This window comes from Momordica charantia (genome assembly GCF_013281855.1).
Source record: "Momordica charantia cultivar OHB3-1 chromosome 11 unlocalized genomic scaffold, Mcharantia_2.0 BLBB01000011.1, whole genome shotgun sequence".
Classification (NCBI taxonomy): domain Eukaryota; kingdom Viridiplantae; phylum Streptophyta; class Magnoliopsida; order Cucurbitales; family Cucurbitaceae; genus Momordica; species Momordica charantia.
In genome coordinates this window covers 22044139-22116227 of record NW_028275159.1, presented here as the reverse complement: position 1 = coordinate 22116227, position 72089 = coordinate 22044139, and the positions used below count along the sequence as shown (strand labels likewise).

Here is a 72089-nt window from a genome sequence, read left to right as displayed (position 1 = left end):
AATCATAGATAGAAAATAGACACATGTGACATTTGAGAATTAGGCACTTGGACATAGTTCAATTTGACACCTTGTAGACACTAGGCAAATGAAGATGTTGACACATGAGTTAGGGTTTATTAAGGCATCTTTATTTGTGACACCTAAGATTGGCATCTATTTTTGATATGTTTATAATACTCCCCTTAGATACCCATTGTATATATGAAATATGTCTCGTTAAAACCTTAATAGGAAAAAACCCAGTGGGAAAAAATTCATAGTGAAGGAAAAGAATACGTATTTCATATAATCTAACAAACCCAAAAGAGTATGACAACAAGCACATGACACAAGCAATTTTAACGTGGAAAAATCCTCCCAATGTGAGGAGTAAAAAACCACGGACCGAAGTCAAAATCTCCACTATAATCAATAATGGGTACATCAAGTTCTCTCTAGCAACAACTGGAGGCATACAATAATAATATCTCGAGACAATAAATCTCGGCAAACAAAGGGAATAAATCGGGGAAGAAAATTAGAAAGATCTCACTTAGAAAGTGGCACCAACTACCTACTGTATCTGACTGTAGGTAGATCCAAAAGAAATCTCCACCATCCAGATTGAAGACCCTTGTGTTACGAACACGCTGTCAAAATTTCACCTCGATTGAACCACGGATTGACCTTCAATCGTGCAAAAAACGTCACTGTACGCAATTGAATTTCTTTTCCTTTTTCTTTTCTGTTTTCTCTCCTCGATCTATGTGCATGGACTTTCCCTCTCTCTCCTCAATTATGTTTTGACCGGCAGCACCTTAATATATATATATATATACCTAAAACATTAATGACCCATGTGAGCCTTAAAGTTGGGCTTTTCACACAATGTGAAAAATACCCAACAAATCTCCCCTTTTTCACTATGTGAATGAAATTGCCATCCCAACAACGGAATGACAAGACTCAAGTTTTTCTCTTGGTAGATTCTTTGTCAACATATCGAATCCAATATGATCAGTATGTATCTTTCTCAAGTTCAAACAATCCATCATTAAGAGCATCTTTCATCCAGTGATACCTTACATCAATATGTTTCGTTCTCAAATGAAATGTTGAATTCTTACCAAGATGAATAGCACTTTGATTATCGCAAAATATCATATACTGTTGTTGCTTGAAGTTGAGCTCCTGTATAAATCGCTTCATCCACAACATTTCCTTGCACGCCTCTGCTGCTGCAATATATTCTGCCTCAGTCGTAGAAAGTGTAACACACTTCTGTAGTCTTGACTACCATGACACTGCACCACCTATGAATGTAATCAAATATCCGGAAGTAGACTTTCGGTTATCTAAATCTCCTGCCATATCTGAATCAGTGCAACCGGCAACCACTGGCTTTCCACTTCCAAAAGTGAGCTTCAAACTGGAAGTACCTCGCAAGTATCTCATAATCCATTTTACTGCCTCCCAATGTTGTTTTCTTGCATTGAACATAAACCGACTAACAACACCAACAACATAGGCAATATCCGGTCTAGTACGCACCATGGCGTACATCAAACTCCCAATTGCTGAAGCATATGGAACTCTGCTCATCTCTTCCTTCTCTTTATCTGTAGAAGAACTCTGCTTGCTACTCAGTTTAAAATGATTGGATAAAGGAGAACTTACTGCTTTAACTTTGCTCATGTTGGGTCTTTCAAGCAACTTCTCTATGTAATGCTCCTGAGACATATACAATTTCTTGGATGTTCTGTCTCGTGCTATACGGATTCCAAGAATCTTCTTCGCTGGCCCCAAATATTTCATGGCAAAAGATTTTCTCAACTGTTTCTTTAACGTGTCAATTCTTAAAATATTTCTGCCAACAATCAAAATGTCATCAACATAAAGCAACAGTATAATAAAGTCATTATTAGAAAACTTCTGCACAAATACGCAATGATCAGAAGTAGTCTTCTTGAAGCCTTGCTCCCCCATAACTGACTCAAACTTCTTATACCACTGCCTCGGTGCCTGTTTCAACCCATAAAGACTTTTATTCAACTTGCACACAAGATTCTCCTTGCCTTTCTTCTTAAATCCCTATGGTTGTTCCATATAAATCTCTTTATCTAAATCACCATGCAAAAATGCAGTCTTGACGTCCATCTGCTCAACCTCCAAGTCAAGGCTCGCTGCCAAACCCATAACTACACGTATAGAAGTCATCTTCACAACAGGAGCAAAGATTTCATCAAAGTCAACACCTTTCTTCTGACTGAATCCTTTGACAACTATTCTCGCTTTGTAACGCGGTCGTGAGGTGTGTTCTTCTTGTTTCACTCGATAAACCCACTTATTTTTCAGTGCGGTTTTTCCTTTAGGCAACTTGACAAGGTCAAAAGTATGGTTTTCATGCAATGACTTCATTCATCTTTCATTGCATCAATCCTCTCTCTTTTGTGTTCATCTTCCATGGCCTCCTCATAACTCTTAGGTTCTCCCCCATCAGTCAATAATACATACTCATCAACTAGGTAATGTGTGGAAGAACGCCGATTTCTGGTAGATCTTCTAAGTGAAACCTCTGTAGGAACCTCTGTAGGAACTTCTGTTTCTGCCGGCTGTTCATGAACATCATCTACCTCAACCTGTTCTGGACTTTCTACTGTACCATCAAACTGATCATTATGAACCTCATTCTCAGTTTACTTAGAAGGTTGTGTCAAAGGAACTGAATCCAAGTCAATCAAACCATCACTGTGCTGAAACTCTGTTTTATCTGTCTTCTCAATATCTTATATGGTTTGGTCTTCAACAAATACAACATCTCGACTTCTTATGAGCTTCTTATGTATTGGATCATATAGTTTATAACCGAACTCATCTTGGCCATAGCCAAGGAACACACATGGTCTTGTCTTTGCATCAAGCTTCGATCTCTCATCTTTAGGAACATGTACGAAAGCTTTACATCCAAAGACACGCAAGTGATTATAGGATATCTCCTTATCTGACCAAATTCTGTCCGAGACTTCAAAATTCAAAGGAACACATGGCGTGAGATTCAAAACATGCACAACTGTGCTTAATGCTTCACCCTAAAACGATCTTGGCAACTGTGACTGTGAAAGCAAACATCTCACTCGCTCAACTAGTGTTCTGTTCATTCTCTTAGCTAGCCCATTCAACTGAGGAGTCTTTAGAGTTGTCTTTTGATGTCGAATACCATGATTTCTGCAATATTCATCAAAATCTCCACAATACTCACCTCCATTATCGGTCCTGATACACTTCAACTTCTTACAGTTTCTCTTTCAACAAGGGAATGAAACTGTTTAAACACTTCCAACACTTGATCTTTAGTCTTCAACATATAGACCCAAGTTTTCCTCGAATGATCGTATATAAATGTCACAAAATATGAGGAACCTCCAAGTGTTTTATTCTTTATAAGACCGCATACATCAGAATATACTAAGTCAAGTATATTTGGCTTCCTCGAGTGTTGAGACGCTTTAAAGGAAACTCTAGTTTGTTTTCCAGCTAAGCAATGAGCACATCTTTTCAGAGGTGCATTCTTTATACCGGCTGCACCTTAATATCAGGCTCAACATTGGGCCCAAGGCCTAAAGGCCAGCCTAAGCCCAGCCCAAGCCCGATCCAAGCTCGATCCAAGGCTAACGTTTGACCGGCCAGACCCAATCCAACCCTTCTATTAATTGGATTGGATATGGATATTCATTTTTTAATTTTGGGCCGGCCCGTTTGAGCTGTATTTGGATTGGCCCATAGGGCCAGCCCAAAAGCCCGATCCAATATTTATTAATATTTATATTATATAATATTAATATATTATTTTATTACTTATTTATTATAAAAAATAAATTAGATATGGTAGACTAAGGATCTTTTGTTTCCCCCTCTTAAATAGGTACATATTACGAAGAGACTACCACTTCCCAATATCTCATTTAAATCATTGTTTTCAAACATATGAGGAAACTCTCCAACTTCCCAAATTCAAAATTTATATCTAATATTTAGGTTGTAATTTTTAAAATTTTTTAATACAAAATTTTCTTATAAATATCAACCTTCTTTTCTTTTTCTTCCCTCAAATTCTAATTCTAATTCTCAATCGCAAATCCTCTCAAGTTCCAATTTAGAGTGTTTAAATTTTCAATTTCTCTTGTAAAAAGATATAAATTTAATTTTTAAAAATAAAAAAATATAACTTTTTAAAATAAGGCAACTTAAATTTATAAAATATGACATAATAAAATTTATTAGTAAGATTATAAAAATAACAAAAAAAACTTACCAAAAATTATATAAAAACACATATTCTAGAATTTAAAAATAAAAAAACTTAACTTGGAATTATTTAAATTTTAAAATTTAATAATTAAAAATATATTAATATACGGGACGATCTAAGCTCGATCCAACTTTGGCTCATCAACTTAGGCTCATGGATTCCATGAGCCTAGGTTTGAGTGGTTGCGCTGGCCCAAGCCCGACCCAAACAATACTTGAGGCCCGTAGGGCTTGGGCCTGGGCCAAGCTTGGGCCATTACTTCTTTGGTCTGGGCCGGCCCAGCCCAGCCCAATGATGAGGCTGACTTTAATATATATATATATAACCCTAAAACATTAATGACCCTTGTGGGCCTTAAAGTTGGGCTTTTCACACAATGTGAAAAATACCCAACACTTGCTCCCCCTCATGAAAACATCATACAAGATCTCTGAGTCGTCGTATTCCATTGTCGCGCACTAATCTTTCATAGGTTGCAGTAGGTAATGCCTTTGTAAATAAATCTGCCAGGTTATCCTTCGAACAAATTTGTTGAATATTGATGTTGCAATTTTCTTCAAAATCATGAGTGTAGCAGAGCTTATGTGAGATATGTTTTGTTCTATCTCCTCCACTCACATTTCTGATTTAAAATAGGGATAGCTTGGTTCTGATTTATTTTATTTCTATCATTCCAAATCGATCGGTATAAATAGTCACGAGTTCAAGCTCCTCTTTGCCCATACAAGAACCCAGACTCCTCCATTAATCAATGAAGGAAATACGAGAATCAGTAGGGAGAGGGCCCATGGGAAGGATTCAAAGCCAAAGGGACCGAGCTCGCTTACAATCAATAGAAAGTGTGTTTCAATCTTTGTGGAGCAGCAAGGGCAATAAGGTAACACATCGAAACCTTTCCTAAATAAAATCTCCATATTAGGGAGAAAATCATGTAAAGCTTTCCATAAGAATAGTTAGATCTTACAAGGTATGTTGACCTGCCATATGGATTTCATAAATCTAACATGTTGTAGTCAAACTGCTAGGCTGATATAAGATATGAAGGTTCATATAGAGCTTGTTGGCACTTTTTACACTAATCACCCCACATTTATCATAATGCCACATAACCAACCATCTTCAGGATTAAAAGAACTTACCGGAATTTGGAGTGCCAAATACACATCTTCCTTACATAAAACAGTTGCAAGAAGCGATGCATCCCAAAAGCCAATGAGATTAATGAGATCAGAAACCAAAGGGTTTGAATCCATATGGGTTAAGATTAAAGACCGACAGGATCTCTCCCTAGGAAGCCAAGGATCCTTAAAAATTCGAATGGTTGAATCATTTCCCACCCTTTTCTGTAGGCCCTGCATAAGAAGCTCTCTGCCGCAAGCTTACTTTTCCAAAGGTAAGAGGAATTGGTCGATGGAGTGATATCAAAAATGGAAGAGTCAGCAAAACATTTAGCCTTCAAAACCCTAACAACCAGAGATTTGGATTTTAAACCATTCTCCAAACTTGCTTGGTTATTAGGGCCTTATTGAAACCTTCAAGATCCCAAAAATTAAGGTCACACAACTATTTGGGCAAGCAAAGCCTTTTCAACTCATCTAATGAATCTTCTTTCGACTTTGAGTATTTCCCCACCAAAGCAAAATGTGGGAAACATCATCACAAAAACCTTTGGGAAGCTTGAAAACATGCATCGCATAGGAACGGGACTTGCCCGTCACTCTTAATAAGAATTTCCTTCCCCCCAGAAGAAAAGAAATTTGTTTTCATCCCTACATAGCCTTCCAAATCTTATCCTTTAAATAAGACAAATCCTTTCCTTTTCGCCAAGTAAATAAAGAAGGCAGGCCAAGGTAATTCCCAAAATCTTGAACCAAGTGAACACCAAGTAAAGATTGAAGAAACAATTGCTTGTCTTTATGCATATTTGGAGAAAACAAGAGAGTCGATTTCGAGAAATTAATACTCTACCCAAAGGCTTTGTCATAATATACCAAAAGATTTTTGATGTCCATACATTGAAGCTCGTTCGCTTGGAAGAAGATGAGATGTAACGCCTCAGACCTAGGATTTGGAGAGGTTCTGATCTGATACCATTATGATACTAGGAGGTCACCTAACACGAGCTCTTCCAACATGTTTTGTCCTCACTCACATGCTTCTTAGGAAAGCAACTAAGAGGTCACCCAACTGAAGATTGATTCAAGTCAAGCACGTTTAACTTTGGGGTTCTTACGATTGAGTTACCAAAAAGGAAGGTGCACTTTGTTAGTATAGGTAGTAACTATCAAGTCTTTTAATCTTTTCTTGACCATTCTTCCATGATCTCAGGATCCCTCTCATTTGGATGTGGTGTCAATTCATTCATGTATCTCTATTCTCTACTCGGACGTCACATGAGGCTATCATCGGCAAACAATAAATGAGAAATAGGGCCTACTGGAGAGAGAGAGATACCTGTGAGGTGGCCGGCAACAGTAGCTCCATGGATGAGAGCAGATAGCCCTTTAGCACATAAAAGAAACAAATATGGAGCAAGAGGATCTCCTTGAAGAATGACTCTAGATGTCTTAAAATTGCCTTTAGCTTCCCCATCTAATAGAATAGAAAATTATGTTGAAAAGATGCACCTCATTATTAAAGAGACCCAAAGAGGATGAAAACCAAGCTTGAGCATAATTCGTTCGAGATAAATCCACTTCACCCTATCAAATGCCTTAATGAGATCCAGTTTGAGAGCAGCCAAGGCCCTGAGTTTGGTTCCGTATAGAATGAAGGCATTCATGACCTAAAATAATATTGTCACTAATAGCTCTGTTCACGATAGATGCAGATTGCTCTTGAGAAATCACAACATCCGAAACTTTCTTCAAATGGTTAGCCAGAATTTTCGCATTTAGCTTATATAAAACATTACATAAGCTGATAGGGCGAAAATCAGAGACTAACTTGGGGATTTTTAACCTTTGGGATGAGGGAAATATTGGTGGCACACAAGTCGTGTAGATTGCCATTATGATTCAAGCAAATTTTGATGGAAGTTTATTACAACACTTTAAAATGTTTAAGGTAAAAATGCAACACTTATCCGTGTAATTTGATGAAATTGAAAGTTTAGGGTAAAAATTGATATATATTGCCAACGTCAAGGATAATTTTTTTTTTCTGTCTTGTTTATGTGATGTGTTTCCTATATGCCATAAAATTTTAGGTCCCCACTTATTAATTTCATATATATTAATATTATTAATTAAGTTAGATGTGTGTAAAATATATATATGCTTGGATTAAAATGAAAGAGTAATTTATGAGTTCATTTTGCATTGTTTAGATTCAAAATTTGAAGCAATATGATCTTTAAATTTGAATTAATGGAGATAAGAAAAATGGAATTTTTAGTTTATTTGAGTTTGATTACAGAATCTCATCTCATTTCTAAATAAGTGTGTGATTAAAGTTGGAAGTGAAGAGGTGTATATATTTATACATTATCTATACATTAATTAAGTAATATGTGTAAAATAAATATCTATGGAAGTTTGAATTAGAAAGAGAGAATAATTGATGATTTCACTTTTCAATTATTGTTTAAATTCAAACTTCCAAGCCATCTTTAAATGTTAACTATTGGCTTTAATAATTTAATTATATTATTTATTTAAGTTTTTAGATTTGTGGAAAATACCTCATTTATTGCTGCCTTTTATGTCTGAGCCAGAATTGTTTTAGTAAGGAATTTGGCCCAAACTCAAACCAACACTAAAAGCCGTTGTTTCACCCTTAATATAAATAGATCCTTATGGATCTTTGTAACCCTAGCCTTGAGAAGAGAAAAAAAACACCCACTTTTGATTGAGAGTTCAACCGTGAGGTTCTTGACAGGGAGAAGAGAGTGCGCTGTCGCTGTTTGTCTCTGTCGTCGCTGCTGACTGTCGAAGGGATATGACGTCGCCATCATATCCGGGCTGGGTAGCAGAAGATTGAAGGCTAGTTGGCGATCCCTATCGAGTCAAGCGTGGGTTTAATGTAGATCTCATCAAAGGTTGTATTCTTCTATTATTGGGTCTATTTTTCTCTCTTGGATAGAACTGTTTTTTTTTTTTCAAGATTGATTATTCTTCTTCTTTCCAAGAATTATAGTTGGAGCATCCTTGAACAAAGTCTTGGTTTTTTCGAAGTAGATTTTTGTTTCTATTTCTATGCCTATTTTTGTGTACATATAGATCTCTATTGATTAATAACATAGACTCGCAGAGATATTATCTTTGCAAAGTGGATATATGTGCTTTTTGGGACTGAACCACTATAAATCTTGTTTGATTGGAAAGTTTCTGGGACTATTCGCCTCTTAGTTAGCATTTATAAATACTCTTTTAGGCTACAAAGATATTATTCAAGAGTAAAATTAATTTTGGAATTTATATAAAATTGTAACATTAAATTTGAATTACAACAACTAAAGAAAAAGATAAGAAAAATAAGAAAGTAGTAAGATTATGGGTTTTTTTAGTTTTTCCTTTTTTTAGCTTGATTTTTGGAATCTCTTTCTCGTTTCTTAAATATGTGTGATTGGAGCTCGAGATTTTAGAAGGTGTATATATTTATATATAAAGATACATTAATTAATTAATATATGTTTAAAATAAATATATCTATGGACGTTTAGATTAAAAAAAGAAAATAATTAATGACTTTTTGTACCAATGTTTTTTGTAGAACAAGTAAGGTAGGAGATTCGAACTCATAACTTTTTGGTCAAAGACAGGTGCCAATTACCACTGAGCTAAGCTCATGTTGGCATGATCAAATAAATATGAAATATTATGCATGTGCTAAACACTAGTACATTGAAAAATTAAATTACACATGAGATGATTTTTTGGTATATTATGAAATATTTTTTTATCTGATTTTAACATTTGCATGCACGTATGTATGACAAAAAAACATATGATTATCTGGAAGGTTAAGTAATTGGCAAACGGTGTAGATGTATTGAATATTTGCAGAGAAATATATCCGGTATTATTGATGGTGACATCAAACGATGAAAGGAACTTTTTGAACAGAATCAAATCAAAGAATATCGAGAGTTCACACTGATGTATCATAATTATAGTATACAAAAGAATCTTCCAATATTCTTTTTGCTTGTTTGATCTACTAATCTCAACATGCCGCACCTTACCTTTTGAATGCAAATAATTGACTCGTGTTGCAACATTTAAAGTGAGTAAGAAAAATTCACCTTTTCCACCGATTATATAATTTATAAAGTTTAATAATTTATACCCAGAGATTATATAATTTATAAAGTTCAAAAATATATTAAACATAATTTTAAAACTTCAGAGCCAAACTTGCAGTAATAGAGATGGTGTATATATACAAATATGTTTTTTTGTTCAAAGTATTTATATGGTAAATTGTGTTAGTAATATGATAGTTTTAGAAAAGATAACTTAGACCAAGTATACTCATGAGGCACTTAGATGAGATCACATCAATTTGATAGTCCATCTGGCGCAATCAGTTACGTGGGAAGTTGTGACGATCTAATAATGACCCACCTCTATCTCCAATATGTGATAGTCTCGGTGAAAAACATGGTCACGTCAAAAACACGTTTAGAGATGGACGTGTGTCATGCTGCCTAGAAGAGGTAACGAGCAACTATATGTTGGCATGACTCATACGTGACTCACTTGTACAATAATGACTATATGTGGTGAAGTTTAGAGTATGATAATAGATCACCACCACACATGATTGTTTCATGTAGTTGTTGTGCCACTCACTAAGGTCATCGTCTAGCATGAAAGTTAGTAGCTTAAGACAAAAATTTCTATGGATAAATATTGGAGCAATGATTAGAAGGGAAGCAGTCTATTCCACTCAAGTCCATCTAAGCTAGTTCAACAGTCAACTTTGAAAAGTTTGAATTAAAAAATAATTGATGAGTGTATTTTAAGTCTTAAGGCCATCATCTGGCATGAAAGTTAGCATCTTAAGACAAAAATTTCTATGAATAAATATTGGAACAATGATTAGAAGGGAAGTAGTCTATTTCACTTAAGTCCATCTAAGGTAGTTCAACAGTAACTTTTAACTCAAGAAAAACTTTGAAAAGTTTGAGTTAAAAATAATTGATGAGTGTATTTTAGGTCTTTTATTAAGATAAGGATGGATACATATTTTTTAGAATACCAATTCAATAAAAACAAATAGGTAATAATGTTAAAAATGCACAAATTAAGTTCGTTTCACTTTATTTGTTGATGATTTTTTCTCCTTTCTTAGAAATGTACACAATTTAAGCACAATTAACTTTATTTGTTAGCGTGTTTCAGAAACAAAAAGAAATAGCACCTTTGGGAGAGGAGAGAACCTGACAACATGTGCCAAGAGTCTAATCTACATTACTATATTAATTAATTAATGTGCTTAAAATTAGGTATTAAACTTTCATGTCGACATTTCCATTTTCATTTTCATATGTCTATAGACTCGATATCAACATTATGAAGTAAATCGATTTCTATAGTATTGTAAGAAAAATCGATAAAATATGAAGCATACCAACAAAATAACACTGATATATATATGTATTAATATTAATCATTTTTAGTTCTTTTAGAAATGAAATTTATTAGTTTCCAGATAAAATTTCAATTAAACTAGAAATTATCTTAAGCTACTAAAATTCAGCTTCATTATAAGCTCAAAGCCCAACGGCCAACTCAAATCCAATCCAAGCCCGATACAAGCCCGGCCCAAGGTCAATGTTGACCGGCCCGGCCCAACCCAGCCCATCCATAAATTGAATTGGATATGGATCTCTGTTTTTCAAATTGGCCGGCCCGTTCGGGCCATATTTGGATCGGCTCATTGGGTCGGCCCAAAGGTCCATCCAATATTATCCAAAATTTCTATATTATATATATATATATATATATATATATAAATATATATATATATATATATATTTATATATTAATTATTAATATATAATTGTTTATTATTTAGGGTTAATTTATTTTGTCATTCGCATTTGTCTAAAATAAAAATTTTATATTAATATAGTAATGCAATTTATTTCTTTAAAAATAAAAATAAATTAATTTGTAAAAATATGATATAATAAATTTTATTGATAACTTTTTAGAAAGTAAAAAACATAGTACAAGAGTATAAAATAAAAACACAATTTCTAAAACTCAAGAACATATTTTGAATAAATATAAAAAAATAATTTCTTATATGGGCTAATTCAAGTCCGATCTAAATGGCCGATCCATGCCCGATCCAACTTTGGTCGATTGATTTATGCCCATGGATGGAGGTATGGGCATAAGTTTTAGTGGTTGGGCTGGTCCAAATCCAACTCAAATAATGCTTGAGGCCCATAGGGTTTGGGCTCGGGCCGGCCCAATGATGAGGATGACCTAAAATCCCTTCACAAGCCCATGATTTTAATATTGGGCAACTTGAGATATGACAAAAGTAGCTAGGAAAATAAGCAAACTAGCAACAAAGTTTGAGTTTTTCAAATATAGCATTTTTTTTTTTGCAAAAAACGAAGGCCTACTATCTAAATTACAAAAATATCATGCAGCCCAAACAAACCATAAACACAAGCCTAAAACGTTGGTGGAAGCCCAGAAAAACCCTAAGTTTCAATTTATCTCTAATTTCTAATTGATTACCCATTCATCTTCTTCCCTTCTATTTCTCCTTCACATTAATTTTGAAAATCACCATTGACGTTCACACTCACATTCCTTCAAGTTTTCTTTCTCATTTTCAGTAAGTATCAAATTTATTTCTCATTTTCCATGCATGCCAATACTTACTGATTTCTAATTGATTACCCATTCATCTTCTTCCTCTTCCCTTCGATTTCTCCTTCAAAGTAAATTCGAAATTAGTTCATGTTCTCGATCTTTTTGATGATGATATAAACATTGATAGGGTCGTTGAATATGCAACCATGTATGGCAATCAAAACGAGAAGGATGATGAGAATGAGAAAGAGGATTAAGATGAGAATGAAAAAGATAAAGAGGTAATCTAAATTGTTTTACTTTCCTTATATTTTTTTTACTTTTCTCACCTTCGATCTACTTTCTTATTAGATGAATGATGAAGAAGCAGTAGCAGAAGAAGCAGAAGTAGGTATAGAGGAAGAATCAGAAAATATGGAAAGAAGATAAAAAAAATACAAGACAAAGGTCAAAGCAGGTAAAATAGTGATTTACTATTATACAACTGATATATGTTTGATATATATATATGATGTGAAATTGATTTATTTTTTATATAACTATAATATCTACCAATTATTTCGAACATATTACCTCTAATATGTTTTTTGATACACTACTAATATATGAAATAATTTTTTTCAGATAAAAGCAATGGTAAAAACACGAAAAATGAAACCAAAAAACATCGTCGAAAATGTTGATGTCGTTCGTCTCAAAAGACAACATAAACCAACGCCAAAAGTGTTGTTTATGGAAAAACAGAAAGCTTCAAAAATATCATCTCCGGAAACACAAAAATCACTAACAACGAAGATTGATGGCCCAAGCTTTGACTTAAAGAATAAACAAGAATGAAACTTATGCTTTTATAGACTGTTGGAACTTATGTTTTTTCTTTTATAGACTTTAAAGAATGACATTGTTAATCTACTTTTGGTTTATGCTACTGATTAGTTATGATGTTTAAACCTTTAAGTTTTTGGTTGAAAGACTTTGCTGCTTATTTGATGTTAATGTTGATACTAAAAAATGATGTTTAAACCTTTTAAGAATGACATTGGTGCTGATTTCGTTTTGATCTTTAAAACTTTAAATCCAACTTAATTGTACTAGTGATATATATACGATGTATACTTGATATATCACTGATATATTACTGATATATAGATATACTATTGATATAACTATGATATAAAGACTCATGTAATGATCTAAATTAAGCAAAATCATATAACCAAACTTCATAAGGTACACACATTGGGTTGTAATAAAAAAAAACTACTTCATTGTAAAATTCAAATCATAAAAGCAATGTTTTGATATACATCTTTGATATACTGCAAATGTTTAATTATAAGTATCTACTTATACATCATTGTTCAACAGGTCCAAATTTACAAGTTCTATGATTGTGTCTAACATACGTTGACAACGTCTGCATCTTGTGTGCTTTCTCACCTCACCAATTGAAGGAATCCTTTGTTTTCGAGGTGTTTCCTGGTGGATGTTTAAACATGGGAGGTAATATAGTAACATCGATCACTACAGATCTCCAATCTGAACCAACAAGACCAATTGAAGCATTATAACTATGTGACAATTTCATAGAAAAATAATACTCTCACACAAATGAGTAAAGATTCAAATTGAGCCTACCAATAATCAATATACTTCTAAAATTAAAAAAACATGATGTAAGCAGCTAATACATTATATATTGATTATATCACTTACATATATATCCTATATTGAGTATATCAGTTATAGATATACCAAATATAGAATATATATATAAATGTGATATACCTCATTGATATACTTCATTCAATATATCAATAATTAGTATTATTGGTATCAATTCATAGAAAAATCCCAAAAACTAATCTGTAACTCAAAAATCCAAACAATTACATATTGATGGATTATTGAATATTACAATTCATCTCTTAAATCTCTATCAATTCCTTTCTTAAATATCTAAAAATTTCATCACATAAAAAATATAGTAAAAATTCAAGAAAAATTGGTTCAAAATCGAAGAAAATATTTAACTATGAAAACTTGAAATGTGAATAAAATCATAGGTAAAATCTGAAATTGATCAACATCCAATTTGAAGCTAAGAATAATAAATCTGAAACTGAATCTAAAATCGAAGATGAAGAAAATCAAATACGTGCGAGCGAAGATGAAAGCTTCAGTGATCGACAATGAAAGCTAGGAGCGAAGATGGAAGAATAGAGATCGAAGATGAAAGTTGTGATGCGAAGAACGAAGAACGAAGAACGACGAACGAAAATCAAATGAAATAAGAAAATCAGAACTCGAACTCGAACGAAATTGAACTACCTATGAGCGAAGATGAAAGCCTCACAGATCGAAGATGAAATCTGTGAGCGAAGATAGAAGAACAAAGATCGAAGATGGAAAATCAAATGAAAATCGAAAATCAGAACTCGAACTCGAATGAAATTGAACGAAGATTGATCAACATGTAGTGGTCTTCACCTTCAGTTGGGTTTTGTGCTTGAGAGAGAGTAACAAATCAAAACGAACGAAGAACGAAAAGAAATTGGGAAAGTTTACGCACGATAACTGAAAAGGGTAATTTGGAAAAACTGAAAATTTTAAAATCAGGATTTTCAAAAAAAATGTTATATCCGAAAATATCAAAAAGACATGCTATTTTGTTAAATGTAGAAAACTTATATGCTATCCATTACAAATCCTCTTTTAAAATATAGATATTCCTAAAAATAAATTTAAAAAGCGAAATTTAAAAACAATCATTGAGGTATGTTTTTTCATTAAAACAATATTTTTTAACATACCCAAAAAGGTGATTTGGAAAGAGTATTTTGAGTTCTCATTATAATTAGAAGAATGATCTGATATTCATTTTGCTTGTTTGGTCTACTAAGTAGTTCACTTTATGTTTCATTTTCGTATTTATTGTAAAAGAGGTAATTAAATATAATAATTTTATAATAAAATTTACTTATATGTTAAAATTGAGATTTTAGAAGTTAAATAGATTGTTTTAAAGAAAAAAATATAGAAGTTAACTCTATCCATTTGTTTTCATTATCAAAATTATAATGAAAACAAATGGATAGAGTTAAAGTTCCAAATTTAAATTAAAAAAAAATTTACAAATTTTACCTTTTGATGCTTAAATTTTTATATTTATTTTATTTTTAAAACTTAAATATTTAATTTGGATCCATAACACATTGGTTTAGAAATTAATCATGGGAGGAATAATCATTAATTTATCATAAACTTTTTTTATATAAACATGAAAAAAGAGACATTATATTTTTCTTTTGAACATAATCATGCGAGCAATAATCATTAATTTATCATAAACTTTTTTTATATAAACATGAAAAAGAGACATTATATTTTTCTTTTGAAAATATATTTTGTTCAATAACTTAATTAGTTGAGTAAAAATCAAAAGAGAACAATTTTAATTTATTTAGAGAAAAAAATAATAGTTCATAAACCTACTAAAATTTTAAAATTAGTAATTTATTAGATCACTCGAAATTTATCAAATTTATAAACCTACTAATTTCCGTATAAAGTTCAAAAATATATTAGACACTAGGAAATTTTCTATTTGAAACCGAAATAAAAAGTTACTTAAATTACTAAAAAGGAGGAAAAAGCAATTTCACACCATAATTAAAAAGTAAAGAATTTAAAAAGAAAGATTAACAAAGTGACTAGTGAGATTTTAAATGTGGAGGAATGCCGATGTAAATATTGATAAAAATATCAACGTCCATGGGTATTAACACACGTACCAGTAAAAATAATCTAGGGAAATTACAGTGGATAGTAAAAATCTTTAATGATTTTAAAATATGTCACCTATTTTTTAAATTTTCAAATATAGGAAAAATTTTCACTTATTTTATATTAATAGGTTTATCAGTAGAATATCAGACATTCATATCATTAGTATATTAGATGTATATCACATACATATGGCAAGTATATCAGACATTTTTATAAATAGTATGTCAGATGTATATCACATACATATATTCAGTAGTATATCAGATTTATATAAATCATTTCCTCGTTTTTTTTTGCTCTTTCTGATTATAGGTTATTATCAGTTCGGGATGCTTGGTGCCAATCTGATAATAGTTGGAAATTTTCCCCTCGTCGTGCTCTATTGGAAAGAGAACAAATCGCATGGAATTCTATCTCTTCAACTTTTACGAGCTTCCCTCATCCTTGTGGCCACAACATCTAGTGGAATAGTGCAAGTGATGGTAATTTTTATGTCAAGTCTATGAAGAATTTGTTCACAGGCCAAAGTGGGAACTTAATATTTGATTCAGCTTCCAAGATTTAGGCAACTTTTGTCCCTAAAACATGTAATTTTTTTTTTTGTTGTGTGATGCATAGGGGCATAAATATTCATGATAGACTCCAAGCTAGACTACCTTCCATGTACTTAAGTCCAAGCCGTTGCACTATCTGCAATCAGAATAATGATTCTACGGATCATTATTTCTATATTATCCATACTCAACGTTCTTATGGATGCGTTTTTTGAGATCTTCAAGATATACAATGTTCTTCCTGCTGTTGTTGATGCCTTCATACGGGAATGCATGAATACCCCTCTCTCAAACCGCAGAAATGTGCTTTGATGCAATGATTTTTGCTCTATCCTTTGGTTTATTTTGCTTGAGAGAAATAGTCATTTTTTTAGACAAGTATAAACTTGCAACTCTTCTTTGGGATGATATAAGAAGGATTGTTTCCTCTTTGTCATCTAAATCAAAGTTTTTTGTAATTATGACATCTCCACCATCTCTTTAAATTGAAGTGCTTTCGTTTAGCCTCCCTTTGATATATGTTTCTCACATAACTTCGGTATGAATTGTGATATTTCAAAAAAAAAAAATACATATACAGATATATTACATATATATTACAGATAAATATCATTTGGGTAAAATTATCATTTTAAAATTGCAGCTCCTTTTTTTTAAAGTGCTATGTTTGAAAAAACAAAATGTGATTGCTATTTTACTAATTTTACTAAATACTTTTATCATATTTGCAACTGTCCCAAAAATATATTTGAATTAATAAAAAATAATATATTTAAATACGTTTAAAATAGTTAAAATTAATATAATGTTTATATTAAGTTGATAAAGATTAGTTTACAATACTACAAAAATGTCTTGATTTACTGATGGGCACATGAAGATGAAAATTTAATAACAAGTGAGAGAAAGTACACAGGTCAAATTTTGCTATGTATAGGAGATCCAGTTGTTACTTGCAAAACAAGCCAATTAATTTGAAGGCCACCGATTGAGTTCTCCCAGGCGTGTCTGTTTGGATTTTGGGAAAGTGAAAAGGAAAGCAAAGAAAGAGCCATGATCAGAAAAGAAAATGGAGATCAGATGCTAAGGGATCAGGGATCAAGAAGAAGATGAAGATGAGTGGGTGGTCGATAGCTTTGATTTTCATGCACGCGGATGCCATGGACAAGTTTCTGATGGCGTTGGGGTTCATCGGAGCCATTGGTGATGGCTTCCCGAGCCCCTTGATTTTATTTCTCACCAACCGTACGATGAACAACATCGGCTTCACCTCAGACTCTTCTTCAGATTCTTTATAAACCCATATCAATAAGGTCATTTAGTAACTTTAGAAACTGTTAACTCTACTCTATCTGTCGTTTCTAACACTTGGATTTTGTTTGCTTTTTGTGGGCAATAGAATGCCATGGCTCTACTTTACGTAGCTTGTGGGGCATTTGTTGCATGTTTTCTCGGTGGGTTCATTTAATTTCGTTTTTATTTGAATAATTAATGCTGACATTTCAATATCTCATACGATCTCTGTTGTGTGAGGGTTATATATTTTGTAAAAGGAAGTCGGCTATTTCGATCTCCATGTGACCGACACGTTTGAGTTTATCACGTTTGTCTCCAACAACAATTTGGTAATTCAAGACGTTTTAATTAAGCGAAAAGATTAACTTGTTTTCCTCCATTAATTTCTTAGAATGTAGCTCTGATTTGATGATTCATGTATTTTACCATTAATTATGGAATAAAAAATATGACATGTAGTAAGAGCTCCATCAAATCTCCAACTTCACATTAATTTTCTTTTTCTTGTCTAGGAAACCAAAAATTAATCTAGATCCCAAACTTTCTAATGAATGCGGCAGCATTCATCGAGTGCTACATCGCTGTCGTTGCCTTATTCTAGAAACTAGTGATCATGGGATTACCATTCCTGGTGATTCTACTGATCCTAGGCTGCTCTACAATAGAACCCTAACGGGGTTAAAGAGAGAGAGCACGAAATGTTATCTAAAGGCAGGAACATTGGCAAAGCAGGCCATATCCTCCATCAGAGTCGTCTACGCCTTCGTCGTAGAAGACAAAGCGTTATCAAAATATTCGACAGCATTAGGAAGTATGGTAAAGTTGGGGTTGAAGCAAGGACATACAAGAATAGTACACAAGTGAGAGAAAAGGTTGCTATTGCATTTAATTGATTGAAAAGGATGAGTACTCACCTTTATACAAAACAAGTCCTGTCATTAGGGTTTTACAATAAAAGGGAAAATAAGGAGGAAATGATAAATAAAGAATTGAAAAATATGTAAAAAATCTTTACACATGCTGCAATTCTGGTTGACTAACACCTCATTATTATTTTGTTACATCACAGCATCAGCGTAGAAAAGTGTGGATTTCTCTATTTTTTTTTTTGTTTAGCATTTGGTTAATTATCCTATAATTAACTATCTTAACATTCTCCCTCAAATGAGCAGGTAGTTTAGCAACTCCGAGTTTGGACCAAAGTAATTGAAATTGAGAATGAGTAAGAGACTTTGTAAAAAAATCAGCCAATTGATCTAGAAACGAAACATACGGAACCTCAAGAGCAAAGTGCAAAACTTGATATTGAACAAAAAATGAACATTAATTTCAATATGTTTCGTGCGAGCATGAAATATTGGATTAGTAGCTAACGCACCGACATTAGTATTATCACACCATATAATTGGTGTAAAGGGTAGACGTAGGTCAATTTCACCAAGAAGTTGTTGTAGTCAAATAATTTCAGCTGAAGCATGAGCAAGAGCTTGATATTCAAACTCAGTGATAGAGCGCGCATCAACTGTTTCTTTTTACGAGGATCACCACATAAGAGTGTTGCCAATAAATACAGAATAAGATGCAATAACAGACTTGTGATCATCAATATTGGATACCCCGTCAGCATCGGAGTATGCTGTGAGTGACAACGTGTCACTAGGTTGAATGTGAATTCCAGTGTGTTTCCTACCATTCACATAACATATAACTCTTTTAACTGCCTGCAAATGAACTTTAGTAGGTTGCTTCAGAAACTAACTCAAATTATTTACAATATAAGTAATATCTGGTACTAGTGAGATATTGAAGCGCACCAATAGTGCTTCTGTATATAAAGGGGCCACTCAAAGGTTCACCATCGGACAAACATAAATGTTTTCCTAATACTGCTAGGAAAGGTGCACATTTCAAGCCTTTTATATTTAGTTTATGCAAGAAGTCATCAATATATTTGGACTGAGTCAGCAACATTCCATAAGGCATATGAGTTACTTGAAGAAAATAACTAAGTATGCCAAGATCCTTCAAGGCAAACTATTTATCTAAAGTAGCAATTAGTCTGCATATTAACCCAAAATCATTTCTAGTCACTACAACATCATCAACATATACCAGTAAAGAATAAGGGTTGTACCTTGACGATAGATGAATAGAGACGTGTTGGAGTGGCTGTTTGAGAACCCCTAGACTAAGAGAGCAGATTTGAGCGTGATATTCCATGCTCACGACACCTGTTTGAGGTCATAGATTTCTCTATTCATCTTATAGACAAAACTCGAATGTTTCGGATCTTCATATCCTTGAGGCTGTGACATATATACATCCTCATCCAATATGCCATTCAAGAATGCATCTATTAAAATCGAGCTGTCGTATTTGCCACCTATGAGAAACAGCCACCGAGTGAACAACGCGGATAGTCAAAACTTTGACCACTGGACTAAAAGTTTCAAAGAAGTCAACCTCGGAACTCTGATAAAAGCCCTTAGCCACCAATCGAGCCTTATGGTGTTGAATCGAGCCATCCAGATTACATTTGATATGAAAATCTATTTGTATCCAACCACATTCAGGGACAAAGACGGAGGAATAAGATGCCAAGTTTTATTCCGGACAAGAGCATTGTATTTCAGATCCATAGCAGCTTTCCAGACCAGTGTCACAAGTGCATCTTACACCTTTGTGAGTTCAATAATGGCCCAATTAATGGAACTGGGAGACACCAATACTTTTAGTTTGAAGATGCCAGCTTTAGCTCTGGGTAACCATTGGATGAATGGGTAAAGGATGTGTGGGATGAGGAGGAGGGATAAGATTAGGGATAATGGGGGGTGGTATGACATCGGGTAAAGAAGGAGAAGAGCGAAGGGATAGAAAAGACATACCAGATGTGAGGTCATGGTCTGAGATAGACTTAGAGAAATAGGCACCACGTGGCTGGAAGGAGAGGTATTATCATGTGGGAAGGATGAATCATATAACTGGGGTTGTGGCATGAGTGTTCAGGGCCTAGGAGAAGGTTGATTGGGCGAGATATTGGAAGTGGGTTGGGGTTGATGGATTGAAGGTGGGAATTGAGGTGTGAGTGAAGTTTCAAAATTTTATGATGGTGGGTTAATTGCATGGCTGGGTGAGTATGGATGATTATAGGTGAATGTGGGTCAGTAATTAGGCTGGGCAATATTGGACTAGATGTTGAGCTAGGGAACAAAGATTGAAATATTGGGCTTGGTGGAGCATTCAACCAAGAGTTTAAGGTGGAAGCAGGTGAAGATTGGGCTATAAGAGCGTTGGGAAAATATGGCTGGTGAACCCAAAGTCTGTAGCAAATGGAAACTTCTCTTGGTTAAAATGAATGTGTCTGGAAATTAAAAAATTTCCTGTAGAACTGAGACATTTATGTCCTTTGTGTGAAAGACTAGGATCAAGATAAACACACTTGTTATTATGAAATTGAACTTTTTTACTATTAAAAGTTCATAGATAAGGATAACAACCGCATCCAAAAGTCTTGAGTTCTAAGAAATTAAAGCCCCATTTTACAAAAATTCTCATGGGAGATTTGCCGTTAAATACTGGTGTAGGAAGTCTATTAATGACAAATGTTGATGCTTCCTACCAAAAATATTAAGGCATGGATGTTTGAGCTTGAGCAAGTAAGTAAGTCCAGTTTCTACTATATGGTGATCTCTTCTCTCGGCCTTGCCATTTTGTGCAAACGTATACGAACATGAAAATTTAGACTGAATGCCCAAAGTGGAACAAAGTTTTGACGGACTCGCCTATACTCACCTTCATTGTCAGACTAGAGCGCTTTAATAGTGTTGCTAAACTGATTTTTTACCATAGTTAAGTGATTAAATGCCGCAACATTTTCACTTTTTAATTTCAAAGGATAAAGCCATACAAATCTGGTATAATCATCAAGAAAATGGACATAATACTAAATCCATCACTAGAAGTAACTGGAGTGGGTCTCCACAAGTCGGTATGAACTAATTCAAACGATCATGTGCATGTGAGGTAGATGTGGGAAGGTAGTGCATGAGGCTTAGTAAACTTGAAAGCTTCACAAAAATGTAAGCTATCATTAACTTATACTGGCAGATTACAATTCCTAACAACATTCTGAAAAACTTTTCAGGAAGGGTGTCCAAGCCTACGATGCCGAATATCTTTAGAAACCACAACATTTACACTAATAGGAAAATTAGAAGAAAATGTAGAACAAGCAATATTTGTAACCAACTCCAAATTACTCAAACTTGAAGCACTACCAGTGACCGATGTATTGAGACGATTACAACCCATCTCTAAGTTTCCCTCTCAACACCACCTTGTTGGGTTTGTAAGGAGTGCAAACAAAGTCTCACATTGGCTAGAGAAATGGGTGATCCATGATATATAAGGGAGAACAATTAGGCAAGGAGAATCTTGAGTGCAAGTTGAATAAAAGTCTTTATGGGTTGAAATAGGCCCCGAGGCAGTGGTACAAGAAGTTTGAGTTAGTTATGGGGGATCAAGGCTTCAAGAAGACTACTTCTGATCATTGCGTATTTGTGTAGAAGTTTCTTGATAATGACTTTGTTATACTATTGCTTTATGTTGATGACATTTTGATTTTTTGCAGGAATATTTCAAGAATTGACACGTTGAAGAAACATTTGAGCAAATCCTTTGCCATGAAGGATTTGGGGCCAGCAAAGAAGATTCTTGGAATTCGTATAGCACGAGACAAAGCATCCAAGAAATTGTATGTCTCAAGAGCATTGTCTAAAGAAGCTTCTTGAAAGATTCAACATGAGCAAAGCTAACAGTAAGTTCTCCTCTATCTAATCACTTTAAACTGAGTAGCAAGCAGAGTCCTTCTACAGTTAAAAAGAAGGAAGAGATGAGCAGAGTTCATATGCTTCAGCAGTTGGGAGTTTGATGTACGCTATGTTATGTACTAGACCGGATATTGCCTATGTTGTTGGTGTTGTTAGTCAATTTATGTTCAATCTAGGAAAATAGCATTAGGAAGCAGTAAAGTGGATCATGAGATATTTGCGGGGTACTTCCAGTTTGAAGCTCACTTTTGGAAGTGAAAAGCCATTACACGTTCATCCTGATCAACTATATCCTCCTGTGAATCTACTGGCCGGTGGCTAGACTCACCAATTACGCCTTTTGCCATTGTATTTTACCTACCAGGGACCTATTGAGTTTCAAATTCTTTCATGTTCTGCCCTCACATAATAAAATAAAATGATCTGCATATCACACAATTATAACATAAACCATTAATGCATATTATATTCATATTATGCAGGATCTTTCTTTGCTCTAATACCAAACTGACACGACCTGCCCCAAAAACACCTACTAATTCTAGAACAAGCCGCGCGACCATAAACCCCAACCTACTACAGAGTCTGTCGTCAAGTTTATTTCTAAATTTCTAAAACTAATTTAGATTATTCCTCAATATATAAAACATAAAGTGTAACATAATTCGGTTCAGAAATAATTATTTAGGCACGACTTCTAAACATGTTGTACAACCACAAAAGGTACAATTACTCCATTATAAGTCATTATAAATGTACATATGAAATGACAAGCAAGTTATAAGATGATAAGTGGCAGAAATTGGTCGGTTATCTCTTTGAAACTCAAGTGCAGCCTGGTGGAGAAAAACAATGATAAACAGTGAGCTAGGAAGCTCAGTGAGTGGCAATTTAATAAGAAAATAGTTTCGTAAAACTTCTTCCATTAAGAAAATACTTTCCTTTTTTTTTAACAAACCAAATCAGTTAGATTTGACTTCTTTTTTTTTTTGTTTAATATATATATATATATATTATTTTTACATGTTACCTCCAACGGTAGCATTTGTTTGTTTGTTTTTTTTTCATTTCTTCTCTTCTTTTCTTTTTCTTTCCCATTTCCTTTAAGTAAATATATCTCGCCACGTGTTTCTATTTCATTGGTCCACTTGGTTAATTTAGCCGCCACGTCATCTTCTCGGAAATTTATCGTTTCAACTTCATTTGACTGTAACTTCTCCATTTGAGCTCTGATTTGGGTAATCCAATAGTGGTTGGAATCGTTGTTTAGAGCTTTATGCTGTGGACATTTCAAAACACTAAAATTGTCAAATAACAAAATTAAGTTTGTTATCATCAAACATTATTTAATTAATTAAAATTAATTAATTTGAGATTAAGGGTCAAAAAGCCAACAATTTCCCCATTTTTTATGATGACAAACTAGTAACGAAAAATGCATAGACAATAAATAATAACATTAAGTCCAACACATCACCATAGAAATCATAATTGAAATTCATTCAAAACTTAATTTCCCACAAATTAATTCATTTTTCTTAATACCTCTCCCCCTTTTGGAATCAATCAAAAAGGAATAAGTAAGAAAAATAAACAAAGAACCATGAAAGCTCAAATTTTTGAAGCAATTTAACACTTCATCTTAAAATGGACAAAAAGACATTTAGCATAAGAAAACAAGAAGCACCAATTATAAGCAATTCTAAAATAAATTTTACTTCGAAGAGAATTGCTCTCCCTAAATAGATAAACATTATGCATAAGAGGGGTAAAGTTTCAACATACTGAATAAGCTTTAACATCAACACATTTAGGGTTTAATCCTTGTCAAACTGAGTAGACGTGCTCATGGGAGTTTTTGCAATTTTAGCTTTAATAAACTTGAATATTTTCAGCAAATTTTTCCAACATATTCAATGTCGAAATCACTATACATACTCTTAAAAAAATCACATAAACAATAAAAAAATATGTAGAAATAATTTTATCAAAGTTATAGCTCCCCCTAAAGATATGCATTCTCGTCTTAAAAATAAAAATCAAGGAGATAAAGGGATACAAGCAAAAATTACCCCAACAACTTGCACAAGATAGATATATTAAAAACAAATTATGGTATATCAATCTACCTTAACAAATTATCAAAATATTCTACAAAATTTTCATATAAGAAAATATGGCATAAGACAAGTATAATTCCAAGAGAGCAATTTTAATTCTCATGGTTATGCACAAAAACAAATTTTCAAACCAAATGGTAGTCTAAGCAAATTAATCTCAAGGAATGAACTTATCAAATCCATGCAATATATAAAACACCATCATGATACCAAAATATTAAATTGATATCAATTTGTCAAAATAACAATATCACCATTTATGCCACAAAAAAAGAATTACAGATTAAATATAGGCAAACACTGATATCAATTGTTTGTGATCATAGGTCCACTGTAATTTATGTCACCACAAAAGATTTTAATCAAATATAGATAAAGAAAATCACAAAAATTAATTAAACATACTTATGAGCAACAAGCTAACAAAGTTTTAAAAAAAACATATTTCATAAATACTCTCCCATGAAAATGCATTCAACAACTCTTTTCAAATAAAATTTCAAAACAAATCATTTTCAACAATAAGCAAAATTTTGAAATTAATTTTCATAGAGAACACATAGTTTATGGCCAAAAAGCATTTAAACAAATTCTTCAAAGAGGGTAAACAATAACCCTTAATAATAAGATTTCTCAAAACTCACTATCCTCAATATTTTTCAAGAAAGCATCGGGATATAACAAGTTTCTAATTGACCAAAAATCAAAAACTTTAAATTTATTTAAGAATCAAGAAATTTGGATAAATTTACAAATCAATCGATTTGATAAACATCAAAATTAAAAAAACAATAATCCAATATTCAAGCAATAAGCAATAAGGATTATGGATAAATCTCAACAACATCTACCACATATTTTAAGAGCATTAATTCACTAATTCATGAATTAAGGCAAAAAATATTTCCAACGTACTCAAGGGCATTTAATCTGAATCTAACAATTAAATTCAATAAACCAATTCAATCTTTTCTAACCCATAAAAGAGATAAATTTTCTCTAAAGTATATCAATAGCATAATAATAATCTCAACAAAAAAAAAATAATTTATAGATACCGAAAATTTCTTTCTCCTTCGATATTTTCAAGCAAGCTATAATAGTTGATGGGAAATTGGGGTTTCTAACCCCATTATATAACTCATCTGGATTTTTGACCCTTTTTAAAAAAACATAATTTGTGACCCCTACTGTTCTAATTTGTGATTTCTTTCCACTTTTTGTCTTTGTAAAATTACCCTATTGTTATCAATTAAATCTCGAGCATTTAATGCAATATTGTCCCGAGATTTTTGTAATCTTGACTTTTTTGTAATTAAATTGGCACAAATTATGTAATTATGTACGTTTTTATTTTTTCCATATAAGTTTTAATTTACTATTTGATTAGATATTTTTTTTTAAAAGTTAGATTTTTTTGGGTTGTAATTAATTATTGTGAGATATTTGGGAAATTAGGGTTTCTAGCCCCATTATATAACTCATCTGGATTTTTGACCCCTTTTTAAAAAAACTAATTTGTGACCCCTACTGTTCTAATTTGTGACCCCTTTCTAGTTTTTGTCTTTGTAAAATTACTAAAATATCCTTGTTTATTTTAAGTAAATTTATCCACCAATCTCTTCTCCCAACCCTTAGCATTTTTTTAATTTTGAATCTAATATAGATTAATTTATTACTTAACAAACGAATCCACACAAAAAAAATCTGAAGATTAAATTCTCCAATAAGTAAATTAGGGTGAAAAAAGATTTGCATGATCTAAGAATAAATGCATAAGATTTGTTCGGAATTAATTACAAAAAAAAAAAATTAAGGTTTCATAAATGTCGTGCCAAAATTGCATTAAATGCCCGAGATTTAATTGACAATAAGGGCTAAAAGAAACTGGAATTAAGAGGGAGATAACGCAAAAAAAAAAAAAACTAGAATTTGGGATCATTCGGTCCGGGATTCTGCAATCCCGGTCCGGGATGGTTCAATCCCGGTCCGGGATCCTTCTAACCCGGACCGGGATCCTCCTATGCCGGTCCGGGATCCCAAATTCCAGTTTTTTTTTTTTTTTTTTTTTTGCATTTTCACTCTTTTTCTCTTCTCTTGGCCCTATTGGTATCAATTAAATCTTGAGCATTTAATGCAATATTGTCCCAAATTTTTTGTAATCTTGACTTTTTTGTAATTAAATTCGCCCAAATTATGTAATTATGTACATTTTTTTATTTGTTCCATATTAAACTTCTAATATACTATTTGAGTTAGATATTTTTTTTAAAAGTTAGATTTTTTAAGGTTGGAATTAATTATTGTGAGAAATTTGTGGAGGGAATAAAGGTTTGTCAAGAGATTTGTGGGGGGAGATGTTGATTTTGAAACATGAGGGTACTACGGTAATTTTACATTTAAAAAATATGAAATTATTAATAAATAAGGAAGAGTGGGGTCATAGATTAGGTTTTTTCAAAATGGGGTCATAAATCCAAAGTGAATTATGGGAGGGGTCAAAATTTCAAATTTCCCGAGATATTTGTGGAGGGAATAAAGATTTGTAAAGCGATTTGTGGGGGGGAGAGATGTTGATTTTGAAACATGAGGAGGGTACTACGGTAATTTCACATTTAAAAATTATGAAATTATTAATAAATAAGGAAGAGTGAGGTCATAGATTAGTTTTTTTCAAAATAGGGTCATAAATCCAAAGTGAATTATGGGAGGAATCAAAATTTCAAAATTCCCATAGTTGATCAATTAGTTTCTCAATTTGAAGTCCAAGTAACCATTTGCTTCTTGAAACATACCTACAAAAATAAAGCTCGACCAAAAGATCTTGGTACTCATTTCTTGGGTCCTTCATTGTTAGGAAGCATAGATTTTGGAACACATTTCAAATTAGTTCCAACATTATTTGTATTTAATTTTGTCAAATAACATGTATGAAATTTATGACCAATTTTGCCACAAGAATAACAAACAACATTAGGCAATAATTTCTTTTTAACAAAATGATTTGGCACAATAGTTTTCTTATAGAAATTCTTCATTGGAGTATTTTTCAATTTAAAGCAATTAGGTCTAGTATGACCTTTAACTCCACAAAAATGACACGTAGGCACAAATTTGTCATTATGCGTATAATTTGATTTTCCATGAACATGCTTAGACACAAGTTTAGCACTATGTATATAATTAGTTATAACATAAGCATGTTTAGGTACAAATTTTGATTCTACATGCATATTTGTCTTTCTATGCTTAGGCATAAATTTAGAACTTGCATTTACATTTAAAGCATTGGATTTAGACAAGTAACAAGAATAAGCTTTATGTCCATACTTGCCACATGAGGAACAATTAAGATTATGCAAAAATTTATTTCTTTCAACAAATTTATGCACCATACTTTTCTTTGGAAAATTTTCTTTTGGAGCATTGTGAAACTTTGCTTTTTGAGAAAAATTTCTTTTAGAAGAAGTAGTTTGTGCATATTTCAATTTAAAGCATTTAGGTCTAATATGACCTTCAATACCACAATTATGACATATAGGCACAAAACTAGTTTTAACATTCTTAGACACAATATTGGGCATATTAAGCTTAGACACAATAGGTGATGCTTTAACAAATATAGTTTTAGAACTTGAAGGAGTACAATATTCATCTATGTAGCCTAAATCTCTCTTATCACCAAAATGTTTGCCTACTTCAATTATTTTATCTAATCTTTGAGTATTTATAGTCAACTTCTTAATAGACTCTTTTGCAATTTCAAGCTTTATAATTGCAAGCATTTCTTTTTCCTTAAGCACATGCAAAAGATCACTTTTCTCATGACTATCACATTCAAGAAATTTAATTTTGTCAATAAAAGAAAATTTCTCTTTTTCTAAGGATATATTGCTAGTTTCTAAAATAACAATTTCACTTTTCAAACTAGCAATTTTATCTTTTAATTCCAAAGAAAAATATTCAATTTTCTCATTCTTATTTCTCAAATCATTTAATTCAATTTTTAATTCACATGACAATGATTTGAGATCCTCATTTTCTTTTTCAAGAAATTTAATTCTATCAATCAATACATGCTTTTCATCACAATAATTATCCACATTCTCATGCAACAACACATCATTAGCTCTATTTTTCAAACAAGCATTTTCAATCCATCAAAGATTTATTTTCTATGGACAATGACTTATACTTATTTGATACTTCACATATTTAGAGCTAACTTTTTTTAAATCATGTTGCATATTTTCAAATGCCTCAAACAATTCATTATATGTAGGAGGTTTATGATTTACCTCGTTCTTATCGCTTTCGACATCACTCCCATTGTTCAAATGAGCCATTAAACACATGGAGGATCTATCACATTTTTCTTTTCCCACTTCATTAAATTTTTCTTAATTTTGAGAATTATAATTCTCCTTCATATCAAATAAATCATTAGTAGTACAAGGAGAATTTTCAACACTATACATATTATCAAGAAAATTCCAAATATCATATGCATACGTGAATTGTGAAATTTTATCACATATATTTTTATCTAAAGCACAACATATGATATTTATTGCTTGAGAATTAAAATAAATCAAATCCAATGGTCCAAATAAATCATTCCACGGTTCATGATCAAACCGTTACAACGCTCTTTTTCATGCTCAAGAGCAACCCTTACAAAGGATATGGAAATCTAAGAACAATCTCACAAACTCTCTAAAAAGAGTAGATACACAAATTTTCGTTCACAATTTTGTAAGAAAAATTCTTACAAAATAAAGCCCACAAATGGCTTAGAGAAAATAAAATTAGAATCACAAATATCTCTCAAATAAAATCTCCCTCAATAATATAGAACAAAAATTGAAGCTTTGAAAAGAGATTAACAATGTAGAAATTGGAGAGAAAATTGGGAGAGAATAAGTTATTTGAAAATTTGACAGAAATAATGGTTTAAATAAAAGGAAAGAGTTAGGAAGAAATTTGAAATCCAAATTAAATTTGGACCATTGGATTTGAAATGATTAGAGATGAAAGGTTGAGATTTAATTTAATATAATAATAATAATAATAATAATAAATTTATATATATCTCCAACGGTTCTTTTCTTTCCTTTTTTTTCCTAACAAATCAAATCAGTTAGATTTGACTTCTTTTTTTTAGTTTAATAATATATATATATTATTTTTACATGTTACCTCCAACAGTAACATTAGTTTGTTTTTTTTTCCATTCCTTCTCTTCTTTTCTTTTTCTTTCTCATTTCTTTTAAGTAAATACATCTCGTCATGTGTCGTTATTTCATTGGTCTGCTTGGTTAATTTAGCCGCCACATCATCCTCTCGGAAATTTATCCTTTCAACACATTTGATTGTAACTTCTCCATTTGAGCTCTGATTTGGGTAATCCAATAGTGGTTGGAATCGTTGTTTCGAGCTCTATGCTGTGGACATTTCAAAACACTAAAATTGTCAAATAACAAAAATAAGTTTGTTATCATCAAAACATTAATTAATTAATTTGAGATTAAGGGCCAAAAAGCCAACAATAATAATTATATATATATATATAATTAAAAAAACAATGGTAGGTCGTACTTGATTCTCTTCTCTTTCCTGGAATCCTATTAATACCTATATATGCGTTTTTTCCTAAAAATGGACAATTTTTCTCTTCATTTTCTTTGTCAAAAACATAAGGATAGTTAGGAAAGTATTATAGTCTCAGTATATATGGAACAATTGTATTGCTATTTGAGAGAACTTACATCATAGTTTTTTTTTTAAATAATTTATTTAATGCTTTGTGGACTCCATGTTCTTAAATAATATTAAGGTGATTATATGAGAGTAGCGTCTAAAGTTTTCTCCAATAATCAATAGTTTAATAGAATATTTTATTCTCATTTTGTGTAGTTCAAACAAAGGGCATGGTAGGTCAAATGTTATTAATATGTTGATTTAATACATTTCTTTTTGGGGTTAACCTTCATTTTTAATTATTAAAAATTAATCTAAATTGATTTATAATGATGGAGGCAAATAGAACATGAACAACCTTTTGAATTGAGAGATGGGTTTTGGCTTTTAATATATTATTATTCTGACAGATCCATTGGATCAATTTATACAATCTAGATTAGCCTCATCATCGAACTCAAAGCCCAAAGGCTGGCCCATGTCCAGCCCAAGCTCGATCCACCCCGACCCAAAGTCAACTATTGATCGGCCTGGCTCAGCCTAGCCCATCCATAAATTGTATTGGATATGAATCTTTATTTTTTAAATCGAACTCACCCAAGGGTCGGCCCGTTTGGGTTGTATTTAAATTGGCCCATTGGATCGGCCCAAAGGCCCGATCAAATATAGTCTAATATTATTATATGTTGTATATACACATATTAATTACTAATATATAGTTAATTAGTATTTAGGATTATTTTTTGTCATTCTCGTTCCTCTAATTTTTTATATTAATGTAGTAATACAATTATTTTCTTTAAAAATAAATAAATAAAGTTGTAAAAATATAATATAACAAATTTTATTGATAACATCTTGATAAATAAACAAAAAATTGTACAAGAGCCTAAAAAAATTATTATATGGGCTAATTAAAGCAGGATCCAAAGGACCAATGCAAGTTCGATCCAACTTGGGCCCATTGAGTAAGGCCCACGGATTGGTTCATAGATCTAGGTTTTAGTGGTTTGGGTCGGCCCAAGCCTGGCCCAAACAATGCATGAGGCTGGTAGGGCTTGGGGCCTGAATCAAGCTCGGGCCTTTGCTTCTTTGGGCTGGACTAGGCCGAGCCGACCCAATGATGAGGATGAAACCTAGAGTACTTTTTGATGGCGTGTGCTGCCATAGAGATATCCATGGACGAAGTGGTAGGGGCAACTAAAAAGCTATTGGGTTTTGGTGAATGGAATTTTTTAATGTTGGATAGCTAAGGGTGCGTTTAGTTGCTAATTAGAAAACAAAATTTTGAAAATAAGGGATTCAATGAAAATTATTTACAGATATGTGTTTGGTAACAGATTTGGTAATTGAATTTCAATTTCAAAAATTGTTCCATGTGTGGTTAGTAATATATTTGTAAACTAGAAGTAGTTACAAACTAAATATTAGTTTAATATAAACTTATATTAATTAATTTATTAACATTTTTTTATGAATTTTGTATAATTATTATTTTAGACGGTTATATAATTTAGAATACATTATATATTTACCTGTTTTAATTTTAACCAACATAAAATTAGTTTATTATATGAAGTAATATATTTATAAATTTTTTTTATCATTTTTGATGTAATTCTGCATCTTAAAAATTTCAAATTCTGAATCTAAAAACACTAAAAACATAAAAAATTTGTTTTCAAAATTTCTACTGTTTGGATTACAGAATTGAAAACAGTTTTAAAAAACGAATATCTCAAATTCTGCCAAATGCGTATTCACTGAATCCATTTAATTAAGTGAACTTAAAAACAAAAAATAGAATATGAATTTCCAACCGGCCCTAATTTACTTTCTTTAATTATAAAATTAGTGGATTCCAGTTAGATTATTTAATGGAGTTTATTCTTATTTTTTTTCCTTTTTTTTTCTTTTTATGCATGATTGCATCATAAATTTTCTATTCAAATTCAAGGAGCTAAAGGAATAACAATTTTGACTAAAACTTTTTCAAAACACCACGAAATGAATTAAGAGATGAGGTGAATTTTTGGACCAAATAATATATTTAATTACTTTTATAAAGTAGATTTTAAATGAGTTTTTTATTATTATTATTATTAATTTTTTTTAGTAAAGAATGAATTATCTTTCCTTAAAGAAAAGGTACATTTTTAATTGAATTGTTTCTTAAAAATATAGGTGGTTCACTCTTATATTGTGAGTGAAATACATTATTACTTTTGTCAATATGCAATCCAAATTAACATTTTTTTTTTTGAAAAGAACCTTTGGATCAACTAGATTCCAATATTAAAGATGATTGTTTGTTCCTTTATTTCCACCAATTGACCAAGCAAATTACATATATATATATATATAAATTAACGATTGCTAATTTTTTAGTTTTATTAGAGATAAAAAATATCATTTTGAACCAATTATTTGATACATCCCACCCATCTTTTTCTTTACATTCTTCTTTCTTAACTATTCCTGACATGTTTTCTATTCAATTTAAGGTAGGATTATAAATTCACAATATTAACAAACAATACTAATCACAAAGTCAAAACCGTTTTCATTTAGATTTTGTTTAAAAAAATTATTATAATAAACATAAGACACTTACCATTTTATTCTTATAGCAAAATTATTAGTGTGGGAAGTGTGAACAGGTGAGTTGTGACATGATTCATTTTTCTCTACCTTCTTTGCACTCGTTTAATAAAGGCAGTTGTTCAATTCACTGTTTAGTTTAATCATTGTGGTTCTTGAAAATTGGAATTTGGGTAAATTAGTATATGGAGTTTGAATCAGGTGGGAAAAAAGGAAGTTCAATTGTCGGGGAGACAGAAACAAAGAATAGCAATTGCACGAGCAATCATCAAGCGACTATGGATCCTCCTCCTCGACAAGGTCACGAGTGCATTGGATTCAGAATCAGAGTGGATCATCCAAGAAGCCCTCGATAAAGCAATCGTCCGTCGGACCACCATCATCATCGCCCACCGCCTCTCAACATTTCACAACGTCGACATCATCGTCGTCTTCTGAAACTGCCACATCATGGAAATGGGTGTTGGGAATGACAAAGTTTATTGACAAAAGGTAAAATAAATATCTTTTTTATGGTTTTGAAAAAAGTTTTATTTTCTTTTAATTATTTGAACGTTACTAAATTAATTATTTGATGTTTTAATCAATTATTTAGTTTCATTTTGTAATGTTTTAATTAATAAAGTTAAACGTTTTTTTTCCTTTTTAAACTAAATCAAATTTCCTTATTCACGGTGAAGAAAATAAGCTTCTAACAAAATTTCTGAGCGTGTTCTTCGATTTCATCCAGCTCCGACGAGTGCACGCTTGAGTTCAGAGTTGTGTTAACCTTCGGGAGCAACTGACATACATACAATTTAGCACCGTGGTCGTACAAAAATTACATTCAAGCAGTGGTTCAACCACGACACAACAATCGTTTTCATCTAATTTCTCAATCAGTTCGTACAATTTGGAGTGATTAGATGAACAGAAATCTTAGTATTATTACACAAAAATCCCAAATTTGCTATTGTTCCTACATATCTATGTCTCGGGTTTGTATCTATTCTGATATGTTCATGTTCATGGCGGAGAAATTTGTGCTGGTGCCAAATTTGTTTGTGGATATGCCCATCGAAGCCAGCTGTAGATCTGGATGAATCTCACCGAACGGAGAGCAGAACGCTGTAGAGCTGGTTCGGCTTCTTGTGTTTGCAGATCTGGTGGCCCTACTGATACTTCGAGGTTGCTTATGCTGGATCGATTCATCAGAACTCCGAATCAGAGAGAAAAAAAACCAGTACTAGTCGGAGGGCCACATACTTGGTGGTTTACACTGAATCGATGCAGAACGTCGGATATGAGATCAAGGGACAGAACACCGAATCTAAGATCTGAGATCTGCTTGTGTTCAGCTGCCGCCACGCCACACGTGGTTCACAGCCGTCAATCGCACCATCCACCATGAGCTGCTACGTGGGTCACCGTCCACCGTGAGCTGTTGTACGTGCGTCGTCGTCCACCGCCGACCACATTGTCAGAGCAGATCTGCTCGCGTGGGTCACATGCACCGCATACGGGGCTCGTCGAAGATTAGTGGTCTATGGTCGCTAGAGTAGATCCTGCTTGTGTCGCGTGTCGTTTCGTCGTGGTCATTGAAGAAACTCTTTTGGCAGTTATAGTTGGAGATGGATTGTGCACAAAAGACTACAATTGTCGGTGGAGGCTACCAAAAATAATTTTAAAGATGGAAGAAAGACATATGGAAGCTAAATAGGTGAATTTCGTATTATCTATTATACAAGATTTTGCAATATTATTTGGGGTGCAATATTATCTTAATAGGTTGAGTTTCCTATAAGCATAAAAGTTTTTAAATCTTTTAAGTACCTTACCGAGATTTAAAAGTTGTTAATATTAATTGGAAATTATTTGTGAAAGTTGTTTTAAGCTGATTAGATTGAAATTGTGAAAAAAAAAGGTAATGGACTATGTCAATTTAAATAGTTTAAGTTTGATTTCATATCTTAAATTATCGTGGTTATTGAGATTTTTAATTACTCATGAATTTTTCATTAGAATGAAAATTATTTTATTGATATAATTTGAAATATAATTTCCTTATTCTAGTTGAAAATAGAAAATGTGGAAAATGTCAAATATGTGTGATGCTCGTAAGAAAAAAAAAATAAAAAATATAGGATCATGGATTAAAATCTTTTTATTGGTGATTTAAGATCTTAATGGAATAAAGTTGAATATAGTCATATTGAAGATATAAAATTATTAGTTATAAATAATTTATTATGAGCATGTCTACGAAAAAAGAATAAATTGTACTATTAAATAGTGCATAACTTATTTCCTTTTGATGTTATTTGTTATTATATGAGATTCATAATCTTGAGTATCATTAAATGTGAAAATCATGAACTTAGATGATTGACTAATTATTCATGTGTATCTGGTATTATTTAAATTATTTAGCAAAGTATGAAAAATATAACTTCTTGATGAAGTTTATTGACATGACTTTGAGAAATTAAAGTAATTATTGGTAGAATAATTAATTTGAGACGTCACGAGGATGATCATGTGAAATTATTATTTCTTAATCAATTTTTGGTTGAAAATTCAAATAAGAGATATGTTCAATCTGAATGCATATATCTTATAGATGAGATAGATTTAATATAGTTACCTAAAAGGAGTAAACATATTAGGTATAAATCAATTGTTAAATAATTATACCAGTTGGTTTAATAAAAATTCATAGGAGTTGTGTGATATACACAAAATATAATATTCATAGATGTTTTCCTGTAACTAAAATAGTTGCTATTAGATCTTAGATCTCGTTTGCAGGTATTTGGCATATTTATACATCGATTGCATGTAAAAAATTGCATTTATTAAATTGTGATTTGATATTTTTATCTCAACTTGAAAGTTTTGTGGTCAGTGTTATGAGAATAAGATAAAGCTTTAAAATTTTCTTTATGGTACCAAGCAACACTACAAGAATGTCAGGTTTCGGTGATGAATTTTTTCGTCATCGAAAGCAGCATTTTCGTTGTCAAAGATCTTCGGCGACGAAAATCGTTCGTTGCCCAAGTCGTCGTGGTAGGGCCATCACCAGATGTATTTGACGACGAAAGCCAATTTTTGTCGTCAAAACTATCTTCGACAACACCGTGGTCATGACTAAAATTTCGTCACCGAAGGTATAATCAGCGAAATTTGTATTTCGTCGCTGAAACCCTCATTGGCGGCGACGAAACCTGTATTTCATCACCGAAACCCTCTTTCAGCGACGAAACTTTGTTTCATCACTGATTACCTTCGACGACGAAATTTGTTCGTTGCCAAAGGTACAATCCTGCATTTTTTCTTCCCTTTTTTTCCTGTATAAATCCGAAATTTCCATAACACCTTGACCAAGAACCGAATTTCATTGAAAAAGTCATAATATTAAAAGTTTTACAACAGTACGGATGTAACGACAACTCTAAAATGTCCCAAACTTAAACAATTGAAACATATACTAAACAATTACATCTTATAAAGTTTGCTCATTCATAAAATTTGATCAAGTTTCCAAAAATCTTTCCATAGAAGGATCGAACAAACCTGAAAAAACAAATAACAAATAAATTTATATTAACAAAATAATTTATCTATTTCTTAAAACTAATTTAAAAGTCATAAAAATATCTAACTCAGTCCACATGAATGATTTAACTCAAACTAGACATTAAAAGTTAACTTACCACATCTATTAAAAGTTAACAAACTTTTATTCTAACTCACTTTACATGTCATATGAACTCAAACGATGAAGCATTTAAACTTCTCTATGTCATGAACTCAAAATAAGCATTTCACAAACTAAAATAGAGCGTCCCCACCAACACTATCTTTCAACTAAAGGAAAAAAATATAAGAGCATCCCTTCCCAACACTTTCCTTCGAAGTATGGAGCATCCATCCCCCAACACTTTCATTCAAAGTATGTATAACACCCCCCCCCCCCCTCCCTCCCTCTTCCCTCTCCCCTCTCCCCAACATTTCATTAGAAGTATGTATAACACTTTCCCCCTTCTCAACACTTCAAATTTCCAAAAATTGCTCTTACAACGTAAAACATACACACTCACCAATAAACTTTATAAATTTAATAGAATTATCTAACAACACTTAAACATAACCATATAACTGATCCATTCGTGATATACGTTTTAAATGGCTGCCATAACTGCAGGATAGCTACATTTACAACTATTCAATTCTAACAAGTAGTAAACGTACCTATTTTGATGAGCTGGCTCCACCAGAACGACCCATAAATTCTAGCATCATGGATTTCAAATCTGACATTTCACCGCGCAGACCCGTAATCTCAGACTCTTTGTGTGCGAGAGACTCTTTAACTCTTCAAATTCTTTGTCTTTGTGTGTAAGGCGCTCCTCAAACTCGTTGTTCTTTCGTGTGAGACGGTTCTCAAATTCTTCTTTTAGTGTACTTATTTCTTGAGACAGCTCTTGTTCCCGTTGTGAAGAATGTACACTTGAAGCAGAACCTCTACGAGATTTAGGTTTCAGACCCCAACCAACATTTTTAATGTATCTTGATCGATACCCGAGAACTGATTCCAGTACTTCTGGGTCTGGCATGGATTTGTCGCCGTCTGCATAGATTCTTCTCTAACGCGCATCATATCTAGCTACATATACATATTTAAAAAACATCAAAGTGTTTACACATAAAAATTTAAGCGTAATTTGAAGTTAATTGTTATAAAAGTAGTAAACTTACATAAGCTGTCTCCGCGCCTTCAACCCAACCTTTAGATTCGGAGTATCTCGTCTCTTTGAACAGATCGATTTCACTGAAGTTATCACCTTCATCTTCCTCGCTCTGCACTTGATAACACATACTTGTTGATAATCGATCATTAGTAATATAAGTATATGAAATAAAAATTTTATTGAATTATACCTTCTCCTTGGCAATTATAGCAAACGCCTTCGCCCCATACGATGGTTGAATGACATCTTCGCCCTGTTGCATTTGTTGGTCTCAGGTTTTTACTAACAAAACAAACTTACATCAGAATTTTGAATATAAATTATATAAAACAAGTATAAGTTATATTTGTAAACTACCTTCTACTCATCTAACTCCCATCTATCGCATAACATATTCCAATCATTTGGTTTTGCCAACAACCGCTCGTGCAGAGTGTTGCGAACAATCTCAGGCGTGGGTTGACTTAGGTAGTATTTATGCAATTTTGACCTATACGTCTTATGTGTCTGTTTCATTTCATACTAGATAAAAGACATTATAATTGGGTCTGACTCGTCGAAATCGAAATGACCCTACGAAAAAAAACACCGAACGAAGTGGATTGTTATTGTTGCTACATCATAAAAAATGCTAAAACATATAAGTAATTAATCTCAAACCTTGAGATGGGTTAGAATTGCCATTTTCTCACTTTGTTCGACCTCGTTCCATTTACTACGTTTTAGGCTAACACATTCATGCGTATGTACCTCGATCAAGTTAGAAAACGTGGTGGCCATAGAACAAGTTGGTTTATTCACTGTGGGGTCACATCTGATCCTTACTTTTGTGTTACTTGAACGGACTTTATTTTCTAGATCTATCAATCGGGTGTATCTTCGTACGTCTGTTCTAACTGTATCTTGTCAAACATTAAACCAATTAGTTAAATATAACTTATTTATTTTCCATATATTTAAATTGACTTACCTGGAGGAAGAACTGGAACATGCGGGTTCGCTGGTGGATGATCACCACCCTGTACGTGTTCTTGTGATTGACCTACTTGGTATGAATTCATTTTTCTACAAACTTAGGCAGACAACCAATGAGTATTACATATTGACAAAACAAATACTGAACATAAATCAATTTCATGCCTAATTTATCTAACATATAATTAAATTGACGTACTTGGAGGATTATTTATTTGCTACTGTATTCATCATCAACATCATCAATACTATTGTCAGTTGACGCGTCATGTACATCGTCTGATTTGTCATTTATAAAATCATCCACATTGCACATATGTATGCTTCTATTTGATTGTTCTTGACCCTTAACAACAACAGAATCAACACCATCTCGACGCAATGAACTATCTTGAGTGAATTCATCTACTTCGATCATGGGTCCTACTTCTAACAATGGAATATGATCATCATTTCCAGCGTCTTCTTGTTCTGGAATATCCCATAACGTTTATTTAGAGTATTTTGAACAACTTTTCAATTATTACCAAGTTTGGGGTCATCAAAATAAAAAACTTGTTGTGCTTGACCAGTGAGAATTAATGGGTCGTCTGCATACCAATAATTAGAAGTATTAATCGACTTAAAACCTAAGTCAACTCGAATTTTATTTTTCTTAGAGTCTGCATTAAACCACTTGCACTTAAAAAGTATGACACATCTCCTATTAACATAATCTAACTCCCAAACATCATCCAAGACATTGTGAAAATTCATGTCATCCCCTTCTCCTCCACACACCATGACCTCACTATTTTGTGTTGTTCGATGACTATCTCGTTCTGTATTATGAAAATGTAATCCATTTACAATACAACCGCTATATGAGCGTGCAGTTAATGAGAGCCCTAACGCAAGTGAATAAAGATCGTCATCTAATTCGCCTTGTTCCCGTAATGTCAAAACCTGTAATAGATAATAACAAAATACTTAATGATTTCGTTTTGCGTTCATCTAAATTCTAATCCTAAAATGCAATATTACCTGTGCTTTGCACCAATCAGGAAATTGAGTACTGTGTCGTTCATATAAGGCAGAAACACTATTCCTCTAAGTTGAATTACTCTTAAATGTTGACTATCATGCCGAAGAAGGAGAAAAACAAATTTAGTGTTATGTACTCGCTAGTGTGCACTTAAAATGTACTTAGTATAAGTCAAACTTACTCTCGATACGACTCTATCTCTGCACAGTTGTTCAGTACATACCAATGTGCAACTTTTCTTTCAATGGCAGATAATGTCTTTGAAGTTGATGCCCCTAAAGGTCGCGCACTTAGCCTGAACACGTCAAAATGTCCACAATTTTTATCACCAGCAATAGTATCATCATTGCATTCGTCTCTATTGAATCTCGTTTCAATTCCAGTCAGATACAATGAGCAGAAAGTTAAAGATTCATTCATGATGAATGATTCGGCTATTGAACCCTTAGGACGAGCTCTATTCTTCTTTTGTGCATATTGTTTTAATGTTTGGAGACTTTGCTCAATAGAGTACATCCAACTGTAACTAACCGGCTCCACTATTTTTGCTTCGTATGGCAAGTGAATTGTAAGATGTACCATTACATCAAAAAATGCTAGTGAGAATATTCTCTCCAGTTTACAAAGTATGACTATAATGTCCGATTGCAATCGATCTAAATCACAAATGCGTATTGTCTTTGCACATATATCACGAAAGAAGCTACGTAGCTCAATGATGGCCGTACCCACAAACTTCGGTACATACGCTCGAATGGCAACGAGTACGAGTCGTTGTAGCAAAACATGACAATCGTGAGTTTTCAACCCCCATTGTAGACACCGTATTTGGTTCGGCTCGCTTTTTTTAAAAAAATTTATTACTGATTTATTTATTATTTTATTCTGTTTATTGATTTAGTTTAAAATAACATAATTTACTTTATTATAAAATTTAATGTAAAGTTTTAACTAAATCAAATTAAGTTTTAAAATTGATTTTATTTGAAAATATTTGGTTTTTGATTTTAAGATTTAAAAAAACAGTTTTTTCTCTCATTTGATTTTTTCCTTCGTACGTGTGTCCCCTTCTCTTCTTCTCCTGCCTCTTTTTCTTTTTTATCGTTATTTTTAGGTGTATTTAAGGAGGGCTGCAGTGGGGAGGAGAAGGCAGACAGAACACTCATATAGAGAAGACAAAGAAAAATTCACTTCCTTCTTTCTCTCTACCATCACCTTCTCTTCTTCTTCACCCAGACCGGCGACCCCGATGATACACAGACTGCACACGTCTCCCGGTGATCACAAGTTCAGACAACCTGCCAGTAGTCCGGCGCAAAGCTCTATAATCCCGACGGACAACAATAATATAACGAACAACTTCTACAACCGATGCACGAATCACCGACAACTTGATTCCGACCTCGAGTGCTCCTTCACGGTTTCAGACCCGCGGGCACACCAAAGATTTCCTCACTGCAGTACGTGATATAGCAAAAAATGTTTTAGAAATGATTTGATTTTTTTTGATAAATTTGTTTTAAATAAGTTTGTTTTAAATTTGATATATATATACATATATTTTTAAAATAAATTTGTTTAAATATGACTTGATTATTTTTAAAAATAAGTTTGTTTTAAATATGATTTGATTTTTTTTTTAAAAAAACAAGTTTGTTTTAAATATGATATATTTTTTTTAAAACAAGTTTGTTTTAAATGTTTTTTTTTTAGTTTTAAGGAAGTTTGTTAGAGACATTTCAAATCTAAAACAAAATAAATTATTATTATTATTATTATTATTATTATTATTATTTCAGTTTTAGTTTTTTTTAACAATTTTTTTAAAATAAAGATTTGTATGATAAGAATTAAAGTTAAGTTGTATCATGTGGTGTTGGCATAGTGGTAGGTTACTTAGGAGTAAGTTACATGTCTCAGGTTTGAGTATTTGTTTGCCAAAATTAATGTTTTTTTTTCATTATTTTTACAAAACAGCTATTTTAGATAAAATGTTTTATTTAATAAAAAAAACTTTCGTTTTTATAGGATTTCAAATCTTAAAACATTTATATAAAATATTAAGTAATATCTTATGATGTTAGCACATTTGTAAGAAGTTTGTATATTAACTCTTATGTCACAAGTTCAAGTCTTAATGGGCCCTACACTAAAATTATTTTTTATTTACTAATTTTTCTTTTCTACTAAATAATTATTTCGAAAACCCGAATGACAGAAATTGAATCTTTCCAATATTCTCGAGGTGATAATTTGTTTTTCTAATGGTCTTTGCGCCACTCATGCTTGTTGGTTCATATTTTATCGTAAACCAATAAATTTGCGACATTTAAAATCAAACACAAAAGTATTTTTCTTTTTGGACCAAGTATAATATGATAATTTTCGATAAAATATGGTATCGTTTTCGAACGGGTGTCGTAGGGTGCTAACACCTTCCCTATGCTAAACCGACTCCCGAACCAAAATTCTGTTTTGGTAGACCAAGTTTTTTTTAAATAGGTGACCAATCACACCTCGTAGATGATTGGTAGCGACTCCAAACCCTAATCTCGAAAGAGACCCGTCAAGGGATGACGTCGATCGCTCCACGTCGCGATAACGTTGCGACACCCATATTCTTCCATCCTCTGCGCTCACACATCTCGATATGTTTGACACAAATCCATCTGGAAACTTAGCTGATTTCAAAAATCTGCAAAACTTTACCGTCTCAGCCGCATTAATGTATACATAACATGTGGTTTTACAACTTTATTCCAATCCTTTTGTATGTGTAAATCTTTCCGAATCTTCAAATCTTCTAAATCCAAACGTGCATTGATCGTGTCTTTTGATTTCCCATCAATATTTAACAAAGTTCCTACTAGATTGTCACATACATTCTTCTCGATGTGCATCACGTCTAACTTATGTCGTAACATAAGTTTCGACCAATAGGGAAGTTCGAAAAATATACTTTTCTTCGTCCAGTTTAGAGCTCGCTTTCTTTTATTTTTTGTTTGGTTGGATTCTTACCAAAATCTGGAAAATTCAGCGTACTTGTTGAAGAATTGCATCTCCATCCATTAACACTGGTGGGGGTCGTCGTTCTAGCTTTCCATCATACCGTCTACTCCCACTCCAACTATGATTTTGAGGAAGATAATGTCGATGTCCCATGAAACAAATTTTGTTTCTTATTCGAAACGATGAATTATCCTCTTTACAAATGAGACATGCTTGGTATCCTTTCGTACTTCATCCCGACAAGTCACTATATGCTGGAAAATCCTTAATAGTCCACAAAAGAGCTGCATGTAGTTGAAAGTACTCACCACTTGCACAATCGTAGGTACGAACCCCAGTATCCCATAACTCTTTCAGCTCTTCGATTAATGGTTGTAAGTAAACGTCGATTTCTCTTCCAGGTGACTTCGGCCCAGGAATAAGCAATGACATTAATTAATTAGATTCCTTCATACACTTCCAAGGAGGAAATTGTACGAAATAAGTACCACTGGCCACATGCTGTATGAATTGTTCATATTCCCAAATGGATTAAATCCATCTGAGCTAGTCCCAAACGAACATTTCGTGGGTCTAAAGCAAATTGAGGAAAGGTGTTGTCTCGATGCTTCCACCCCAATGCGTCAGCTGGATGTCGTAACACACCCTTGGTCTCAACTCGTTTTTCTTTATGCCACCTCATTTCAGAAGCAAAATGAGTGGAAGAAAAGAACAGTTTCAATCTTGGTATCAACGGAAAATGTCGTAAAACTTTTTGTGGGACTTGTGAGGCTTTTCCATTAATTTTTTTATAACGAGACTCACAACATATTGGACAAATTTGACATTCAGAATATTCTTTCCTGAATAATATGCAGTCATACTTGCAGGCATGGATGGATTCATATGAAAGTCCTAAATCACGCAGTCTCCTTTTAGCCTCGTAAGATGTACTAGGTATGGATGCACCGGTTGGAAAAGCTTCTTTTAACAATTCGAGTAACATATTGAACGATTTATTACTCCAATTGTTAATGACCTTGAGATGTATCAACTTTACTAAAAAATTCAATGATGAAAATTTTGTACAACCTGAGTACAACTGACCACGTGCTTCGTTGAACAACTGCTGGAAAGTGTTAAACGTGTCTCTTCCACGTTCGTTTAGGGGTGTATCAAAACAAAATTGTTCCCCATCAACATTTTCTTCTACAATGGAGGCTTGTATATCATTGAGCATACCATACATTTCACCATCCTCATTATTCGTAACATTAGATTCTCTACTTAAATCATTATGCAAAGGAGTTTCGTGTCTTGTATGACTACTTGAAGGAGCTAGTTGTTCTCCATGATAAAATTAGGCGGTAAAAATCTCGCCATTTCTCATAACTTTTGACAACGAAATCTTGATTTCGTAGCCAAAAGTATCTTATGGCGATGAATTCACGGTTTCGTCGCCAAAAGTTATGAATAAAAAATCTTAATTTAATCGAAACTTATGGCAACGATCCCAAATTTTGTCATCAAAAGTTACCAAAACAAATTGGGCGGTAAGATTCCTGCAATTTCTCAAGAGTCTGTCTAATTTAAAAATTTTTAGGCAAAACTTTGGTGACGAATTGCAATTTTGTCGCCATAGGTTACTTTTTGTCGACGAAAGTTGCAATTCGTCACCAAAAGTTTTGCCTAAAAATTTTTAAATTAGACAAACTTTTGGCGACGAAAATACCCTATGGCGACGAAATTGAATTCGTCGTCAAAAGTGTCGTCGCCAAAAATAAAATTTCTTGTGGTGAGTCATGAGGAGATTAAGGAGAAGACAAGAATTTTGTGCGACGTATTTTTGTTGGGCTTGCAGTATTTTCTCTATGGAGTATCTGAGCAAGATGGTCAAGGAGATGATGTTGTCCAAGATCCTTACTTTCGAAATTGGGTGGTTTGATCAAGATGAACACTCCAATGGTGCAACTCGTTTGAGATTATCCACACATGCCAATGTGGTAAGCATTTTAATGAATAAATTCAATTGTCTTTTGCCAGTTTTTTCTTTCGCTTTTCTATTTCTTATTATCACACAAAAAGAACAAAGCAGATGCACTTGGTTCCACTTCCACTTAATTTTTTTTTTATTTTTTATTTAAAACTTACTTCGTTGTAAAAATTTTGTAGCTCTACGTCTTCATGATAAATTTTTGTTGGGGTAGGTGCAGTCGTTTGTGGGTGATAGAATGACACTTGTTCTGCAAACCATCTCAGCAATAATCATAGCTTTCACAATGCGGCTTATGATATCATGGAAGCTAGCCCTAGTCATGATCGCAGTCCAACCTCTGATGATCATCTGCTTCTACGCCAGACGAGTTCTTCTAAAGAACATGTTTGATAAAGCCATTAAAGCCAAAGAACAGAGCAGCAAGCTGGCTGTCGAGGTCGTCTCCAACGTCCGCACAAACACCTCAATCTCTTCACAAGAAAGGATCATGAAGATGCTCAAGAAGGCCCAAGAAGGCCCACAAAGAGAAAATATCAAGCAGTCGTGGTACACCGGAATTGGGCTAGGTTGCGCCAGGAGTGTCACCGCCTACTTCTTGCCTTGAATTGCAGATATATGGTTTCTGTCATTCTAAATGGACCAGCAAGTTACACAAACAACTTTGAGATCCTGTTGACTCAAGTCCCCTACTAGGTACTGAAACCGATCTTGAATACTATTATGAAAATTCTTAGGAATTTGAAAAACTGGAAGAACCATTCTCGATAAATCCTAAGCCCTTTTGCAAGTAAACAGAACGTGATCAGTTGTCTCGCTCGATTTGGAACACAGGGGGCATACTAGCGAGAGATCTATCCCTTTTCTCAATAAGTTTACTCTAGTTGGAATTTATGTAAAGTCATCAAATTAAAATCTTGATCTTTGAGGAGATTTTTAAGTTCCATAGAGTCTTCCACCATTCCATATTGTATCTATGCTTGAGGACGTCGAATCTATTTTAAGATACATATACAACTTGTAGCTGCTCTTCACCGAGGACTTCACTTTCTTATCAAAATGTCATATCTTAGAATCGAGAGCCCCTAATTTACTGATAGGAATTTTTAAAATCTCATCTAAATCCATTTGCAGTTGCAGTGGATCATAATCAAGATTTGGAGTGATAAAATCTGCCACCTTTCTTAAATCTATTTCGGCACGAGGAGTGGTAAGCTTGAAAATTGTCCTCTTTTGGGATACATTTGTATTTGAAGAAACTTATAGAGTTATCATTTTCCACAAGCCTTTGAGAAGCAAGTCTTCGCCCAGAGAAGACTTTTCCAAAGATAGCAGTCGCTTGGGTGATCCATAATCTCAAGAACCGAAGAATCAGGGAAGTACTTGTCTTTGAGCTATTGCTTTTGTTAGATCCTCACAATAACCTTTCGATAATCTAAAGCAACTCGTTGCATAGGTGGAAATGACTTGGATTACACTTTTGATAAGAACTTGTTTTCTGCCCAGAGAAAAAAGGTTACCTTGCCATCTCTGAATTGATGCCAAACACGCTATTTTATTTTCCTTAAGTCCTCACCCTTCGATCTTGAGAAGGTGGAGGACAACCCCAAATAATGGCCCAAATTTTTGCCCACATGTACATTCAAAATATAGCGCGTGAAATCTTGGCAATCAACAATAACGTTGCGGAGAAACAAATAGCCAACTCGGTAAAGTTTATACTTTATCCGCAAGCCTTCTAATAATTTGCTTGTGTTTGTTTCGATAAATTATTGAATCACGTATACGACATTAAGTTAGTAATATTAATTCATTAATTCATTATTATTATTTTAGTACCATTAATTCATTCATTTATAAATAAAAAAACGGCACAATAAATTAATTAAATTGAAGATACTATATCATGCCAGGATATTAAGATTTTTGTCCATTTTCTTAATTCAATTTGGACTTTTGACCCATTTTTAAAATTCTTATTCATAACTCCTCTCTTCTAATTTTTTACCTATTTTCATTTTTTTATTTTGTAAAATTACTAAAATATTCTCATTATTCAAAAAAGCAACATTCTTCACAATCTTTATTCCCTCCACCAATCTCTCACCATAGACCTCATAATAATCAGTTACAAATCTAAAAAATCTAACTTTTAAACTTGGAAAATCAATTACAAATTGAAAAAAAAAATCTAACTCAAATAATTAATTATTAATTCAATATGGAGAAAATATATTAAAAAAAGTTGAAATTACATAATGTAATATTAAATATTTAATTATTTAATATAGAAAACCGAATTTACATAATTACATCACAATATTTGTCCGGATTTTATTAAAAAAAAAGTCACGATTCCATAAATCTCAGACTAATATTACATTAAATGTCCGAGATTTAATTGACAACGAGGGCCAAGAGAAGAAGAAAAAAATTGGATCGTCCTTGTTAAAATATTTAATCGTCTTCATGCAATCCTGGTCCGGGATTGTGCTACCCCGGTATAAAAAAGGTAAGCTATTAATTCCAATATAACACAGGTAAGTTATTAACTGTTGTGGTCATTATTCATACTTCAGTATTGAAATCTTAAATCAATTTGAATCAGTCTTGTTATATGCTGTAACTATATCTAAATTACCACATTTATCAGATTATTAAGTAAGTTCACAAGAAAGTTTTGAATATTGATTATTGATAGTCTCATTAGATGATGATTGTTTTCAATCCTTGTGATATACTAGTTTGTGCTATATTGATTACTGATATTTTGTGCTAGATTACTAAATGATGTAGAAGAAGAAGTGTAACCATATTGGTTATTTCAATCGCTTATGTTTTGTTGGGATCTTTGTTGGTCATTGTGCTAGGTTTATTTCAAAATGTTAATTTCTTAATTCTTTCACGAGGAAAATCATATTTTGTACAATTTGGTACATTTGTGTTACAGTTTCGTAAAGCAACGTTGCTCTAACAATGGATAAATTTGAAGTTGAGGTAGTTCTTTTCTTATCGATTTGATAAATATGAATTTGAAGAAACATTGCTTTAACCATGGATAATATGATGTTTCTAACTGTTATGCAACGAAAAATCAACAATAAGCCGACCAACAGATCAGAAGGAACTAGGGAAGCAACCGACAAAGAACCAGACCAGGCCGAGCAGGGCTCGATCTCGACCCCTGCTTGGCACCGAGCCGGGCTCGGCCCATGACCAAGCCCAAAAATCACCTACCTTTGACCGACGATTTTCTTTGGGCCTCGCAACTCCAAATTAGGCTCAACTGCAGAAGGTTATGGAACTCATTCTCACAGCTATAAGTAGCAGTGCAGCCTAATCCTGAGGGGGCAGGTAACAAACTTGAAACTCACTATTTCTCAACTCCTCTTGCTAACTTAGGCATCGAAGCCCATGTGACTAAGGTAACACCGGTTTAGATCGATTTAGTTTTCCAGGTATCAGTTCCCTTATAATCGAGTTGGGTGTGTGCGAGAAAGAGAACCAGAGGGTCAAAATCCACACATCAACAATTGGCCCTATCTGTAGGGGAACGAAAAACAAGCCAAACAGCATGACGCCGGAAAGGAGTCCACGGGGTTCTGACGATGACTGCTACGCAAGGAAGAAGTTAAACTAGGATGACCCCCCGATAGGAGGACCCGAGGGCGAGACAGGACTGATTCGATAAAACTTGGAGCACCAAGAAGGGCTACCTAAGGTACCTACGACAACAGTCCCTGAACAGCTCCAAAGTCAGTTCGCTTAGAGAAAAAGGTAGAGGGCATGTTTCAACGCACGACCCAACTACTTCAACAACTAGAGCAATGAGAGGTCAGCGAGGTACCCCTCGTCCGAGACCCCCAAAAGGGAAAAGGCCCAGTAAAGAGCGAGACTGAAGAGTCAACGAACAGTGCGGGGAGCAAGTTGAGGCTAGGGGGAAATAACAGACGACGAACTCGGATTTTCGACTCCCGAGGCCAGCAAAAGCTACAGAGGTCATCGGTACCAGATGAAGGCAAGAGCAACAAAGATAAACAGAACGCGGAGCCCATAGACCTCGACAAAGACAAGCTTGTAGATCGGCCCGAGTTGTCCGAAAAACAACAAAGTCAAAAGGAAAAGGGGTTCGATCTCGAAGAACTACTAGATCAAGCTGACTCGCCTTTACAGAAGAAATCATGGAGTAGAATGTCCCTCCAAAATTCAAGCTGCCAATGGTGAAAAAATTTGATGGGTCGGCCGACTCAATAGACCATCTTGACGCCTAACGAGAATAAATGGACATTTATGGGGTGTCAGAGGCGATTACATGTCGAGTATTCTCGACAACTTTGAGTGGGTTGGCCAGGGTATGCTTTCGATAGTTGAAGCGAGGATCGATCTCGAGCTTCAAGAACCTAGCCAGGGCATTTGTGACCCAGTTCGTAGAGGGACGAAGTCAAATCCGACCCGTGGCTTATCTTCTAACCATCAAACAGAGGGCAACAGAGAGCCTTCACGACTACGTGGCTAGGTTTAATAAGGAAAAGTTATAGGTTGAGGGTCTCACGGATGCGGTATCTCCACTAGCCTTCATGTCCGGCATCAAGGACGAGCACCTTTCATTCTCTTTTGGGAAGAAGATGTCGAGCATATTCTAAGAGGCATTGAGCCGAGCTCAAAAATACATGAGTGTAGGAGAATTCTTCCACTCAAAGAAAGAACCAGAGGGAAAATGGTCTGACAAGAAGAGGGAGAGATCTGGGGATAAGCCACAGTCGTCGAGGTGGGAGAAAGAGATCGGATTGGCCAGAAGGATCCGCCTCAGAGGAAGTCCGAGAAATATAACCCAACCACGATCCCACTTGAGTAGGAATTGATGGAAATCAAGGACCAAAGCTTGCTCAAGTGGCCGGAGAGGATGACAGCACCTCCAAGTAAAAGAAGTAAAGGGCGATATTACCTTTTCCATCGAGACCACGGTCATGCCACTCAGGATTGCTTCGATCTCAAAGAAGAAGTGGAATGACTCATTCGGAGAGGGTATCTCAAAGAGTATTAGGAAGACCAACAATGCACATGCTCAAGGCAATACAATCTACATATAACCAGTCTATGAAATTCCCACCACCTGGTGGAATCGGTGAGATCAAAGGAGAGCAACAAGTATTGCGTGAGTGTTATTACACTTCAATGAGGGGCAACGACAAGGCTTCTACTGCGGGTGGCCATTGATATTTTCTTTTCTTTCCTCTTTCCCTTCAACTAACGAGTATGATGGATTTAAGATTGTTTCTTTTTCTGGTTTTATGGAGATTTTAGATTATTTATTTTTCATATTCAATAAAGTATCCATTATTTGGGTTCTCTATCAACTATGTCTTCTAAATCCAAAACTGGATGCAAAGTGACTTTGATAAAAGCACTCTGTCCCATCTACAAAAATACTCTCAAGGAGCAAAAATCGACAATACACTATCTTGACAGTAAGGGGCAACATAACTATGAGATAAGAACGACAGGTCACGATCAGAAGACTCGATGAGCCAAATTGGTAAAGCCAACCCAAACTAAGCAAGGCTCGGACCCAACCCCTGCTCAGTGCTTAACAAGGCTTGGCCCATTGCTAGATTTGACTTTCTTCTCTTCTGTTACTTAGGGTGCGATGAGACTACAATTATGGCAAAAATCTACATTAATCGACAAAGTTGGAAAGAACAATTAAACAATCTCAACACGGCCAAACTAGAAGCGGATCAATTGACCTATCACGGTTAAAACATAAGATGGGGTAAAATCAAAAGCCAAACGACAGCAGGTGAAAAACCATTGGCTATAGCCAAGGGGTTAGAAACTATGAAAGTAAAGGTAACGAAGTCAACTCCATCACTCCATCGCCGTAAGCCAATAATTGTTGGTAACAGAGGGTTAATTGATGATTCCAAAAAGAAATACAAATGAAGATAATGACAAAGCAACACCATAAAATTCGTAAAATCGTTAAACACAGGCAAAGCTACTCGCTACCCTCTCAGGCTACCCTACTACTCATCGTCGTCGTCATCCATGTCGTTAGAAGCTTTATGCTCAGCTTTAAAACACTCCAGGAGGAAGAAGTAGTCAATATCGGGGTGCTTATTAGAAACTTGGTGAAGAGACCACAAACGCCACACTCCAGGGTAGAGTTTTGCAAATCGACGTACTCCTGGGTTTTTTTTAATTCCCCGGCCAAGAATTCAGAATCAGAGAGCCGAGCGTTGACCTCATCAAGCCTCCTCTGCGGGTTGGCCGGCTCATCTCGAGATTTTCTCTTCTCCGTTTCCAGCTCACGTCGGGTATTCTTTAGAAGGCTGTTCGCTTGGTTCAAGGAAGAGAGAGCTTGATTCAAATCTTCCTGAGGAGCATAGTGGTAGCAAAGGTGGTTAATTTCATCGGCAACCCGACCCGAGAATACCACTAGATGATTGAAAACCTGCCAAGGTCAGAAACCGACGTTAGGGGAAGATGCTATGACAAATACTTAAAGCTACAAAGTGTTCACCGCATGGAGGTCGCTAAGGCATGTGCTGATGTTATGCTGTGGATTTGACAGGCCAAAATCTGGCCCACTCGATGATTCACCGAGCCCTTACCAAAGGTTAAATGCCTTTTCCAGGTAGGCTGCCCCATCGACATCAGCACTATACGGGCAAGAGAAAGGAAAGATTGAAACCTGAAGCTCGACTAGAGCCGACCCCAAGCTCCGAGCACTTCGACGACGTTCTCTTTCATACAGGGAAGTGCTCCGTCTCGACATTTCTACAAGTAGAGATAAAAGTAAAAAATCAACTTTCATGCAAAATGAAAAAAATATTTCGGCAATTACCTGGAGGATTACGCGGGGGGGTGGGGGGGGGCAAGTCAAAGTCCACTAAATTATGCTCCTTAACCAGATCTGGGCCCCAACGATCGGTATCTGGTAACTGGGTGACAGTATGATAGAAATTGAACGCCTCGACAGTAAACTCACAATTATGAGAAACTGTCAACAAAGAAAGAAAAGTATCATAATAGATATCTACAAAAGTCCTGACAGAGCTCGGGAATCTACTTACCTAACTCCCTACACTCAGCCGGGACAGGAAAGTATAGTCCTCTCTCGTCACGGGCTAGCCAATCACCACCGACAAGGAATCACTCGTCCTTCCAATGCTTCACTGAGGAAGGATCCATAACAAGAATCTGATTCCAAGAACAAACATAAAAGTGAAAATTATCCTTGGGACTGTGTTTGAGGTAATAAAGCGACATGAAATCTGTGGTAGTTAAAGGTTGCTCGCCCCTGAGGTACAACCACAAAATAAAGCAACTGATCAAAGTAGACCATCCGTTTGAAACGATTTGGGAATGAGCTACTTGATTGAAAGCTAAAAAATTTTTAAGAAAAAGAGGCAACGGTAGACGGACTCCAAATTGGAACATGGCTGCGTCAAATACAACCTCACCGAGAAAAGATCCATCGATACTTTCTCCCGGATTTGGAAGACAAAGGCTAACTGAATCCGGGATGTGGTACTTTGAATGCAAGCGACGAAGGTCCCTCGCGGTAAGAGTGGAATTATCCACCCAGGACGAATGATAGGGTCAAGATTCAGACGAAGGATTCGACGATGATCCCTCATCTGAAGAGGTCCACTCGAAATTAAGATCAGTCATAAGATTAGAGAAACACAACCAAAAAGCAAATAAAGAGAAGTGTACCTTGCAAGGAAGATGATAGGAAATGGAGAAAGTGAAGGGGTTTAAATAGCCCTCAACATAAGACCACAGCTCTCGACCTAGTGGTCTTTAACCAATGGATCGAGGTGTTCTCGGCTTGATACCCAACACCCTGTTACCTTGTAGGTCCCAGGTCTTACAAATGATGCGACAACTACATGATTGACCGTCTCCGGTCTTGCAAAGAGGGGGTAAATCAACATGCGATCTTTTTGTGTCCCGTGAGGATGGGACAATTCAACTCACCTATGGTCCTCTCGGGTCCCACAATGACAGAACAGTCCAATTGGCTCGGACCAACGATCTTTGACCGTAAAACCGAGACGTGCTCGACACGGTCCCCGAGGAGCCCGTGATCTCCTCAGTCACAGGTCTGACATGGAAGACAAATCACGACAGAAATGTTAGTACGACAAGATATTTCCTTTAAGTCATTGATCAAACAAGATACATAAAGCCAAGGGGTGATTTGACTACACCCTGATAAAGCTTTTTAATCATGTGCCCCAACACCCTTGTCAGAATACTCCCAAGGAGATGAGGACAAAATCGGAAGCATCGCCTTGGGAGTAGGGGCAATTGTTATGCAACGAAAAATCAACAATAGGCCGACCAACAGATCAAAAGGAACTAAGGAAGCAACCGACAAAGAACCAGACCAAGCCGAGCAGGGCTTGGTCCCGACCCCTGCTCGGCGTTGAGCCGGGCTCAGCCCATGGCCGAGCCTGGAAATCACCCACCTTTGATCGACGATTCTCTTTTGGCCTTGCAACTCCGAATTAGGGCTCAACTGCAGAAGGTTCTAGAACCATTCTCATAGCTATAAGTAGCAGTGCAGCTTAACCCTGATGGGGCAGGTAACATACTTGAAACTCACTATTTCTCAATTCCCCTTGCTAACTTAGGTATCGGAGCCCGTGTGACTAAGGTCACACCGGTTTAGATCAATTCGATTTTCCAGGTATCAGTTCCCTTATAATCGAGTTGGGTGTGTGCGATAAGGAGAATCGGAGGGTTGAAATTCACACATCAACACTAACAATGTGGAATATCTAGTTATCCTCTCGACCCTTTGCATTCTTTAATAGATAGAACTTTGTTCTTTTATAAGTGATTCTCTTCCCTTATCTATTTATTGGTTATTCATTTATCGAACTCCGGTATTGTTTTCCTCATTAGGTATTTCATGAACTCAAAGAAGTCAAGAATTAGGAATGCAACTAATTGATGAATGAGATTCTTTGTTTAGTTAGTGTGTGAGATATATGTTCCATTCTGTAATTGTACTTGTATTAAATTGTACTTGGTATGTGCAAAGAATATTGTACTTGCAAATTGTATCATACTTTGTTCATATATGTATATGAATGTTCAACTTTGTTATATAAAATTCGTGTCTTCGCTATGTTGATGAACAATGAAATAGATTGTTTTTCCTTATTATTTAGTGACATAATGTCATTAAATAACTATTATGTGACGTCTTTTAGCAACACTAAATCCATTTCTGTGACGTTTCCCTATTGTCACGAAATCTATTTTTTATGACATTTTTAAAACATCGCGAAATCTGTTTTTTGTGACGTTTAAAAAATGTCACGGAAAATAGATTTCATGGCGTTTTTTATCCATCACGAAATCTGTCTTTCGTGAAGTTTTTTAGCTACGAAATCTATTTTCTTGACGTCTTTTAACCGTCACAAAATCTTAATCTGTCACGATATCTCTTTTTACGTGATATTTAAAAAACATCACGAAAAGTGAAATTCGCGACGGCTTAAAAAGTCACGAAATCCTTTTTCATGGCGTTTAAAAATCATCACGAAAAGTGAAATTAACACTTTTGAGATTTGGGGTAAGTAATTCAACTTTTGGAAAAGTTAATTCTATTTCGAAAGTAGCACACAATTTAGAATGCTCAAGCTTTGGAGCATAAATAGTAGGACTCTCTCAAAAGAGAGTCAATCAAAACCAAATGGAGGTCAAAATTTTGCCAAGAGACATGTCAGGATTAGTTCGTCAATTAGACTTTGCGCGTGATTCTCACGAAGTTAGTCGTGAAATAATGAGCGTCAAACTATCGAACTTAAACTACTCTACAACTAAGTTACCGATCTAATCGCTAACGTTCAAAAGATAACTGCATAACCGTATCTCGGGTTCAATGCTTATTTTACGCTTATAATCTCAAAAGTAACCATAGGTTTGAACCCACAATCCCAATTATCTGACTTTTCAAATATATACCTAAAAATTGAATTAGAGAGATACGCAGACCTTTCAAATTGAGATTTTGTATTATTGAATTTATTGCATTTATATTTATTATAGTTATTTTCTTTTTTTGAAATATAAAATATTTAATTCCATAAATTGTTATCATAATCCTTTAATTAGTGTGGGCCCCATACAAATTTTCAACACTAATCCCTTAATTCACTCCTTAAAAAAAATTTATTCTTTTGATTTACCAATATTATTAATTACAAAAATATCTAAATCATTCTCTCTCCTTCTGTAATTTCCCACTGTTGGATTTCCGCTTAATTCACTACTTGAACATTATAAATTATATACGACTAAACTTTTTGAGTTATAAGATATATTCGGATATAAACTAAATTCTATGTAGACTTCAATATCCTACCATTATCGTCAAATTACTTACAACTATCTCCTTAGTTAATATTCTAATTCAAACTAGTTAATAGTTACAACTAAATGATTCTAACTATTTCTATATATTTTTTTTAAATATACCCAACTCAACTCAGTATAAGGAATCAAACTCACTATAATACCCCATATATACAATATTTCATAGAGACGAGGAAACATGTCATGCCATGCTTCATCAATTTATATTTTTCCCTTCCAGTGACTATTAATTCTTTTGTTTGAGAAATTATGTCTAGCAACTCAAGTATCCGGCAATAATAGTTCCGTTTCACCACAAATTTTGCATCTAAGTTCTGACTGCATCAATACAATATTCAAAATATATGGGTATGATTGAATATTTTTATTTTTAAAATATAGTTTTTATATATATATATATATATATATATATATATATATATATATTTCTTATTAATGTCAATCAATTCTTTTTATGTTTCTTTCATCAGTTTAATACTACTTTTGAAATCAACTATTATTAGTGATATAATTAAATACTGTTTATACGTCTTTATACTAGATTATAACTTGCCTATCATGTATTATTATAAAATTTAAAAAACTATTTTAATATGTACAATATTTTAATTTTAATTTATGTGTATATATATTTCTTATTATGTCAATTAATTTTGTTCTTGTTTTTTTTATTAATTTCATTTTATGTTAATGCTATATATAAATATACTTATTATAGGATATAACATATATAATATGTTACTTTTGAAATCAATTATTATTAGGGATCTAATAATATACTTTATATACAACCTATTTATGTTGGGTTATAACTTACATACCATGGAGAAGATTGTTAGAGATAAAAAGAGAGAAAGTTCTTAAACAATGGAGACTTCAACACCCATGGAAAAGCATTAGTGTGCAATACTTCAAAACTCCTCCCGAGACAACCCTTATCCTTGAAAACCTTGAGATTCCTCTCTAACCAAATGAATGAAAGCACTCAACTGCAACAAAACCCACAAAAATCGATTAACCAAAACCCACAAAAATCTCACAACAAAAATAGAAAAACACAATTCGAAAATCAAGAATCGAACGCACAAAAATTGGATAAGTTATAAATACCCCAAAATCGAAGATCGAAAAACCAATGTAGAATATTTAAATACCCAAAATCAAACGCAAAAAATCTCTCTTGCATGTGTGCTCAAGTTGAATATGGTGTTTAAATAAAGAAACACAGATATTGAAAGCAAAGCTTACCTCCGACTATCGGAAATGGCTGCCGGCTGCCGGAATGTTAGATGAAGAAGAATGAAGAAGACGAAGAACTGGCCGTTTGAGAGAGACACTATATTGCAGCGGCTGCCCATAAAAGGAAAATAGAATAATGGAGAAGATGAAGGGATTTGATCAATTTTTTAAATAAAATGTGGGATTTAAAAAATAAATGACTACTTTTCCATTTTAGTTTTTAATCCTTAAATATTAATTACATATATATAGAAGGGGATATATTTGTAAAATAATAATGGATTCCATCTAAAAGGGTGTATTTTATGACAAAAGTTTAAACTTTTAACACACCCGTCTTGCAATTTTGATGCTCCTTCCATCCCCAATCAAATATCTAATATTTTCAACGATGGCAATATTAAGGCTCCCGAATCATCCACAAACTCACATACTATCTTCAACATGGTGAGCAATGAACATGCCAATAAATAGTAATTCCAATCGTAAAACCCCATATATTAGGTAATGATATGCAAAGTTCTCGAACATCGTTGAATTGTGCATAGTATTGGAGTATTATTGTAAATAGCTAACTAATTGATTATTAAGTTAGGCTTTATGTTATGATATATTTTAGTTGTAAATTCTCTATTTAAGTAATCTTGTACTTTCTAGAATAAATGAGAAAAGTCAGTTTACACATCTATGTGTCAAATCTAATACGGTATCAGAAGTAATATTTCGATTTTGACTTTCTTCCCATTCTTCGTTCGTCATGACTGATTCCAACGTCCCCATTTTTACACCGTCGTTGTCTTCTGAGACAATTCCGGCTTCTACATCTCTTCCTTCATCTTGCAATGATTCTCCTCCGAATCCCTACTACCTTCATCATACTGATAACACAGGTCTTGTTCTTGTGAATCAACTCTCATTGAGGAGAATTACACGTCGTGGAGTCGATCGATGATAATTGCACTCTCTGTCAAGAACAAGTTAGGTTTCGTTGATGGAACCATTCTACTTCCTTCTAGAGATTTACTCCATGCCTGGATTCGAAACAATCACGTTGTTATTGCCTAGATCCTCAATTCGGTGTCCAAGGAAATTTCCACGAGCATCCTATTTCCGGAATCTGCTTGGGACATTTGGATCGACCTAAAGGAAAGATTTGAGAAGAGCAATGGACCTCGTATTTTTCAATTGAAGCGTGAATTGGCTACCCGCTCTAAACAACATTCGGTGAGTTTTTATTTCACCAAAATCAAGTCGCTATGGGACGAATTAAGTTAATATCAACCGATATGTTCTTGCAAGTGTTCTTGCGGTGGTGCCAAATCTGCTGCTGAGTTCCTTCCGTATGAGTATTTGATGAATTTCCTCATGGGATTTAATGAATCCTATGCTCAAATTCGTGCTAAACTATTACTCATGGAACCTCCACCTACCATCAATAAAGCGTTTTCTCTTGTTAATCAAGAAGAACAACAACGCTCAATCAATACGACTTCATCGTCGAATTCCGCTTCACCTGCATTTGCGCTCGCTGTTCAACAATCGCCGCCCTCTGGAAAGGTTGTGTCTAAGCCAAATTTTAAATCCAATTCAAGGACAAATCGTTAGCGCCCTTTTTGCACTCACTGTGGAAAAGTCACACAGTTGAGCATTGATACAAATTGCTCGGCTATCCCCCTGGCTCTAAATCTTTAGGCCAGCGTCATTCTCATCTGCTTCGTCACATAAGCCAAGCAATTCTTCCTCATAAAGTCCTACTCCTCAATCGAAGCCTGTTGATTCTTAGGCAATGACTGCTTCTCAAACCACTTTTGACATGGCTGCTTAGTGTCAACAATTGATTCAGCTTCTTCAATCTCAGATGAATGCCTCCAAGAACACTTCAGATGACTCTGCAAATTCATATATGGCAGGTACGTCACCTAATTCATTGCCTGAAAATCGATTGTAGATTTTCGATTATGGTGCTTCGGTGCACATTTGCTGTTCAGCATCTCTTTATCAATCTTTGGCGAAGATTTCTCTGGTTGTTGTCGGTTTACATAATAAGTCCAATTTCACAGTGGAGTATGATGGAACTGTTAAGCTCACATCAGAAATTTATATCACTAATGTTTTCTATATTCCTACTTTCCACTACAACCTGATTTCGATCAGTGGTTTAACCAAGGAATTTCTAGACGTACAGATTCTGTTTGCGGATAATTCTTGTGTTGCTCAGGACAAGTCCACTTCGAGGATGATTGAAAGAAGTAAATTGAGAAATTGTCTCTATTTTCTTGAGGATTCTTCATTGACTGGTGATGTTCCCTCATTACATTATGATGTTCATACTTCTATGGCTGTTAGTAATACATTTGATATTTGGCACAATCGTTAATCGTTTTAAACATCCCTCATTTACACGCTTGAATGTATTACGTGATACTTTGTGTTTTGATTCACATACTTGTAAGCAGCATCTTTGTTCGATATGTCCTTTGGCTAGGCAAAAACGCTTGTCTTTTGATTCCAGTAATAACAAAGTTGCTCGTCCCTTTGATTTGTTGCATGCTGATGTCTGGGGTCCATTTGCACGGTCTACTTATAATGGTCATAAGTATTTCCTTACAGTGGTTGATGATCTTAGTAGATTTACTTGGATATTTTTTATGAGAAATAAGTCTGATGATCTGTCCATAATTCCTCGGTTTTTCACATATATTAAGACTCAATTTGGGGCATCTATCAAAAGTTTTCAATCATACAACGCCCTTGAGTTAGCTTTTAAGGATTTCTTTTCCTATCTAAAGGGGTTATACATCAGTTCTCTTGTGTTGGGAGACCAGAACAGAATTCAGTTGTTGAGCGCAAGCATCAACACATCCTCAACGTGGCTCGAGCTCTTTATTTTCAGTCTCATGTTCCTTTGGAGTTCTGGGGAGATTGCGTTTTAACTGCAATATATTTGATTAACAAAACACTGTCTTTATCTCTGGCTTGGACTACTCCATTTCATATTCTTTATGGCAAATCGCCTAATTTTGCTTCATTAAGGGTGTTTCGTTCACTGTGCTTTGCTTCCACACTTACTTCTCATCGCCATAAGTTTGATCCCCGAGCATCTACTGCTGTTTTTGTTGGTTATCCACTTGGAATGAAGGGATATCGCGTTTATGACCTTCAACTCAAATGTTTCTTTGTGTCAACCATTTTTCCCTTTTCGGATCATGCAACAACTTCCCCTATAAGTGATCCATTTCCAGACACTGTTTTGCTCATCAGCATTGATATGTCCAATGGTCCTTGCAATGTTCCATCACATAACGAATCAGCCATCTCTACTTCCATGCCTATTGACCATTCTTGTCATATAGCATCTACCACCCTTATGCCTGATTTGTCTTGTCCCAATGGTATACCAGCTACTACCCCTACCACTGGCATTTTACTACCTACTAATGTTGACCCAACTAATGATGTTGACCCAACTATGGTTGCTCAATCCCATATTCCAGCTGCTGTACCATCTCCTATTATGGATATTGGTGATAGTGTTGATCAAGTTTGTGTTTCGTCCAATGCTCCATTAAGGCGTTCTTCTGGACCAACTAAAACATCATCCTATCTCCAAGATTATCATTGCTCTCTTTTACAAGGGGTCCAGCCTTTAACTTATTTTACCAAACATCTCTTACATCGTTATGTTTCATATACCAATCTTTCTCCCAACCACTTTTCTATGGTAGTATCAATTTCTTCTCAATATGAGCCAAACTTCTATCATCAAGCGGTTTCTTTCCCACATTGGCGGGCTGCAATGGCAGCTGAACTTGATGCTATGGTGCTTAATAAAACTTGGGATGTTGTTCCCCTTCCCTATGGGCATCATACCATTGGATGCAAGTGGATTTATAAAAGTCAAGCATCGTTTTGATGGGAGCATTGAGCATTATAAAGCTCGTTTGGTGGCGAAAGGTTTTACTCAGCAAGAGGGGTCGATTTTATATAGACTTTCTCAGCCATTGCCAAAATGGTTACGGTCAAAGTTCTTCTCACCATTACTGTTTCCAAAGGGTGGTCTCTTGTCCAGTTAGATGTCAATAATGCCTTTCTTCATGGCGATCTTTTTGAGGAAGTTTATATGGATTTGCCTCTTCGCTATCAACCTCCAACTTCTATTGTTTCTTCGGGGCAATGTCTTCTGTGTCACCTTAAAAAGTCTATTTATGGACTTAAACAGGCCTCTAGACAATGGTTTGCAAAGTTTTCGTCTGTCCTTTTGTCTTTTGGGTTTTCTCAGTCCAAAGCCGACTACTCTTTATTTACTAAGGGACAGGGGCATCATTTGCGGCATTGTTAGTTTATGTGGACGACATAATTGTTACTGTTGCATCGTCTTCCATTATTGATGAGCTTAAGTCTCTTCTCAATCTCAAATTCAAGCTTAAAGACTTGGGATTTCTGAAATATTTTCTAGGCCTTGAACTGGCTCGAAGCTCTAATGGAATTTGTCTCTCTCAGTGACATTATACTTTGACTATGTTGGAAGATGCTGGCTTACTTGGTTGTAAGCCAGTTTCCATCCCTCTTGATCCGAATCTTCATCTTCAGGCTGCTACTGATGGTGAACTTCTTTAAGATCCCTCCCTATATTGTCGTCTTATTGGCAAACTTTTGTACTTGACCGTATCTCGCCCTGATATTGTTTTTGCTGTGAACAAGTTTAGTCAGTTTGTTTCTCGTCTTGAGAAAGTTCATCTTGACGCCGTTTATAATTCGTTATCTAAAAGGGTCTTCTGGTCGTGGCATCTTCTGGTCTGTTTCTTCATCATTTCAAATACATGTCTTTTGTGATGCTGACTGGGGTTCTTGTATTGATACTTGGCGTTCGACGACAGGCTTTTGTATATTTTTGGAAGGCTAAGAAGCAGTCTACCATTTCTCGTTCTTAAGCTGAAGCTGAGTATCGAGCCATGGCCGTTACAACATGTGAAGTTGTATGGCTTACGAGTGTATTGTCTGAGTTGCAGATCCCTGTTCAACAGCCAACTTTATTGTTTTGTGATAATCAGGTCGTCATCCACATTGCATCTAACCCGAGTTTTCATGAGCGGACTAAACATATTAAGTTAGATTGTCACTTTGTTCGTGAACGTATTCTTGCTGGTTTCATCAAATTAATGCCCATATGTTCTCACTCTCAGCTTGCAGATGTTTTCACAAAAGCTCTACCCTATACTGCTTTTTCTTCTATTATTTCTAAGATGGGACTTATTGATATATATCGTCCATCTTGAATGGGGTATCGGAGTATTATTGTAAATAGCTAACTAATTGATTATTTAGTTATGCTTCCTGTTATTGATATATTTCAGTTGTAAATTCTCTATTTAAGTAATGTTGTACTTTCTAGAATAAATTAGAAAAGTCAATTTACACATCTCTGTGTCAAATCTAATACATAGCATATCAATAACTCTACTAATACTACTTCATTGGTAAATCCAAAGTAAGTTTTTGAATATGTTTGCCACGATGTTGAGATAAAACTTTGAAGATCATGAAGTGCTTAAATGATCTTACTTCCATATCATGATCATAACCTTCAACATTTGAAGGATTGGCAATCAAAGTTGAGAGTGGGGATACGAGTCAAAGGGTGTTCCACCGTTTTGAAAGTTTGAACAACTTGTTTTGTGTTTAAGGAGGAGAGAATGTGATGAAGTAGAGCGTTGAGATACACAATTAAAATAATTCATCTGACTTAAACTTTTGGGTTGAGTGGTGGTTTATTCATCGTCCTTAATATGGTATAGAGTGGGAGGTTCTGTGTTCGAACTTTTACAAGACTTCAAGGATTTGCATGCATTGGGTGAAATGGGTGAAACTCGTGGATCCTGGCCCACTTTAAATCAAAGTACACGAAACTCAAGAATGGCAGTGGAAACGAACAGGCTTCTAATTCAAATTTCATTAATAGTCTTTTAGTTTTTTTTTCCCGCAAAGGTAAGTCTTTTAGGTTTTTTTTTTAACATCGTAATAGTCTTCTAGGGTCCGTTCATATGACATAGTTTCAACCTTCGAGAATTCAACTATGATAAAATAATATTTTTATTTATGTTTTGGAACAAATTGAAAATGTGAACAAGAAAAGAGAAACTTGTTTTAGTTGTTTTCAAAATTTCTATACAATTGTGAGGAATGTTCCCAAAAAAACAAGAAATAAAGTTACTTATAAAATATTTGATTTCTTAAGAAAATTAGAAACGAGAAGCAAGAAATTTGGAACTTTACCAAACGACCCTTAGTTAATAGGGATAATAGAGTTAGCCTCATACTTGGCTAGTTTCCAATGTTCTTTTCTTGTTTTCTAAGGATAACAAATTGGGTTTATAGAAGTTTGAACATTAGATTTCAAAGAAAAGAGATAGGTATCAATTATTATTGAGTTAGGTTTAGGTTGGCTTCCATATGTTTGGGTGCAAAAGTGGGTGTAGGGCATATTTGGGTGCAAAAGTGGGTGTAGGGCATATTTGAGAATGAGAGGTAGAATGAATGATTTGATATATAAGGGATTTAATTACAGTTGATTTCTTTTGTTGAAGTGATTTAAATACAAGTTATTTTATGTTTTGTTTGGAATGATTTTGATATAATTAGAAGTAATTTTGAGTTAGTTTCAAAACTGATCGAAATTCCAAAATTTTTAATGTTAAAATTTTATTCAATTAGACAATTATTGTAAAATCAGGGTAACATTTTATTGCACACTTTTGGATTGAGGTCTTTCTAATTAATTGTTTTACTAGGTTATTATTAATTAATATCAATAAAATTGTTAAAATAGAATTCATTATTATTACATTTTATAACAACAAATTTTGGAAACAACCAAGTATACTATATATACTTCATGGGTTATATATAAGTTGTTTAGTAGATACAAAAAGTTATATATCATATATTCGCAACAGGATAATTATATCACAAGTTATACTTATTAAGAAAAATATGATAATTATTAATTAATTACATATTTTTTTTTATAAAATAATTATGTAAGAGAAACAGAAGATTATGATGCACTAAAAGAAACTATAGCGTGAGCAAAAAATACAATTGAGTCGCTGGAAAATAGTAGAGTCGCCGAAGAACAGTAGATCCATCAAAACTGCAAAGAAACTAAAGAATATGAAATAAAAAAGTTGGGAGGAATTAAATTATTAGTTTACTCTAATCAATCCGGATTTTTTTTAATAATACTATTTTTGAACCCTCCCTAAACTATTTCCAAAAATAATGTTTTGGAAATAGCAAGTCATCAAAGACGACCTGTGAAATAGCAAACGCTTTGAAGCGCCACGTTCATTTTTTTTTTTTTAAAATAAGGATTGGTCGTCTCTTAAAGAGACGACATATTTGGCGGGATCTCGAAAAATCCTGCTTGATCGTCTTTTGAAGAGAAGACAATATTATTCTAAGCAAAAACAAAATAATAAGTATATATTTATAACACAACGCTTTATGGGTTCGAGCAATTATATGGGTGTTTTTTTTCTGTAAAGGACCGCCTGGAGAGTCAAAGGACATGGGTTCGTACTTGTTATCTTGTTTTTGCTTAGAATATTATTGTCTCTCTCCAAAAGATGACCAAACCTTATTTTTAAAGAAAAAATTAATGTGGCGCTTTGCGTTTGCCACTTCACAATAGGTCGTCTCTTGCCTGCTATTTCCAAAACATTATTTTTGAAAATTATTTGGGAAGTAGCATATTTTCGTATACTTTCGAAAATAGCATTATTTAAAAAAAAATCCTAATAAATCCCATTTCAGGTTAATTAAAAAAATTATCAAAGTAATGTAAATTTTTTAAAAAATTACAAAATAAAGTCAAGTAGGTAAATTATTGATAAAAATAGGGTAGGTGTCCGTCAAAGTAAAAAATCACTATACTAAAAGTTATTTAAGTTCCAACACATCATATATAAAGTGGATAGGAAGGATGAATCCGTAGAAATCGCATATATTGCATGCGAACCCATCAACAACACGTGGCTCCAATTTGGTAGCTTGGAGCCACGTGACACATTAATCGTAGCTATTAACCGTGACTTCGCCTAAAATCATGGCAAGAAATCATAGTCATTTGGTGCGTGGTAACTGTAGTCACAACAAATGACTACGATTTCACTACTATACTTCTGAAAATATTTTCTAAACCACGTTACTTTTTGTCATTACATTTTAACAAATCCCATAATTTCCCCTAACCTTTATTATTAGAAAGCCCTAACATTCATTATTTGTTTAATTAGTTAATTAAAATGTAAATATTTGTCATAAATCACTATATAAACGAAATAATCCATTAAAAAAAACTAAATGAATGTAATAGGAAAGCATTCCTATTTATTTTTAGTACAATATTACAAGGATGAGAGATCTCCAACCTCAAGAAAAATAATAGAGTGACTTGAATAAGAAACTTAAAAATCTAAAAAAGCGTAAATAATTTGTACATTTATGAAATATAGATCTTTAAATACTTTTAACAAATTTTCAATATTTTAAGTTTTGTGTAGAGTCTAGGCCTAACAGGGAGTGAAATCATAAATTACATTTATGCACACGTTAAAATGTATTATTAAAAAAATAAATAAAAATGTAGGGATTTAGCTTCATTTTTTTTTTAATTTCTAAATTTACATCCTCCCCAATCTTGGGGTTTTTTTTAATAATGTTTTTTTAAAAACTTATTTTTAAAATAACGTTAGTTTAAATAAAATTAAATAAAAAATGCATTTTTTCAAATTTATTCCAAAAATATTGTTTTTGAAATTATTCTAGCACGTTGTCTCGATCGTCTCTGACCATCAGACGTGGCGCTTTCTTGGTGCCACGTTTGATTTTTTTTTTTTTTTAAATTAAGACAAGAGACGATCATGTGTTGACACGCATTTGTGGGGACGACTATCCGAATATTATTTTTTTAGGGAAAAAATGAAATATTGTTATGTATTATATATTATACAAAGCTATGATTACAAAATAACCATCGGTAGCATAGTCGATCCTTATATAAAATAAAAAAGCTAAATATGACTTATAAATAAATAATAATATATAAAATTGGAACCGGAGTTCAGACCTATAAATAAATAAGCACTACTCTTATATCCTTCCATTCCCAAGTTCAAATTGGAACTGGAGTTCGGACCTATAAATAAATACTAATATATAAAATAAAAAAGACACTATGACTCAAACCTGGGATGGATATGATATATGGTAGCTGTTTCACTACCAATAGTTATTTGGTAATTAAGGTTATTGTATAATGCATAATAATATCTTTTTTTCCTAAAAAACAATGTTCGAATAGTCGTCTTTCCACAAATACATGCCAACACATGATTTAAATAATAAAAAAAATGTGGTGCCAAGAAAGCGCCACATGTGATGATCTGACAATCCAGTGTAGGAATAATTTCAAAGATATTATTTTTAGAATAAATTTGAGAAAATGTATTTTTATTTGATTTTATTTAGACTAGCATTATTTTGAAAATAAGTTAAAAAAAAACATTATTGAAAAAAAAAACCCCAAATCTTTGTCCTCAAATTGTTCGAAAAGCCCTAATTTCACGGGCATTTTTCACCCACAGTCATTTTGCAAGGGATTTTCGTTTGATGGACTCAAATGGCGGGTTAGAACTACAAGAGCTTGGCTATCCTTCTTCACCGCTCCTCCTACTTCCGTCAACTGGTTCTTCACTGTTCTTTGTTCGTTCACCCTCCCATATTTAGCTTTTCTTGATGTTCTTGAAATGAAATAAGTTACTTCATTTGTTTAGTTTTTTTTTATGTTCTTGAAAAGTGATGTCCTGTGCCATCTATCCCATACAATATTTAGAAGTTGCAACTCATAGTACAGTCTTCTGCAACAAATGATGTTAAGGAGGGCGAAGTATTTGATACGAAGGAGTTGAGTTTGAGAATGCATTTAGTTGCAATGCGGCTGAATTTTCAGTTTAAAGTAAAAATGTCGACACCGGAACTATATATACTACGCTGCGTTGATACTAGTTGCACCTGGAGACTTCGAGCTACAAAGCTGAGGGACTGCAATCTGTTCAAGATAAAAAAATACTATAGCATCCATACATGCAACGGTGGAGTTTTGAAACGGGATCATAGGCAAGCCAAGAGTTGCATGGAACCTCGTCCATAATCATCGGATCCTCGTCCATATTCTTCGGATCCTCGTCCATATTCTTCGAATTATCGTCCATAATCTTCGGACATGCTCCATGGTCCGATACTCGTCAGTCTTAGGGACCTCTTCCGGCCTCCGGTCCTCATCCATACTCTTCGGACCTCCATCTGGCATTGGGGCCTCATCAGGCCTTTGATCCGATGGATCATCATCATCGGGCCCACCCCCACGTCCAAAATATTTGGTCGGATCAGGGAATTTACCCTGCACGAAAAGTACGGACCAATAAGCGTTATCTCGGACCCAACTAATCATAATTAATAACTAAGCATACCTAATGTTATATACATATAAAATGCGTACCTTCGACAGTTTCTTCAGGTATCTCTGGATACCTTTCAGGGCGACCCCGAAGCCAGTCAGTGTGGCCTCGAAGCCAGTCAGTGTGGCCTCGATAGCACCAACTCGGTCATCGAGCCTCTTCAACCGTCTACTGATCTTATTTTTTAATTTTTTCCGTTTCGACCTCTTCTGTAGCGCTTCGCCGTCATTTCCACTGGGTCCAGCATCGTCTAATATAGGACCTTGTAATGCATCATCGTCCAATATCTCGGCCTCTTCTACCGGGTCCTCTATGATATTCTTTCCTTGGTCCTTCACCCTTCTTTCCTGAGTACCCCTTTTCCAGATCTGCAGCCTGGTTAGCTACTGCAGCCGGGTTACGTACTGCAGCCGGGGCAAGTACAACAGCTGGGTCAGGTACTGCAGGCGGGTCAGGTACAGCCGGCGGGACAGGTATAGCGCGGGCTTCCGGTGGACACATGATACAGACCATGTGTTCTGCCTCAACATTCGTCGAAACCAAGTATTCCTTAACCTTGGACTGCAAAAAACTTATGATTAGACACAAATGAAAAATTAAATTTGAATCGCACGACCACAAGATAATTACTTACCATCGTGTTATCGAACACGTCTCTCTGCAGAGTAAGAAACCCACGAGCATAAGTGCATGACCACCTAAGGAGTCGAGGAATGGCGTCGTCGCTGAGCCTCGTGGCTACGCACAGACTCAACGTCGATATCGTCTCGTAAGCCCATACCTAGAATCCAGTGAAGTCAAATAAATAATGCATTTAAATAATATATTCGATTATATAGTTGACTTAAAGCTCGCTAACCTGAAATGCGTACGGAAACCCGTAGAGACTATACGTCTCTTGGTGTGTGGGGTCATTTCTCGCCTTCTGTTGGTACTCCGGCAGTTTATCCTTCAGGGCATTCTTCAGGCTCCAAAGTGTTCTTTCGAAAATCAACGAACTCTAGTCATGATTGCAGAACAGCTCCCACCTATCCACAACCCCTAAAAGGGTCGTATCTATAAACTGCTTCCTCTCCTTCCCCATCATGGCAAGCTCAACGAAGTAAACTATGCCAACCTTGACAGTATCCTCATCGTCGTCAAAAACTGCCTCCATAAAAATCTTCTCTAACTCACTACACTTAACCCTGACACTATCCTTAAAGTAACGGCTCGAAGTCGTCTGCCAGGAATATCGTTATCTACCCTAATCATCCTATGACTGAGGCCGGTCATTAGGTCAAACTCCCGCTTACCCAAGGAGACCCTTTTCCCAAACAGGTCGAAACTAATGATGTCCTGCCTAGGCTCTTCAACCTCTCTCAACAATAGATAATGTATTAATGGACCGTTAAAAACTACGTCCATGTCCAAAATGGGACCGAAACAGGTTTGCCTAAACATGTCTAATTGGGTTGGGGTTAACCTACCCTTCAGCCTAGAAGTGGTTTTATCTATATGGACAATGTTAGTCAACGTGACCGGAAACCAGTCATCACGGTTTAGAATTAGTCTCAAATCCATTATATGGCTTATACAAAGGTAAAAAAAAAAAAAAAATTAGATAAAGACTAATGCAAGGAAATTAAAAAAAAACGTTTAGTGCAAACCAACTTAAAAAAGAAAAAAATTCGAAGGGTCTGCATTCTGCCTTCCATCCCGGACCTTATCCCGGAGGCGAAATGGTCCGGGATAAGGTCTGGGATGGAAGGCAGAATGCAGACCCTTCGAATTCGATCCCGGATTCAATCCCGTACTCTATCCTGGACCAAAATCATCCGGGATTGAATACGGGATTGAATCAGAGATTGATTTTTTCCCCAAATTTCTTAGTTCTGCAAGCACAACATGAAAATAACCCTAGTTCTACATGGCTGCTTCAAATAGCGCCGATAATGATATCAGAACAACAAATGTTACTAAAAATTTTGTTATAATCTACCCGACCACTAACCTTGCGATCGATGACTTCGTAGGACGAAACAATGGAAGAGAAAGTCTTGGAAGCGTAAGGTTCGGGATGGATGAATCGTCCAACGTCCGAGATAACGTTCAATCTGGGATGGGGTTTAGGGTTTTAGGACAAAGGAAACGTTCGAGATGGAGTGGAAATTTTCGTTGGGCCAGGAAACGTCCGAGATGGAACAGACAGAGATCTTAGCTCCAAAACTTGAGTATTTGGAAATGGGAACTTTATCGCCTCATGATGATACATTTCCGGAGATTGTGTTGTGTGCGCCTAAGCTGAAAACTGTTAAGTTGGATGAGATTGTACCTTCATTGATCTCTACTGACGATTTTCTCTCTCTGCAAAATGTGGAATTCTCTCTCTATTATTTATACACCGATGAAGATACCAAGCAAGAGGTTGAAGCAAGGCTAGGGGCGTTGTTCAATCTGCTTCTGAAGGCCAACTCAGTAACGCTTGATCCAACTACTGCAGAGGTATATTTCAGAATCTCGTCCTTTCGGTACTTTTTGATTTATGTACTTTCAAAATTTCAATTTAATCCTTATACTTTCAATAATAAGTTTTTATCTTTGTGCTTTTAAGAAAGGATCACTTTAGTCCTTTCATTTTTAATTTTTATCTCATTGTTTCGATCATCATGACACTTTCATTCATTAAATTTTTGAGATAGTACCTATAAATTTGTATTAAGTCTTTCCGTATAAAGTTTGTATTATAATTTTACAAATTGGGACTAAATTGGTCACTTTTTTGAAGTACGTAGACCAAAATGTATGAAAGTACGAAGAAGGTACAAAAATTAACGATTAGAGAGGACGTTAGCAATCAAGGGACCAAAGTAGTATTTTTACTTTGACCACGATTATGTTTTTGCAAGTCCTGTCAAAAAAAAAATTATGTTTTTGACGAGTAAGAAAGGGGAATGAAAAAATAGAGGGAGGAGATTTTCCTTTTCCAAAAGAGTAAATAGTTGTCAAGTTTTCAATATGATGAGATTACTATTACAATAAAATTGAGGATGTTATTACGGTATTAAAGGTATATTAGTAATTGGGTTAGGGAGTTTGGTTATAAACATATTGAGGAGTTAAAGAATGAAGGTAGACGATTGGTTAGTATGGTTTAGGCTTGAGTAAGAATATTCAAGAAAGGGGAGGTCCAAAGTACCTCGAATAATTACTTGGTAGTTATTGTAGTTCTTATACATTTTATATTTCAATGTATTGTTAGTTGTTCGAGTTCTATCAAATTGTTATCATTCGATTATGATAGAGATGGAGTTGTGCGATATTGGTCGTGAAGAGATATATTGAGGATGTTATGCGTCAGGATGGAATGATTGAAGAATGTGTTACAACCTATGAGTTTCAGGACGGTGATGACAAATACTCGGGGGAAAACAGAAGAATAGATTACACCAACAACTCTAGAAAGAAAAAAAAAATCATGATGGAATCGAACCTCTTATTTGGTAAGAGGTTGAAAATACTAAAGCGAGAGAGTACCGAGAAATTAGAGGCACCAAGATGTATGTATCATTCGTTTGTCGAACAGAATTAGAAAGAATAAAAAGTCGATTAAGTGAAAACATAAAAAAAAAAAAAAACGGTTGGAGAACAAAACAAAAGGTCGAGGAAGAAGTTCGTATAATCGTACGAGAGCAAGAGAAGACTATCAAAATGGGTGGAGAAAAAGCATAAAGTTGGGGCGGCAGCGGGGGAAACACCATTGGAGAAGGTATATGGTGGCAATTAAGGGGAGGCGTAAACCTCTAGAATTCGAAGCAGGATCGATGGTTGCTGGTGATCCTATGGTAGAAGGTGAAAACTCGAAGAAGATGAAGGAGGCCTTGAGGAAAATGTGTGTTTTAGGGGCCGTCAATGGTGGTAGGATTACTATTAGGATAGAACTGGGGGATATTACAAGGGTATTAAGACTATATTAGTAATTGGGCTAGGGAGTTTGGTTATAAATAGAGCAAGGCGTAGGGTCGGGCGGTTGGCCTGTGATTAGTCGAGGTGTGTACAAGCTGGTCCGGACACACGAATATAAAAAAAAAAAAAATAGAGCAAGGGGGAAAGAATACTCAAGAGAGAGGAGGGTCCAAATAACTACTCAAGAGAGAGGAGGATCCAAGTACCTCGAATTATTGAGTAGTTATTATAGTTCTTCTATATTTTATATTTCAATATATTGTTAGTTGTTCGCGTTCATCACGGTGATTGTCAGTCCTTTTTTTAATACTAGCAATGTATAGCGGTTAAATAGGACAGTTTTTGCTCGAGATCTAGTACTGTTTTTATCATGTGAGAATCAGAAATAATTCCTCTTTACCTACTTCTATCGATGGGAGGAAATAATCGGTTGTATTCAACTAGAAAACAGTAAGATTCCTAGTTAGAATGTAGGTAAATATTCTAAAATATTTATACTTATTATTCTTTTGTTACTTGTTTCACTCTTTGGTTACAGTTGCTTTCGAAGAATCTTCCTTCTTCAATGGGAGACGAAGCTTTTATGTTAAATAAATTGCGTAATTTTATGTTGAAGGAATCCAAGTATACCCTTACACTGCCAAATCATATGTTGTGTCATTTGCTAGAGAGCCCTCCTCAAGAGGCATGGAACATTCAGGAGCTTTGTCAAAGATCTGGAGCGTCTTTGAAATAGGGTGAGGTTGGAAAAATTTCAAGTACTATGGGACTACCGCAGTACTTTTATGAATGGAGTTGGTTTAAATTTTAGTTTAATGAAACTTGTATGTTGATTAATTTTCACTTTGTGTTATCTTTTTTTTTTTCTTTTAGTATAATGTATGAGTTGGATATTCAAACTAAAATTGGTATCTGTACCTTACAAATGTGAAATTCTCCCACTGTCTCCGTGCATGCAATCGGTTTGCACATGAACTGGTGAGGCTGGCCGTTGATGATGGGTTTTCTGGTGCGTGGATTGAAGAGGTGCCTCCTCTTCAATCGATCTGGGTGGCAGAGTCCATAGGAGTTGGACTGTGTTAAGTTGATTTCTGTTTTCTTTGCTGTCCCCTGTAGTTCCTGTCAAAAGAGAAAACAAAAGAAAAGAAAAAAAAAAAAAAAGAAGAAACCTAGTTGAGTTAAAGTACAGTTGATTTTGTTCCATCTTATTTATTTTGTCAACTTTTTTACTCTATAAATAACGGTATGGTTGGACTTTCAACTCAACTCATCCCGAGGAAATTGAGGTATTTGTTTTTTATATTGGTTGGTTCTCTGAT

At 34.4% G+C, this 72089-nt stretch overlaps 1 protein-coding gene, 1 long non-coding RNA gene and 2 pseudogenes across 2 annotated transcripts; 1 reads left to right on the top strand and 3 right to left on the bottom strand.

The window, feature by feature from the left end:
• Positions 1-38877: 38877 nt before the first annotated feature.
• On the bottom strand, positions 38878-39733 carry LOC148208324 (uncharacterized; annotated as a pseudogene).
• Positions 39734-39867: 134 nt separating this feature from the next.
• LOC148208323 (uncharacterized) lies at positions 39868-43381 on the bottom strand (annotated as a pseudogene).
• A 10839-nt stretch (positions 43382-54220) lies between these two features.
• On the bottom strand, positions 54221-61876 carry LOC111012078 (uncharacterized). The gene is made up of 6 exons (XM_022286100.1): positions 61779-61876; positions 57177-57186; positions 56681-56745; positions 56318-56419; positions 55548-55606; positions 54221-54360 (listed from the first exon to the last, which is right to left on the bottom strand). Exons 1-6 carry the CDS (start codon positions 61874-61876, stop codon positions 54221-54223), a joined length of 474 nt encoding a protein of 157 aa, XP_022141792.1.
• Positions 56992-61725, top strand: LOC111012134 (uncharacterized). The gene is made up of 2 exons (XR_002601517.2): positions 56992-58218; positions 58494-61725. It is a non-coding gene; the product is annotated as an uncharacterized LOC111012134 (long non-coding RNA).
• Positions 61877-72089: the final 10213 nt, after the last annotated feature.

Coding starts and splice junctions, on each gene's coding strand:
- LOC111012078 (XM_022286100.1), bottom strand. CDS start 61,876: ATGGAAGTAAGATCATTTAAGCACTTCATGATCTTCAAAGTTTTATCT. Junction 55,607..56,317: donor GCCATTTCCGATAGTCGGAG/GTAAGCTTTGCT, acceptor GTTATAATCTAG/TATAAAGACGTATAAACAGT. Junction 54,361..55,547: donor AATAGTTGATTTCAAAAGTA/GTATTAAACTGA, acceptor CTCTCTTTTGAG/AGAGTCCTACTATTTATGCT.